The sequence below is a fragment of the Arachis ipaensis genome, chromosome B10, assembly GCF_059453495.1.
Source record: "Arachis ipaensis isolate K30076 ecotype BB chromosome B10, ASM5945349v1, whole genome shotgun sequence".
Taxonomy (NCBI): Eukaryota; Viridiplantae; Streptophyta; class Magnoliopsida; order Fabales; family Fabaceae; genus Arachis; species Arachis ipaensis.
The window spans coordinates 20928695-21000783 of NC_142435.1; the positions used below are offsets into that span (position 1 = coordinate 20928695).

The following is a 72089-nucleotide window of genomic DNA, read 5'->3' on the forward strand; positions in this document are numbered from 1 at the left end:
GGAAATCAGAGGTGGAATAATAACAACAACAGGCAGCAGAATCAACCCTACAGAGCACCTCACCTGAGGCAATCCCAAGGACCACAGAACAACCAACAGCAGACCTCTCAATTTACTCATTCTTCTTCATCTCCTAATGATGAGTTACTGCAATCTATTGAGCGGAGGCAACAGACCATGGAAAATACCATTAATGCCAGTCTGAATGGTTTGACTGCTACTTTGCAAGCTCTTGTCTCATAGATTAGATCAATGCAAAATTTCAGTAACCAACCTTCAAGCTCCACTAGAATCCCCTCTCAACCATTACCCAATCCAAAGGGAGGCATTAATGCCATCACCCTAAGGTCCGGAACCACACTGCAGGAGAGGACTCAGGAAGAGCCAAGCTCACCAGAACACGCCTCAGCTGAAGAGGTAGTAGAAATAGAAGATGTTGAGGAGGAAGAGGACGCACAGGACATAGCTGAAGAAGAAGCAGCCCAACCACATGAGGAAGCAAAAAAGGGCGCAGACACTGCAAAAAATACTACTCCTATTCCATTTTCACAAATTGCAAGGAAGCCCAGGAAGCAGCTGGAACCTGATCCCAAAATGGTAGAAATAATCAAAAAGGTTGAGGTAACTGTTCCTCTTTTTAATGTCATTCAATAGGTACCTAAATATGCAAAGTTTCTAAAAGAATTATGTATACATAAAGACAAAATTAATGAATTAGAAACTATTCCTTTAGGTAGTTCTATATTTGCTTTAATGGGAGGATTACCTGAAAAATGTAGTGATCCAGGTCCTTGTATAGTTAGTTGTACTATTGGTGGTGTAGTAATTTATGATTGCATGTGTGATTTAGGAGCATGTGTTAGTGTAATGCCTTTGTCTATATATGATGTTTTGAGGCTCCCTCCCTTAAAAAGGTCGGCAGCTCGTTTTGTGTTAGCAGATAAAAGCATTATTACAGTGGCTGGAGTTGCTGAAGATGTTTTAGTGAACATTAAAGGGCTTACATTTTCCACTGATTTTTATATTTTGGAGATGCCCCATAATGACTCAGATAAGCCATCATCAATCCTACTTGGAAGACCATTCCTGAAGACATCAAAATTCAAATTGGATGCTTTTTCAGGAACATACTCTTTTGAAATAGATGGCCGCATAGTAATTTTCAATCTGAATGGAGTCATAAACAACCCTCCAGAAGATCATTCTATCTTCCAGTGTGATGTCATAGATGAAAGTGTAGCTGAAGTTCACAAGGAAGAGTTTGAAGAAAGGCACACTGGACAAGGTCCAAGTGTGGGGACCCTTTTAACTGACAATGAGGGCACTCGCCATTTTCACAAGCCCCAGATAATCCAGAGCCTGCCCACGATCAGAAGTTAGAATTGAAACCCCTCCCTCCGCATCTCAAATATGCTTATCTTAAAGATGAGCAGAGGTTTCCAGTTATCATTGCAAGGGAACTTACTTCTCAACAAGAAGAGCAGTTACTTGATGTGCTAAGGAAGCATAAGAAGGCAATTGGGTGGAGTTTGGCAGACATAGTAGGAATCAACCCTCAAGTATGTAAGCACAGAATTTTTCTAGAAGAGGGAGCAAGACCTGTCTGCCAACCCCAAAGAAGATTGAATCCCACTATCCTGGAAGTTGTCAAAAAGGAAGTGACCAGACTATTGGAAGCAGGGATCATCTATCCCATTTCAGACAGTGAATGGGTCAGCCCAGTACAAGTTGTGCCCAAGAAGTCTGGAGTCACTACAATGAAGAATGAGCATGGAGAGCTCATAGCAACTAGAGTCCAGAATGCTTGGAGAGTCTGCATTGATTACAGGCGTCTCAACCAAGCCACCCGTAAGGATCACTACCCACTTCCATTTATTGATCAAATGCTGGATCGCCTGTCAGGTAAATCACATTATTGCTTTTTAGATGGTTACACAGGTTATTTCCAGATTCATATAGCTCTTGAGGATCAAGAAAAGACCACTTTTACATGTCCTTTTGGGACTTATGCTTACAAAAGAATGCCATTTGGCTTGTGCAATGCACCAGCTACTTTCCAAAGGTGTATGATGAGTCTTTTCTCTGATCTTATTGAGGACTGTATGGAAGTTTTCATGGATGATTTTAGCGTTTATGGTGATTCTTTTAGCCTTTGCTTAGATGGATTATCTAGAGTATTGGATAGATGTGTCAATACAAACCTTGTATTAAATTTTGAAAAATGTCACTTTATGGTAAAACAAGGGATTGTATTAGGACATGTGGTATCTAATACTGGCATTTCTGTAGACCCAGCAAAGGTGAACGTTATTTCTAGTTTACCTTACCCCTCTTCTGTGAGGGAAGTCCGTTCGTTCCTTGGCCATGCAGGTTTTTACAGGAGATTTATTAAGGACTTTAGCAAGGTAGCACTTCCCTTATCCAGATTACTACAGAAGGATATAGAGTTCGGATTCAGTGAGGATTGCAAAGACGCGTTTGATAAACTGAAGACCGCTCTGACTCAAGCTCCAATTGTGAGAGGACCAGACTGGAGCCAGCCGTTTGAAATCATGTGTGATGCTTCCAACCATGCAGTAGGAGCAGCGCTGGCTCAGCGTGAAGGTAAGGATCCTTTTGTTATTGCTTATGCGTCTAAGACTTTAGACACTGCCCAGTCCAATTATACTACTACTGAGAAAGAGCTTCTTGCTATTGTTTTTGCTCTGGATAAATTCCGAGCTTATTTACTTGGTACTAAAGTAGTAGTGTATTCGGACCATGCAGCTTTAAAGTATCTATTAGTTAAAAAGGAGTCCAAACCAAGGCTTATACGTTGGATACTGTTATTACAAGAATTTGATTTAGAAATTAAGGATAGGAGTGGTAACCAGAATTTAGTGGCAGACCACTTGAGTCGCCTTGAGCACATTAAGGATGATTCTACTCCTATAGATGATAATTTTCCTTTTGATAACCTGCAAGCAGTATCTGAGGTAACCCCCTAGTACGCACCTGTAGCTAATTATCTAGTTAGCCGCACATTTTCCCCAAACTTTTCTAAGCATCAAAGAGGCAAGCTGAAAAGCAAGTCTAAATATTATATATGGGATGACCCATATTTATGGAGATGTGGCGCTAACCAGGTAATTAGACATTGTGTGCCTCAATCAGAATTCCAGTCCATTTTAGAGGCCTGTCACTCATTCGAGAGTGGAGGACACTTTGGCCCTCAAAGAACAGCTAGGAAGATCCTAGACTGTGGATTCTAGTGGCCTACTCTTTTTCGAGACGCTGCTGAGTTTTGTAAATCTTGTCTCCCATGCCAAAAATTTGGTAATATATCCAGGAGGGATGAGATGCCTCAACAAATTATGCTTTTCTGTGAAATTTTTTATGTTTGGGGCATTGACTTCATGGGTCCATTTCCAAATTCTAATGGATATTTTTATATATTGTTAGCTGTGGATTATGTTTCCAAATGGGTGGAAGCAATTCCTACCCGCACTGATGATGCTAACACTGTTGTTTCCTTTGTGAGAAACCACATTATTTGTCGCTTTGGATCACCACGCGCAATCGTGAGCGATCAAGGCACCCATTTTTATAACAGGAGACTAACAGGATTAATGACGAAGCATGGGATAATTCATAAGGTTGCAACAGCATACCACCCTCAGACCAATGGGCAAGCCGAGGTGTCAAACAAAGAGATAAAGCGTATCTTGCAGAAGATAGTCAAACCTCATAGAAAAGACTGGAGCACCAGGCTACAAGATGCTCTCTGGGCATATAGAACAGCATACAAGACACCCATTGGGATGAGTCCTTTCCGCTTAGTTTATGGAAAAGCTTGCCATCTACCAGTTGAAGTGGAGCACAAAGCCTTTTGGGCAGTCAAGGAGTGCAACATGAGAATGGAAAAAGCCGGAGCTGAAAGGAAGTTGCAACTGCAGGAACTGGAAAGCCTTCGCCTAGAAGCTTATGAGAATTCAAGAATATACAAGGAGAAAATAAAGGCTATGCATGATCAGAATATCAAGAAGAAAGAGTTCCAACCTGGGGATTTAGTCCTCCTTTACAAATCTCAACTGCGGCTCATGCCGGGCAAGTTGAGATCAAGATGGGAAGGTCCATACAGAGTAGAGAAGGCCGAACCGTACGGAGTTTATCATCTAAGCCATCCTTCAAGCTCTAAACTTATTAAAGTTAATGGACAACGCCTGAAGCTATACCATGACGAGAAGATGCAGAGAAACAAGGAACTTGAGATCTTCCTCTTGGAAGATCCCCACATAGCAGAAGATTGAGCTAGTGGAGCGTCCAACTTACGGACGTTAAAGCAAAGTGCTAGGTGGGAGACAACCCACCATGGTATGATCATTCTTCTCTTCATTTTTAGTTTTTCCTATTCAATAACTCTTCTCTTTATCAGTGCATTTTGTGCATTTACATCTGCATATTTAAAAAAAAAAATAAAGGGCCTCCCACGCGACTGCGTGACCCACGCGGCCGCGTGCCCTACTTTTCGACGTAAAAAGGGTGCAAAACGAAATATTGTGCGAGAGTGGTGCTGGATTGGTGCTAGACGCACAATCCCTATCACACGATCGCGTCGATGACGTGTCCGCGTGACCCCTTTTCCGAAGCCCACTCACGCGATCGCATGCCCCACGCAATCGCGTCACCCAATTTTGGCATATGAATTAATTTGAACAGAGAGTTGTGCTGGCGCGAGGCTGCACTCGCGCCAGAAGCATAACACGGGTCACGCGACCGCGTGACCGACGCGATCGCGTCACCTTACTTGAAGCGCATTCACGCGAACGCGTGCCCCATGCGGCCGCGTCGCTTGCGCCGCACAGCTCAACCTAGATCGCCAAAATATCTTATCTTTTTCCTCTCTAATCCTGATTTTTCTCTTCCCTCGTTACTTCTTCCTTCCCCCTTCTCCCTTCTATCTCACTTTTCACTCTCTCTCTCCCTCACCTCCATTAACAAGGTTTTATTTTCTTTTTCACCCTTTTCTTTTCTACCATTCTTCTTATCTTATATGTTATTTTCTTTTCTTTCTCCTTTCATTATTCTTATTTTCTTTCTTTTTCTTTTCCTTTTTACATGGTGTTAGAAATATATTTGAGTCATTATTCCTCATTATATGCTTGTGGATTGTTGCAAATTGTTTGACAATTATTATTATTCTATTTAAGGGATTGCTTGCATGTTCACCTTCATATTTTCTATACCTTATTCACCATGCATGCTATGTGTTTGTGAAAAAGCCTATATAGCATTATGCACTTCTCTATGATGTTCTACTATTCAATGCTTGCTTTTCACAAATTCCCCTTATTATTGTATTAATTGAATTTAATTGTCAATACAAACGTGATGGTTTGTTACAAAGTATTGCTTGGTCTATGCTACTCATGCCCTTTTCCGGCATGCCAATAAACACCTTGCATTCACTTGTCGTTATATGCACTTGCTATTTTCTATTAATGATTTTTCACATGTACTCATGAGCATGTGTTCACATCATTTATCTTTTAATGTGCATTTATAACCATCCTCTTCCATTCTCTTCATTGCTATACATCTCTTTACATTTATTTCCTTTCTCTTCTCTTTTTCAGGATGGCCACCAGGAAAGGAAAAGAGAAAGCTACTCCCAAACCCCCAGTAAGAAGAGGAACTAAACGAGCATTAGTGGCAGAGCCTTCTTCAACTGCAGTCAAGCCCTCAACAAAGAGAGTTAAGAGGATCATCAAGGTTGATGAAAAGGAGAAAGCCTTTCCAGCAAAGGACACTGCGCGATTTCCAAATCGCTACTGTGAGCAGATGTTCCCTATTCTAGCTGAAAGGAGTTACAACAACGAACACCTTCTTATCCTCCTGCCCAATATTGCCACTTTTGTTGAGCCGCAAATTGAACGAAGACAATGGAGTTTTCTACAGAGACAACAGAAGCAGGTCAATCTTTCTTGGGTAGTCGAGTTCTACTCTAACTTCCACCTGCCTACCCTGCAGTCTGTCTATGTCCGTCAGAAGCAAGTCCCCATTACAGAAGAAGCTATTCAACAAGCTTTGAGTATTCCCCCTATTCCAGAAGGATTGGACGCCTTTCAAGAAGCTGCACTCAAGCGCCAGATGTACCAATTTGACTGGGAAGCTGTTCTCAGAGTTATCGCACTACCTGGCAGTCGTTGGATCTACGGATACCATCGTACCTGCCCTAAGGGTATATTGGCTTCAGCACTTACCTTGGAGGCTCGCGTTTGGGCACAGATCATGTCCCATTACGTCTTTCCGAGCACTCACGAGTCCTCATTCACTGCAGACATGGCTGTTCTACTATGGTGCATCCTTACAGACCAACCTCTGAATCTATCAAGACATATCCGGAATGCCATGGGACATGTACAGATTGCGGACAACTTACCTTTTTCCGCCTTGGTATCAGATCTTGTCTCAGCAGCCGAAGTTTCCTACAGAGCTGGAGACACCAAAGCCATGCTTCCACGGGATGATCAGTATGTCCCTAACGGGAAATACCTCAGACCTCCAGCAGCCACTACAAGCCTTCCTACTGCACCGGTTGAAGATATTCCTTCTTCCGTACCACAAGCACCGACAACAGCCCAACTGCTCCAGCAGATACTTGAAAAGTTGGATCGACATGAACAGAAAGCTAAGCTGAGAGAGCGCCGTAACAAGAGCCGATTCACATACCTCAAGGAGCTGATCATGGGAAAATTCAAGGACTCCGACACCCCGGACTCCACTTCTTTTACCAGTACAGGGAGCCATGATGGTCCCGACTGTGGAGATACTGCTACCAGCCCACCCCTGTTCCTGAAAGATGGCACCGAGGACGGTGCAAAGCCTTAAGTGTGGGGAGGTCGGTCAGTACCTGACTTCCGGAGGTAATTTCTCTTTCCTAGCACCAATAATTAGGATATTTTAGTTAGATTTTCTTTCTTTTATAGAATAGGATAAATTGTATAGTAATAGGTTAGTCGCATGCATGTTCTCCTTGATTGAAAAGACAACAAGTTTCTTCTAAGACTCCATCTTTGGAACAAAATTTCACTAATTTTTAAAATTTTTATGATAAAATTGCTTGAAGTTATATTTGGAACATGATGTTTGAGCTAAAGAACACACAACCTGTGAGGATTTGAGCCTTTATGCATGGTTACATTATTTAACCATAATTATTTTATTCTTGTATGTTTACTTCTCTATGATTGTAATCTATATTTTGTTTTATCTTATATGTCCAATATTTATTATATTTATATGCTTGCACATGATTGAGGCCATTGTTTGTTTAAACTCACTTATCCAAATTAAGCCTACCCTTTTCAATTACCTTTGTTAGCCACTTTGAGCCTATAACTCCCATTTGTTCTATATTTTACCACATTACTAGCCTTAAGCGGAAAAACAATTGTATATCCCAAATTGAATCTTTGGTTAGCTTAAGATAGAATTGTGTGTACTAGTTAAGTATGGGAAATTGTGGGAATAAAAGTCATTAAAGGAATGTATCATGATAATACAATGGGAATTTGGATACCTACTCATGTGAAACTATAAGAATTAAAAAAAAAATCTATGTGCATTGATAAGCTATATTTATTTTTATGTAAAAAAAAATAATAATAAATAAATAAATAAATAAAGGGACAAAATCACCCCAATGTTGAATTAAGATTCAAGGATCAATGCACATATGATAAAAATTAAAATAAAAAGTTGATACATGAGTATGGATTGAAAAAGGGAATTCTGGGTAGCTAGGTATGAATTTTAAAATTACATTATATATAGGTTGGGTTGAAGCTTGGGTTAATTAAAGATTCAATTTATAAGCTCACTTGACCATACATGTATCCTTACCCCTACCTTAGCCCCATTACAACCTTGAAAAGACCTCATGATGTTTGCATTGGTATATTAACTGTTGTTGATTGGTTAGGAGAAGAACAAAAGTTAGAGAGCATGATTAGAGAAGAATAGAGTGATCACCCTATACACTAGAGATTAGAGCGTACATACATTATCAGTGAGGGTTCAATGCTTGAATTTCCATGTTCCCTGCTTTCATGAGCTCTCTTCTTGCACTTTTATCTGTCTTACTGTATAATGATAAAATTAGTGGGATTTGATTTGTAATTATTTTGAAGAGCCTATTTACTTTTGATCAAGTGGACAAGTATCATATAGTTGCATTCATTCATAAATATAGGATTGCATTGCATGAGTTTCTACATATTCATACTTATTTACTTTATCTCCTTCAATTAAGTATGAGGACATGCCAATGTTTAAGTGTGGGGAGGTTGATAAACCACTATTTTATGGTTTATATTATGTTTAATTGTGTGGTTTTATCATGATCTTCACCCACTTATTCATTAATTTAGCATGCATTTATATTTCCTTCCTGGAATTAGTACATGATTAAAAATTGCTTCCTAGAGATTTTTAATTATGCATTTTAATTCTCTTTTATTCCATTTGATGCCGTGATCTGTGTGTTAAGTGTTTCAGGCTTTATAGGGCATGAATGAGTTGGAGATTTGAAAGGGAAGCTAGCAAAAATGGAAGGAACACAAGAAATTGAGGAGATAACCAGCGAGAGGTGACGCGGCCGCATGGACGACGTGACTGCGCGGAAGAGAGCAAATTGTAGTGACGCGGCCACATGGATGACGCGCCCGCGTGGTAAAGCGAAAACGCGAATGACGCGTCCGCATGAGCGACGCGATCGCGTGACATGCGTGATCTGCATAATTTGCAGAATCACTGGGGGCAATGCCGGGCCGTATTTTGACCCAGTTTTAGGCCCAGAACAGCAGACTAGAGCCAGAGAACATGCAGAAACAAAGCATAACATTCATTCTACACAGTTTTAGTTTGGAGATCTAGTCTTACTCCTCCTCTAGGTTTTCTCTCTAGACATTCATAGTTTTAGGATTTTAATTTTTACTCGCTCTTTGCATTGGAACACTGAGAAGAGTTATTACCTCATCAAGACTCCGTCATTCTAATTCGTTTTCTTTACTAGGTACTATTCTTCCATGTCCTTTGCTTTGTTTAATTTCACCATTGGGATACTTTTATGCTTATTTAATACAAAGATTACTTTTATTTTCTAATTAATCAATTTAAATTCTATTTATCATGTCTTCTTTTAATTCCCTTTTATATGTTATGGATTTATTATTTACAATGAGCGAGTAGTTCCCTCACTTGATGGGGAGTTGATTGAAAGGAACTCTTGAGTTGGAAGGATTGAAAGAGAAATTGTAATTGAGTTAACTGTTGGATTGCTCTCTAGTCACCAACACCAATCCCTTTGAACTAAGTGGGTTGCAACTCGTGAATAGACGTAGTATTCCAACTTGTTTGACTTTCCTTTACCTAGTAAAGGATAACTAAACAGAACAACCATTAATTATCAATTAATCTTGAAAGCATTCCAACAATAATAGAGATTCCAACTAATCAACTCCCAGTCAAGGATTTTATTTATATTATTTAATTTCATCAATTTGAGTTTCCTGTTTACTCAACTCATTTCTTTGAAAACTTCTGGTTAATAAAATAGCACACTTTTCTGCAACTCGTTAGGAGACGACCTGGGATTCATACTCCCAGTAATTAAAATTTTAATTCTCTATGACACCTTTCTAAATTGATGAGCGAATTTCTTGCGCTTTCACTTGCACAATTTCAATATCCATTCTTTCAAAAATTCAATTCACTTTTGTTGTAATTGCCTAAGCTTGCTTGTCTTTAATTGATGCTCATCCATTGCTTGCATCTTAGGCCGTTTAATTGAGGAAATTATACTTACTTTTTGATTGTGTGGTTGTCATTTTAACCAGCCAATGTGTGTGTTCTAACCGTGCACACATTTAGAATACACACATTGTTTTTTGTTATACCACACCCCTACAAACTCTTCCTCAATTCCTATTTAATTGTTTTCTACAGCAGCCCGAGCCTCCCGCATCCACCAGCTGAAGGTGGAGATGCTTAGAGCCTCTTTCCCCCGGATTGTCATGCATGCACGGAGGACCGTGCAACGCTTAAATGTGGGAGAAGATTCGCAATTTTGGGGTGTAAATTTTCTTTTCCGAACACTTTGCACTCTAATTTGTTTTCTTTGATTATGTTTCTTGTAGATATTTGGAGTACTTTTAACTATTCCATTGCATTTTCTTCTGGCACATATATCTTAGCTTATCAATAGTTTATTTCTAGCTATTGCATTTGGCATTTTTGCTTTTGCATGGTACATAGTTTATAGATAGAAGTTGTGATTGGATTATATGAATAGTATAACACCTTGTTCAATTTCGTCCTAATTGTTCATGATAATTTTTGGATAGTGGAAATTAGGAAACAAACTAGGAAATTTTTGAAATTGTATCCATCACAACATACATTCTTACATAGGAAATAATTTTGGCAAAAACAACAAATTTTCAAGAATTCTCTTCTAGGGCGTTCCATTGAATTGATTGAAAAATTCTTTTCAACTTGCTTGAATTATTTTGTGAAACATAGTTTTAGAGTTAAGAACACACAACCTTGTGAGGTTTGAGCCTAATTGTGTAGTTGCATCATATAACCACTATTTTCATTCTTGTGTGTATTCTCTTTCTATTATTGCAATATTTGATTTGTTTGATTCTTTATGTCCATTGTTTGATGTATACATACATTTATATGATCGAGGCCTTCATTTCAATTATCTCACTTACCCCATATAGCCTACCATTTTATCTACCTTTGTTAACCCACTTTGAACCTTTTTAACCCCATTTAGTTCTTCATGTTACTACATCACTAACCCTAAGAGGAAAACAATTAGTCTCCCTATTTGAATCTTTGATTAGCTTAGGATAGTGAGTGTGTATGCCATTTAAGTGTGGGAAAATCTGGAAACGTTGGTTGATGAAAATATGGTTCATGCTCTTTATTGAAAAATCTTAGAAATTTGGATACATACTCATGTATGAATTATGTAAACCATATGCATTCACCTTTTGTATATATTATGTTATTGTTGATGAAAAAGAAAATAGAATTGGAAAAAAAAAAGAGAGAAATGAATAAAAAAGGGACAAAATACCCCAAAGAAGAGTAATAATAATAACAATGCATATGTGTTGTGATTGAAAAGAATGCATGAGTATGTGAAAAAGTGAGATTATGGGTAGCTAGGAATTGTGTTGGAATTATATAGGTTGTTATATGTTAGGTGAGAGCTTAAGTTGATTAAAGATTCTAATTCTAGCTCACTTAGTCATATATACCCTTACCTTGACCTAGCCCCATTACATCCTTATGAAAAGTCCTCATGATAAGTGTATTTATACATTGAATATTTGTTGATTGGTTAGATGAAGAACAAACTTTAGAAAGCATGATTAGAGGAGAATTGAGTGAAATGACCCTAAACACTTGAGCAAATAGAGTGCATATACATATCTAGTGAAGGGTTTGACTTCTCAATTATATGTCTCCACACATCTTATCTTATGTTTTCTTGCAAGTTGCTTCTTTACTTTTGAAAATCTCGAGTCAATTCTTTGGATTTTGATCGCACTGAAATATTTCTTTGTTTAGCCCTATATATCATTTTGCTTGCTTGGAAATTTAGTTGTTTGTTTTGCCGATTGATAAACCACTATTTTATGATTCATCTTGTACTCAATTGAGTGTTTTTATTAATTCTTCACCCACTTATCCATATGATTTGCATGGTTTTACAATTCCTTCCTTATTCTATGATATATGTTTTCTATGCCTTAAAAATAATTATTTTAATCATCCTTTATTACCATTCGAAGCCATGATCTGTGTGTTAAGTATTTTCAGGCTTTACCGATTCAATAGGAAACTATAGTACAGATAGATACGGATAGCATTTAGTATACTTGCATGCATATAGATAGTTTCATACAATAAATTGTTTGCCCTTTGATCCTTCTCCTTGTTTATGATTAGTATGAGGACATGCTATTGTTTAAGTGTGGGAAAATTGATGAATTCATATTGGATGGTAAAATTTGGATTAAATTGAGTGGATTTCATCACATAAACCTGTATTTATTCACTTAAATAGCATACTTTTGTGTTTTCTCTCCAAATTGTACCAAAATGTAAAAATATGCTTTTTCGTGCCTAAATTGAGCAATTTTATTCTACTTTTATTCCATTCGATGTTGAGTATTTTCAGGTCAATTAAGAAAGAATGGTTTGGTAGAAGTGGATTTCGCATGCAAAAAGGGAGAACACATGAAGAAAACAAAGGAGAAGCACACATTGTAGTGTGCATACGCACACACCTGTGCATACGCACAAGTCTGGGCGCGTTTCCTCATTAATGAAGCACGTGGCTCGCGATTTGGGGGCCTCTTGGCCCAATTTTGGAAGTTCTGAAGCTGCAAATGAAGGGCAACATTTGGGAAAACATACCACAATACACATACATCAATTTTTAGATAGTTTTTAGCATGTTTTAGATTTGAAATTCTAGAGAAAGAGGCTCTCCTTTCTCTCTAGAATTTAGGATTCTTAGCTTAGTTTCTCTTTAATTTTAGTCTTTGATTCTTGTTTTAGTGTAGTTTCATTTATATTTTCATGTTCTCTTGCCTTGATCCTCTTAGTTTCTTTGGTTATTTTCTCAATTTTGCTACTCTTAGTTACATATACTTTTGTCAATTTTGATTCCATTAATACAATTTTAATATTTCATGTTTCTTGGATGCTTGTTGAGTTTTGATCATTATTCTCATGCAATTAATAGTGTAGATTTTATTTCTATTGCAATTTATCGTGATTTTCCTTTTATGCATGCTAGGTGTTTGATAAAATGTCTCTTCTAGTTTTTGTATAGTTTTTCACACTTTTGGCTTAGCTTGAAATTGGGTAATTAGGTGAACTTGAGTCATAGATGTCCATTCTAGATTGTGATTAGGATTATTAGTTGGTTTGATTTTTACTAACGCTAGTCTTTCCCTAAGTTAATTAGCGATTTGACTAGGATTTGTAGATTGAGATCAATTATGCCATTTTGAATTATCCTCGATGTTAGGATTAACTAATTGGGATTAATTCTTCGCAATTACCATGTTTGTGGTCTATGATTATGATAGGAATCCTTAATTCCCAACCTTTGCCAAGTGTTCCTTTTTGCCACTTGAATTCCATTTTTGATTTACTTGCTTTGAGTTTTAATTCCCTTGCATGCTTATTTAATTTCTTGCCTTTTAATTTTCTTGTCAATTTCTATCACAACTCCCATTCCCTCATAGCCAATAATTGAGCACTTAATTGCAATTCCTAGAAAAAATGACTCGAGGTTTAATATTTTCGGTTTTTTATATTGGTTTGCATTGTGACAACCTTTATTTAAACTTTAATATGGGATTTGATTGCCAGTTCATGCTACGTTATCAACGAAGAAGTTCTTTTCTATATTAAGAAATTCTAAGCCGGTCTAGATTCTCGTCGTCAAACACTTTAAAAAGAAATACTTTAAAATAAATACAAAGTAAGATTCCTAAAGGTCTACGATTTGGCCATCCCTCACAACCTTGAAGGCACCAAGCTGGCCCACATTGACGTTGGGAGCCAAGATTTGGATTTGTGTCTTCAAGGCCTCCTCGGTAGCGGTCACTGCAGCCTTAACATTCTGAGGCCTCATCCATGCTTGCCTCGGCCCTTTCCCTAGAAGTCTTAGTGAGCTTCATCACTTCGGTCTTGGCGTTCTCGGATTCTCCCAGCAAATGCTTCTGCCAACTAACCTCCCTTAGAAGCTCTATCTCTCGATCCCAAAAGCCTTGGATCTCCTTTCCCGCTGAGTCTGCCTTCTCCCAAATATCGTCGTTCTCTTTCTCTGCGGTCTCCTTCTAGCTCCTTAGCACGGAAATGTCGAGCTGGACTTGGCGAATCTTCCTGTCCAAAAGATGGGAATGTGCTAGCACCATCTTAGCCTTGTGAGCAAGCGTGACTGAGCAGAGCAAGGCATGCTCTATCCATCTCGCCTACCCCCAGATCCACCCCGGCTAGTCCTCGGCCGCGGCAAAACATAGAAGCAAATCAATAACCCCCTGACATAGAATCCTTGTGACATGACCAACCTTGGGGAGACGAGCTAGTGAAGTGAGCTTTTCAGCTTTCCTCTTCTTTTTCTCTAGCTCTGGATCCAAGATCTCCATGATCTTCTAATCGCCATCCACCAAAACCCGATCCCTAGAGGCATTCGCTGCCACCTCGGTAGCTTGAACCTCAACCCTCCTCGAATTAGGGGCACCAGAAGGCTCGCCAACCCCAGTTTGCTCGGGCTGCTCGGGAGCGACCTCCTCCTCATCCGCCAAGAAAGCATTTCTCAAAGCAATCAAAGTTGTGTTACGACCTGTCATCCTAACTGCAAAAAGGTTCAGAAGCAGCAATAAGAACATATGAGTACTTGGAGAAAAAAATAAGAGAAAAATTTAGATATGAAGGAGAAGTCACAAAGCAAACAATGATCAAACACTGCCACGAGAAGACAAATTCATAACTTAAATAAAAAAGAATAAACAAGAAAGGACGTACCAACTAGCTGGCAACCAGCCTTCTAGTCACCTAATACATTCCTTGGAGTCATGGGATTATCACCCAAAATGTCCATGAGGATGTCAGCGATATCTTGGCTCTTCGGAGAAAGAACCTCGAATGAAAATTTTGCTAAATAGTTGGCCCACACCCCATAGTTCCAGTAGGTCGAGAATCTATCTTCACCCTCCTAGGTCAACCAAAATGGATGGTTACCCCGAGCGGGCCTGACTTTGAAATATTGCTCCTTACAACTGTGAAATGAGTCCTCGAATAGACCAAAGATTTGTCTCTTTACTTGAGCTCAGAAAGACATATAACCCTTCTTATCTCCCAATTTGGAATAATTAGAAGAAAGAAGAATAAGAAACCTCCACCATAATGGGAATCTCTAGATATTTACAAACGAGCTCAAAGCACCTAATGGCTACCGCCCAACTATTTGGGTGAAGCAGCAACGGCGCTACGGAGCACCGATTCCACAGATACCATAAAAACACTAAAAAAAGGAAACGAACCCCAGAACCGAGAACATGGACTTGTTAACCCACATCCAAACGACAACCCGAGGAGCCTCCAAGTTGAGATATCAGACGCGCTTATAATCAGTGGGAAGAGAAAGATCATAGTGCTCCTCTGCCAGAATGTTCCTACTGATAGCCCTCGCTTCCCGAAGCTCTTAGAGATTGACCTCCCCAAGGCGTGAAAGGGTACCCAGCACGTCGACTGTACACTAGTCAAACCAGGCAAAGACCCCCTGGTCAGGGAAGATATGACCCCAACATTGTGGCTCCGGCCTCCTTCTCACCAAACCTATAGTAGGGGCACCACCACCATTGTCAGCCTACCCAACGCTCCCATAGCAGAAAAACTAAACCAAAAAGCTAGAACCATCTACGTGTTAAAGATGTAGTGGTACCCCCACTACACTATTACTTTATGAAAAATTAGATATGCCACTACTCTAAAAAAATTTTGAAACCCAGAAAACATGCAAGCAGGACCAAACAAGGGAAAAATAACGAGAAAATGAAAGAAAAAATCGTAACAAAAATGGAATGCAGAGAATAACTATGACAAAAATGACAACTAAGTCTACCACCAGACGACGAAGTAGCCTGAGGATTATAGAGGCAAGGAGAAGCATGAATTTGGGAATGGAAGTTAGTAGAAAGAAATATAGAAAGCAAGGGAGAAGTGATGACTCAAAAATTGAAAGAATCCACATAAAGGGTGATGAGGGAATAAGAGCAAAACGGGCTTTCACAACAGCATTTAAAATCCACTACCCCTTGGTAGTTACAATGCCTTGAGTAGCGTAAACATTGCATCAGTTTAAAAGGTCAGCAGTTTCGAGGATCTGAATACCTCGCGATGCTACGGATCCGAAGGAAACAATAGTTGAAGCAAAAACATGGGACGTCATGAGTTAGCGACCCCACGTGTTTGAAGGCACTGTTCTAGACCAAGATTCCCAACCTTTTTGCCACAGGCCCCAATCTGGCGCGTCAATAAAGACCCACTGAGAGAAGGCCATCGCCATTGAGAAGGGAAAGATCGATCTGGTTTAGAATCTCCTGATTCCACAATTAATTAAATATCTTTGTGCCTAAAGAGGAAGGAGGTCATCATGATCCTTCAAATCAAGGACTCTTAGCAGATTCTGCTGTTCAGTACAAATAAGAAGATAAAGGCTCCACAAATATATGAATTCAACCCAATCTCATTACATTAACAAAATTCTCTCCAGCTTAAGCGTCAGAGTGTTATTGTAGGTGTCATTTTTCACCATCCGAAGCTAAACATTCGTCACCAATCCCAATCAATCGACCATCCATACACCCATTTAGGTCAATACCCGAACATTATTACTTTTACACGATTTTAACACTCTTTGCATCTTCTATTTTAAACTTAATACAAAGTTTCCTTTTCTAGAGTTTTTCATGATAAAAATTTCGGTATCTTTTTTATTTTTTGTCATATTATTAATTACTTGGAATATCTTTTATAGTGTTTATTGAAATGCACAAATTGTGAAAAAGAAAATATTTTGATAATTTCTGTCCGACTAATTATTGTCTGAGCTTCATTTTGCCACGGATAACTTGGCCTCATGGGTGGGGGGAGTCTAGAGACTTGTTAATATTTGCACATTATTTGTCTTCTGAATTCTGGAATAACAGAGGAATATGCCTAAAGTTGTTACTGAATATGCCTCATTTGGAATTAATCACAAGTTAACAAATTAGCAACAGAATCCTAACTACTGTTAGTTATTAAAGGTAAATAATCTAATTAATTACAACACTTTTTTGCACATTATATATAATAATCTTTTGTCCTCCATGCCACATATATCTAGACGTGTCTCCAAGCTTGAATTTAGCCTTATTTGTTTACTTTTCACTTTGGATATATATGGTTTTCTTTTGCCATCCTCCTTTTATCTTCAACGGCGTTTATACTAAGAGATTAGTAGTGTTTTAGAGTTTAGACTTTATCTATATATATAAAAAAAAAGTTGCACAAGGATGATGATGGATAAGATATAACTAAATAAATAAAAGATAAACTCCGCTTTAATTTACCTTTTTATTATCCTCACTTTATCTTTTACTTTAATTTGGCAAACTTATTATTATTATTATTATTATTATTATTATTATTATTATTATTATTATTATCAACTATTTTCCAACTGAAACAGTTGGAGATGTGATGGAATGGGACCTTCCTACTAAGATCCTGGTCGGCATGAATGATATCCTACTTGGCTAACATCGTTGTCTCCAATCTCCATTAAAATAGAGATGACTCATCCATAATGCTCTTTAATCTCTTTCTCTACAAAGTAGTTGATTTAAAACAATAACCTTTTTTTTCTCTTGTTCATAAAATTGCTTTACAGGATGTATACTTTGAGAACGAAGATGGTTGGTTTACCTATATGAAGAGGAAAACACACATAATCATAATTTTCTGGTCCAAAAGGAATAATACTGAAGATAAACTTGCTTCGAATTCATGTTCTATCTCCATCATATTATATTGGATTAGTCACCGTAACAAAAATTATTTTTAGTACTAAATTTTTAGCGATGATAATAATATAATAGTTACTAGAGTAAACTACCATTTGTACCCACGAAAGTTGAAAACGCTGACATAGCTACCCATAGAAAAAAAAAATTACCATTTGTACCTATGAAAAATGATTTTTACAAGCAAAATTATCCAAACCCTAAAAAATTACCTAAAATTCCTAAATTACCCTTATCTTCACCACCACACCACCTCCTTCACCCAATCCCCTTTCTAACCTCAACCCAGACGGCACCTTCACCCGCCTCCAAAACTATCCAGAGACCCCTCCCTCACCAGATCCCACTCTACCCATACCCGTTCTCTCCAAGGACCTTACCATCGACCAATCCAAGCACACCTGGGCGCGGATCTACCTACCCCGCCAAGCACTCAATACTCCCTCTAACCACCCCAACCTTCCCCTCATCGTCTTCTACTATGGCAGCGGTTTCATATTCTACCATGCCAACTCCACCTACTTCCACGACTTCTGCGTCCGCATGGCCAACGCCACCCAATCCGTCGTTGTTTCTGTCGATTACCGCCTTGCTCCAGAGCATCGCTTGCTGGTGGCGTACGAGGACTCGGTGCAGGTACTGCACTGGATCAGAGCCTCCAATGACTTGTGGCTGGCTCATACTGATTTCTCCCGATGCTATCTCATGGGAGAGAGTGCTGGAGGAAACATAGCGTACAACGCGGGTCTACGTGCAGCCGCGGAGGCAGACCAGATCAGGCCGCTGAAGATCAAAGGGATGATATTGATTCAGCCGTTTTTCGAAGGGAAGAAGAGAATTCCGTCGGAGCTGAGGCTAGCGAAGGACTTGAAGAGGGTTAGGGTTAGAAAGGTGATTGGGTGAAGGAGGTGATTGGGCCTCTAAAGGTGAGAGCTTTGCTGAGAAGCCGTGAAAGACAATGTCGTAAGTGTGAAGGACGACGGCGGAGGCAGCGGTGGTGGTGGTTTCATCTGTAGTGGCATGGTTGATAATAGAAGCGAGAGAGAATTCGTACCAGTACTTATAGGTTGGGAAGATGGAGGACTTGGATTCATGGTGTACTTGCACCATGAAGGTGCTCTTCTTCTCTGGGGAAGCGGCAGCAAGTGTTGCTGTGACTGTGAGGATGAAAGAGAGGAGGGTGTGGCAAAGAGCCATTGGAGCAGCGGTGGGGACGGAGTGGGAAGTAATGGTGAGAGTGTGTTAGAAAGGGAAAGAGGGGTGGTGGCTGGGTGAAGAGGGTTAGGATTAGAAAGGTGATTGGGTGAAGGAGGTGGTGTGGTGGTGAAGATAAGGGTAATTTAGGGATTTTAGGTAATTTTTTAGGGTTTGGGTAATTTTGCTTATAAAAATAATTTTTTATGGGTACAAATGGTAATTTTCTTTTTCTATGGGTAGATATGTCAGCGTTTTCAACTTTCGTGGGTACAAATAGTAGTTTACTCTAGTTACTATATATCTTATTTAATCTATATTTTTGTAATAATTATATATTTGTTATTATTATTAATAATATATTTTTAACAGCAATTAAAAATTTTTTTATTAGTATTTATATATTATCACTAAAATTTTTTGGCGAAACATAACACGATTAATGTTTAATAACTAATAAATATATTAGTAATTATTTTTGTAATTACTAGAAAATAAAATAAATAACTACTAAAAGTAATTTTTTTTAATAAGCGGTCGTTTTTATTTCCATGTGAAGCATAATTTGTTTATAAGAATTCTATTACATACTATTAAGTTTTTTATCTTATGCATTAGTATGTCTTTTTTAAAAATATTTTATTTTTAATATCAAAAGTTTTACTGTACATAAGATAACAAAAACAGTATGTTATGTAAATACTAAAATTCAGCCACTGTAATGGCTAGCAAGCAATAATGCTTTTCTAATAAATCAGGATTGAGTTAAGAGACATATATCTGTGGTTTTTGCTTGTGTGTGTGTGAATGAAGAGGAATTAATCAGTATTTTATGTCGTCCTCCACAATTGTTCAGTAACAAAGAATCTTTCGATTAGCAATGATATTAATAATTTTGTTCAACCCTTTTTGAGTTTACGATTTCTAGATTAGATTGCTAATAATCTGAAGGAAGCTAAGCTGCTCACAATTTCAATGAAATTCCATGGCCTTTATTTTTTGCTACAACTTACTGCAACATTTGGTACCAACGTAACAGCTGCTAAAAGGCAATATTTCTTCATATTCAAATAGAGAATTATGCGTAAATAATTAAGTAACCAGCATATTCTTTCTCTTTCTTTTGTTTCTTTTTTCCAAAACCGTTGCATGCCATGCACAATGGGATTGATCATATACAAAAGGATCACTTTGTTGATCATCTTTGAAAAAAATATCTTAGAATTGACATGTTTATAAAATAAAAGGTAACTCATTACAAGAAATATGTCGAGTACCGTCAAACTTATTGTTGGATTTAGCGTCTTGAATTATCGTTGGTTTTATTGACGAATTTATGGAGAGTTTTGTGATAGGATTCATTACGTCAAATAGTTACCGGTGGATTAATTTTTTCGACGGTAAATTCATGGGTAATATTTGGCGGAAAATGAGAGGAAATAGGCACGAAATTTAGTGTCGGATTTATCGTCGGTAAAATTTGACGATAAACTATTTAGTTAAACGTTGCATTTTGGTGATACGCAAGGAGTTATGGTCGTATTTATCCGATGGTAATCATCTATATTTGTTTGTTATTGTTTGACTCCGTATATTTTATTTGATTTGCCTATTTGAATATTTCTAATACTTGCTATAATTGTTCTCTATTTGTATTTGATTATTGTTTGTATTTGCTTTCATTGAGAGAATTGAGACTGAGAATAATGATGATGACTGTTGAGAATTAATAAGATTAGAAGTCTCCTAAATTACCTTTATATTAGGGAATTAAATCTGTATTAATTATTGTTTGTGGTTAAAATTACTGAACACTGGACTAAATAATTGGATATTGAGAGTAATAATGACTCGAAATTGAGAAGAATTGAGGGTAGAGACAATTGATAAAAGCTGAGATTTAGTAAATAAACCCTGTTGGGATTAGAGAGAATCCTAGGCTTGAACTTCTGTGAGTTTGTAGACTAGGATTGCTTAGCATGTTCATATAGTTTTACGTAATCTCTATTTGGAACTGCTATTACCCTATTAGAAAACTTCGGATTCTCACCCGTTAAGAGAATTGTTGATTTTTCAGATAACAAAACGTGACGCATCTCGCTGAGAGTCCAGGACTCGTTGGTGAAGGGAAGAAGACTTTATTTTTGAAATTTATTGTGTACTTAGCATATTTCTTCACTGTTGAACATGTATTTGTATACTTTCCTCTTAGAGATTTTATTTTAGAGAAGCAGGATGTAATTTGCACTCTTCCGGTTTGTATTATGTTTTAGCTCGCCTTTTTTTCGTAAGTCAAAACTAGTACTATTTATGTATCTAACTCTGGATCTTATATATATATATATATAACTGATAACTTTCCAAAATACTTGGTTCATATAGAAAACCCTTAAACTGGTACCCAGACTAACAAAGAAAAGAAAATATCAAGTTCTACCCCTCAAAAAATGCTACAAAAGTGAGAGAAAGCAAAGTTTAAGGAATAAAGATCATCTATCCTACATTCTTCTCACTATCGGGACACAAGTCTGTAGACATCATCTCAGGACTAGTCTCAAGCATCTCCTGTAAGGTTCGAAAACTCAAGCTCCTCCAGTACCCTTCTGAATATAACTCTCGTGGCGGCAGTCAAGTCGGAATCCTCCATCTAGGGGGAAAAGGAAAAGGAAGGGGTGAGAACCTATATGGTTCCCAGTAAGGCGACACTGTGAAAACGCGTCTCTCTGGCGAAACCTAGAGTTCTAGCTATATCGTAATAACTCGCTTGCTAAATCCCTCGGCTACTTTCCTATCGCGGCTCTGACATAACTCTATCTTGGCATCTTCCGTTGGGGTTAATGCCACTCCTTATGCTATTCTCTATGGCTATTGTTCTTAGTTTTACTATCTTAATCTAAGCTTTAGAGAACTTGTGATCATACAACTTTAAATACAAACAGGAATCAGAGAATAGAAAATTAACAAGAAGCAGATAGCACGTAGCATAAAGAATGAACAGTAAACAACCCCAATTAAATGTGCAAATAATTTATGATGCATGCCTGTTCCTAGTGCAGGCCATGAGCTCATGCGTCGGTTATCTACCCGCAACCCAATGTTACTTGGGGCGAACCCCGAATATGGTCTCTTTACCGTATCAGTTAGCCACAATTATCATTATGGGCGAACCTATGTCAGTTAGGATATTTTGGCATCACGGTAAGAAATAGTGCTATCAGTTATGTGAACATTCCCACATTAGCAATCTTAGGCTATCAGTCAGGCAGGCACTTTCGCATTATCAATTTGGCACAAGGCCCATTTAACATACATTATGCTATCAGTTAGACGGACATTCCCGCATTAGCAATCTTAGACTATCAGTCAAGTGGGCACTTTTGCATTAGCACTTTAACATAAATGCGCATTCAAACAAACAGTTCTCATGAATCATTATTCATTCACGGTTTCTTATTTTCTTTCTTTTCATCATGCCTCCGCATCACCTTATAAATATGCATACCTCCGCATCACCATATAACTAAGCATAACTCCACCTCACCATGTTACTGAGCATACCTCCTCATCACCTTTTAACTTTAAACCTTCCTAGGGACAACTTACATTCTTATTTATTTTCTTGACTTGTCTAGCCTATTGCCTTCTTGGACAATCAGACTTCTATTTAATAATTAATATAACAAACGGACTCAGATTTGCGCAAATTTTATGTCCACATGTTCGTATTGAACTTAAGTTTCTAAAAAATTAAAAATCATATTTTTCTGGATAGTTTAATACTAAATATTGAAGAAAAATCAAGACTATTATTCTAGATTCTTTGAACAGCACCTTGCTATTTTGTTATGTAATTTTTATGTTGCAAAAGCTTATGCACGGATTATCTCTCTTAATAAGGTCATTCTAGAGATCCTAATCTTTAATTTGAATTAGGTTTTACTAAATTTGGATTAGAATTAAATTTGATAATAAACTTTGAAAATCTGCTGCTGCACTCATAAAAATTCAGGAAACAGCAGGTAGCTCTGTTTTTGTAGAATCCACAATAACTTCAATTCTAATCCGTTGCTTTTAGATTTTGATGAAGATACAATTATCCTTAAGTTTCAGAGCAAATAATTTTTAGGTTTATATCACTTTATTTGATTAATTAATTCTCAATTGGAAGTGATGCCCTATTTTCATAAATCAGTTCAGAATTTTCAGCAAGCAACCCAACTTCCAAGTGACTTAATTAAGCCTACAAAATAGAAATGGACATGAAATTTATACTCAATTAAAGTAGACTTACAGATCCTCAAAACTTCTTTAGTAGTAACTTAAAATGTCAAGTAGAACAAAAGTTCCAGTGGTTTGAAATTGACACTACAGAACTAGAAAATCAGAAAAATTCTGTAGCAGCTACTATTTTCAAAAATTCATATCTTTTAAACCACTTGGCTAAATTCCTAAAAAATTTTATGGAACATTCAAGACATACCAATGTTTTACAGAAAAATAATTTTATCTAAAACGGTGGTCCGGACTGCTCCCAGAATTTATTTTAAGTCGCTGCCAAATATGCAGAAATTCTGCATCAAGTAATTTAACAACCTTACCTACCAAATTTTATATCTAAGATTATAACTCTTCTAAAACCATAATTCTATCTTTTTTCTAACTAATAAAAGTTGTTAGAGTGGTTACCGCAGCTCCTAGACCTCAGAATCATCAATTCACATTTTTTACAAGTGCGCATACTCACACAAGTACATATATGTTCATCAAATTCTGCATAGTAGCACTACCATTATCATCACCATTAGTATGCTTAATTCAGCAACATAATCATTAGGTAATCACATATTTCATTATCACACCTCATCATTCACACAAACACAAACATATGATTAAGCAAGCCTAACCCTTACCTCGACGGAGTTCACTCTTTCTCATGAAATCGGTCTTAGCTTTCTCTTCCTCCCTCGGTCAGCTTTATTTCAAACTTTGGCCAGCCCCTTCAGCTTCAGTCAGCTCCATCTCACACCATCACTCTACTCCTCTTGCTGCTCTGATTGATGGAGAACGAGAAAAATTAGAAAGACTCCTCCTTAACCTTCTTTTGGCGTCACTCCTACTCCCTCTATCGTTCTCCTGCTCTCTCGTTCCCAATTCCATTTTTTGTATCAGAAAAAGAAGACCCAGAAGAAACAGTGGACATATAAATAGGAGAGGAAGAAGTGGGATGAGGTGGTGAAGAGAGTGGCGTGGTAGAGGACACCTAATCAAAAGCCAATCATTCCAAGCGGTGACCAAGAGGTGTGACCTTGGTTAGGAATTTTTCTCTGGTTGGTTTATCAGAGGAATAAAAAAAAGAATTAGGGCTTTAATCATGGTTTCAAAGGTTCCTGATATTGTGAATGATTTTTGATCCTGGTTCGGTTGAACCGAAGAAAAGAAAGTGGTTTAATATATGTTAGTTCACCGTTAACTAAACCTAATGATATATCTATACTTTTCACTTATCAAGTTTAAAGTCCGCCTTATTATTTTATGATGAGGTGATTCTCAGATATTTATCGGAATTCTCATCATAGAATTTCTGAGAATAACTCTGTGGAGAATTGGGATGTTATACAAGAGTTCAGGCACGGACCTACATAGGAGATGGGGGCACTTGCCCCCACTAAAATTTTTATTTTTTTTAAAAAAATATATCTATATATAATATGCCCTCATTTCAAATTTTAAATGACCACACTACAAATAAATTAAACTTATTTATTCAAAGTTCCAAACTCAATTTTTTATCTTTCCAGTATTTTGACTATTGGTAAGCCTATTTAAATTTATCATTCTCCCATTCTCAAGTCACAATCGTCAATCCTTTATTCCTTTAAATTCTCTTAGTTTCTTTTTAAATTATTATCAATATTGAAATGAAGAGAAAATAAAATAGTAAGATACCAAATCTCTCATTATTCATTGGTTTTATATTTTCAACTTTTTTTTCTATACCTTGTCTAATAGTCATCTTCTTTTCATCAAAAGGTAAATTGTAAATTTTCTATGCTTTTTTTTATATAGTTCTCCCTGACTCTATGTATCTTCCAATTTTATTATTTCTCTTTTTGATATTTTTAATTATAAATTTTAATTCAATCAATTATAGTTTAGGTATTAATCTACTTTTTTATTCTCTTTATGACTTTATATATTTTATTTTATTCTCAATTTATTGATCTTTATTATTTATTTTTTTTATCTTTTATTCTATTATATGTAATTATGTTGCATATAAATTTCTAAAGTGAATGGATCTATTTATTAATTAGAATATATTTTTTATTTTAAAAAATAATAATAAAAAAATATTTTAATTACAATAAATAATTAAACAGATGCATAAAATCTTTAGTTTGACATTATATCAAAATTATTTAAAAAATATATAAAAAGTTTAATTATTTTAAAAAGAAAGAAAAAATTATAAATTAAGTTTCTGTTATTTTATATAAACATACTTTTTATATAGAGATTTAATTTTTTTGGTATTTATATATAATTCTAACTTTAAATTATAAATACTAGTGTATTATTAGGTATTAACTTGCCAAGTGATTCAATTTTTTATTATTAAATATGTATAAAAATAACCGAAAGTAAAATTAGTTAGAATAACAAGTTATTTATAATTTAATTAAGGTGTTTTAAGTTCAAGTTTTAGAAATAATTTTTTTTTATAAATTATATATAATGAATAGTATTTTAAAAATAAAAATGTTCATTGACTCTTTTTAATTTTTATATTTCTATTATATTTTTAGTATAATTAATAATGTTTAATAAAATTTATTTTAATATATATACTTTTATTTCTACTTTTAAAATTTTTTAAGTGTGTCACTGCAAGAGTTCTATGTTATACACATTTCAATAGTAAATTAGATGATAGACATCTTTATAAAGTCTGTCTCTATTGGTTTTGACAAATTCAAGCTTAAACTCAAAGTCACTTCAAGATGACCATGACAAATTCAACCCTGATAAGAGTAAATAAGAACAAGAACAAGTTGTTATTTAAAGTAGGAGTATATGTTATAAAAGATTTGGAAATCAGTTTCTAATTTTCTCTCCTATAATTCCTATTTAGTTATGTTATTACTCTTCATATAGATTGGTTAGTTCTCTAGGTTTTTGTTGACTAAAATATATGTATATAAGTAATGCTTACTCAATAACAATATACAAGTTCTGTTTCATCTTTGTTCTTTCTCTAGCCTTTTCCTGTTTTAAATTTTCTTTCTACCTTTGTCTCGGATACCTTTTAAGAATTACCTGGCCGAAATTAATTTTTGGAAAAATGTCCGTTTTGTTTAGTTAGTTCTTTTTTTTGTCCTAAAATGACTTTTGAGACATCTAAAATTAATTTTTGAATTAATAAATTTTAAACTTTTCATTTTGTTCAGATTAAGGACTACAGACAAATTTAATTATAATTTACGACAAATATGAACGAATGATTCATTATTAGGATTTTTTTAAATAAATAAAAAAATTATGTATTAAAATAAATAATTTGTAAAATAATTACAAAAATACATCGCATCTCTTATCTCGTTTACAGTGTAAACAAGATAAGTTTACACATATCTCATTTACACTGTAAACGAGATAAGATAGATCAAATGATACGTGTATATCTCGTTTATAGTGAATTTATCTCCTTTACAGTGTAAACGAGATACAGTAAGACAAATTTTCAATAGTTATAAAAGGATGTGCAACCCTTGGTATTCTCCACATATACATTTCATATCTTTTTCTCCTCTGTTTTTCTTCTAAAAAATAGCAAAAATGTCCAGTAGTAGCAGATATGTGCTTGTCTATGTGTATCCCAATTGTCGTATGAGAAACAGTGACAATAGGGTGATATTTGAATGTTATAATCCGTTACTGTTGCGCACTCGGTGAGTAAGTTCCTTGTCCGAGTTGAAGAGTCTGATATTGAGTAACCTTGGTGGTTTAGGGAGAAAAGAGATTGGAAGGGTCGAGTATAGGTTGCTAGCACCGTTGAAAAACGAAGTTTTTCAATTTCGTCTGTTTCGACTCCATGGCGACGAGCATGTGCGCCTCATGTTTGACATCTATGGGAGTCATGGCGAAACAAGTGATGGAGCTTTCCACGGAGGTTGCCGATGTTAGTAGCAGTAGATCTGTCCACTTGACCTTTGTGTAGGATGAACCACTTCTCGCACCACCACCGATTCATGTTGCTAGTCCAGTGGATGATGAAGACTCCAACGAGGAGTATGTTGCGGAGAGCGACGATAGTAGTTCTTTTGAAGATGATGATGAGGAGGAGTTTGTACTAGAGACGCTGGTCGAGGCAACGGTCTGCTATGTTTTGACTTCCCTTCACCCGATTTCGGCGCTATCAGATGTACCGAGTCACTATCAGGCTTTGGATTTGGACATGATGCTTGAGAAATATCCGTTTTTCAATACCGGAAAAGATGATTACAACCTAGACAGTGGGATAGAGTTTTGGGTCAGTCACAGATTCAAAAGTAGAGATGCAGTATTATAGGGTGTGAAGAATTATAGCATTCGCAGAAGTGCTGAGTATCAAGTTATCGAATCGGACCGATTAAAGTACCATGTGTATTGCCGCCAATCTACAGCTGGATGTCCTTGGAGTCTCTGTGTATCCCTCCGACAAAACCTCGAATATTGGTGAGATCAAGTATAATTGTGGCGTATTTATTCATTTATGATTGTTATATATATATGGTGTAGTTTCCAACCATGAATGTTTTATCTCTTTAGGGAGGTCCGGAGAGTTGGTGGAGCGCATACTTGTTTAGACCCACCATGTCTGAAGGCCATCGAAAAATTTATTAATTTATTAATAACTAAATTAATAAATTAATAAACATATAATTAATAAATTAACTCCAAGAAAAACATCTACCAGAATATTTAATATCTAAATTACTAATTATGTGCTTAATAACTTAATTACAAAAAAACCAGAATCACATTCATTAACACGTACGTAACAAATAGAGTTTCAGATTAAAAGCGTACCCTATCAGTGAATTATTGCTAACGTTACATTCAGCCACTTAAACCATAAATTGTATACTAGTTCTTAGCAAGTATCCTAAGCATGGCTATACATATATGCGATAATATAAACGTGAAGATAACAAAATTAACTATAAAGTCGGCTGCTCGGGCAACGTGCCATGTCGCGTTTAATTTATTGATGTCCGAATCACGTATATCTGCACGCGCCATCTTAGATTTACTCAATAATATGGTCAGAAAAGGATAAAAGAAAGGAAAAAATGTCAAAAAATTGGAAACAGGGCTGAAAATGTCGCTATAAATGAGGTCACGCCCAATCTTATCTCGTTTACAGTGTAAACGAGATAAGAAATACAACGTATTTTTGTAATTATTTTATAAATTATTTTTTCAATAAATAAAACAATTTTTTATTTATTTAAAAATCCTTATTATTATTATTATTATCATTATCATTATTATTATCATTTTCATTATTGTAAGACCCAGAATCTTTGAAAAGTCTTATTATGATCAAGTCTCAAATCCTACAGTTATTTATAGCCTTAATTTCAGAGATTATTTTATTAAAGATAATTAAGGCAAGTTTTGATTTATTGAATTTGAGATAAGTTATGGGTATTATCCAATTTTACAATTATTGGATTATTTTCGATATTTAAATCATATAGTTGGTAGTTGTGAAATAAAAAGGATTTTTATATGATTTTGTACTAAATGATTAATATTTTAGAATATTGATATTACTATTTTGGAAAATGAAGAAAATAAGTATATTATTTCTAATTATTTGGTGGGGACATTTTATTGAAAATAATTTATGAAATTGATGAGCAAATAGTATTTTTATACATTATTATTAATGGATTAGAATTTATTTCTAATTACTATATTATCCCTATTTTTAAGTGAAATTACTAAAATACCCCTAACCCTAATTTTTGAAAATAAAATCCTAACCCTAAAAACCCTAACCCATTACCATTTCCCATCAGAAGATGCAGTAGCAGCCGCAAGCCCCTTCTTCCCCCCCCCCCAAAATGAAAAGCACACACACAAAACAGGGGAGGAGAACTTCTGAGAGAGATGAGGGAAAGGGAGGAAGCACGGCGCCGGCGGGCGTCACTGCCGCGGCGCCGCCGTGTTGCATCAGGGAGGGCGAGTGAGTGAGCAAACAGACACGAGAGGGAGAGGATCGCGCCACCACGGTCGTCCAGGAGAAGCGCCGGAGAAGCTGCTGCGCGGCCCAGAATCCGCGTTCAACTCGCCGCCGTTCAGACTCCAGTTGCTGTCACCCTCGTGCAGGCGCCGTCGTGAGGTAGCCTTGCATCCGCCGCCGTCTTCGCGGGGCTTATGTGTGGCCGCGGTTGCTCCTCGCCGTGGAGCCGTGTCGTCGTCCTTCAGCTATCACCAAAGCAGAGACGCGCGAGGGTGGTGGACGCTGCCAGAAGCACCGTGCCGCTGCCGCTGCCTGTGCTGTCATTGTCGTCGCCGACATTCTCGAGCGCCGCCATCAGAAATGGTTCAGTTCGCCGTTAATGGAGCTGGTTGGGGTTGTTCCAAGGCTTTGCCGCTGCTGCCAGCTCCTGGGTGCCGTTCAAGTCGCCACTCCTGCCACCCAAAACTTCGCTGCCGTCGCTGGAGAACTTTGCCGGTAAGGGTTTTAAATTTGTGGCTTCGGTCATTTTGAGTTTCGAGAAGGTTTTGATGCTGTACGGCTCTTCCAGTTGATCCGCCGAAGCTTCTGGCCGCCGCCGGAGCTGTTGCCGGGCCGGTTCGAAATTGTAGTTGCCTCATTGTGTTGTTTCGGTAAGAAATTATGTTTCGAATGATCTCGCGTTAGTATTCTGTTGTGTTCGGTTAATGAATACGAGTTTTGATAACGTGGGGTAGAGTCCTGATTATTGTATGTTATGATTAGTGTTGCTATGGTTATTGCGAACGTGACTGGAAGCTGAGGTTTTGGCTGCCGGAATTGTGGTTGTGGATTTCGGGTCGAGGCGGAAAGGACTTTGTGGCGCGTTTGAGTTATGGATTTGCGTTTTGAGGTAGGGGTGCTTTCCAAAAACTATGTTTTATGTATTGGAATTATTACATATGGATACTGATGTGAGATATTGTGTATTTGGTGATTGTAATTGCCTTATGTATTATTTGATTGACTCGAATGATTATGGATGTTGGTTTGGCTGAATTGTTGTGCGGCTTTATGAAATGTAATGTTTTAAAGTTGATTCTTTAAAGATTTGAAATATGAGTATAAACCATTGAGGATTGGTTTGAATTGAGTCAATTATTTCAATGATGTGAAAAGTCGAATGCACTTTTGAATTCAGCCTGGTTTACTTTAATTGACTTGGTTAAGGACAAATGATTTATTGCCGAACTGATTCTTTAAAGCTTTAGAGAGTTAAATCGGTTGATATTGAGTTGATTTCTGAAATGGTTTCCTTGAGATATGCCACTGAGGCGACTGTTGGATTTAGCTTGCTTTTGAATTGATTTCTGGTTTTGAACTGTTGAAAAGGAATGAGAAACGGTTTAGTTGGGACCCGAAACGGGTGGCAAAAGTCCAAGTTTTAGGGGAGGTGCTGCCGAAATTTCTATAAAATCCGAGTCTTTATTGAAATGTTGTTTGGAGAATGATGAGTTAAAGACTTCTACTATTTTATTTGAATTATCAAGAAAAGGATGATTCATACTTTTGAAATGAATTATTAAAGAGGGAATTGTGGTTTAGTCTTGCTTCTTAAGAAAGGCATTGTATCTCTTTCAGGAGAAAGTTATTTAGATGAAACTTGTGTTTTAAAGCTATTTGAATGTGAAAAGGGTTTATGCCTTTGAATTTGACTTGGGAGTTTCAATTAAAGAGTTTTAATGATTTTGAAAAGACCTGACTGTCTATTGACAAGTTTCATTTTTAAATGTTTTGAGAAAGGTTTTAAGTACTCTTTGAATTCTGAACTTTTGCAAGACTAAAACAATTTTGAACAGTTGAAATGCTTTAGAATTTATCATGGGGGTTGAAGCTGGTTTTGCCTAGGTAAAGGAAACGGCTTTGAAAGAAGTAAATGATTACGTGACTCGGTTTGGCTTAGATCCTATTTTATTACTCAAGTCGGAAAGCCAATGTTTTAATGATTTTAAATGAATTTGGCGAAATGAGTTATGTTATTCTCCCCTAAAGACTTGGGACTCTGTCGAGAAACTTTTGTTATAAAATCCCATTGTTGGATGGATGATTTTGAATATCTCAAAGAGGCTTTTAACTTGCCATGATTATGGAAGTTTTGGAAAGAGGATGTCGAGAGTGGCATTATTTTGAAAGGAGAATTTACCTTGAGTAAAAGTGGCTTATGAGCCTGAGATGATTTGAGAAATGAGATCTTTAAAGCCAAGGCTGAAAAGAGTTGAAACTTGATTTCAAAGTGAAATGAGTTGAGAAAATGATTTATGGCTTAAATGCCGATTTCATGAATTTGATGATTTTGAATGTGGAAGTGCTGTTTTGTTGAGAGCCGGAATGGCTGTGTATGTTTATACATATTGATTGGTTCTGGATTGAACTGTGAGCCGGAATGGCTGTGTATGATATGAATATTGGCTGGTTCTGGAATGAACCGTGAGCCGGATGGCTGAGATGGATGTTGATCCATGGATGAGATTGATTGCATGTTTATGCTGAATCATTGATAAATGTGAATGTTGCACTTCCACTATCTGAGATACGAGTTTCCCTGGGTAGTAGCAGTGGCTAGCCACCACGTGCTCCAGGTTGAGACTTGATACTCTGTTGACCCTATGTCGTAAGTGTGGCCGGGCACTGTGAAAGCCCCGGATGAGCTCGCCCCCGAAAATATTCACCAGTGAGGGTGATGGATATGGATCATGATTATGATCAAGTTTATGATGAGTATAACTCGAGTTGGGGATGCGCGACAGAGGGACAGTCCAATGGTTAGCTACCAGGACTTGTCGGGTTGGCTCTATAACCGACAGATGATATCATCAGCCACTAGGGACAGGCATTCATCATATGCATCTATGTGACATTGCTTGGGTGTGCATATTGTACTTGGCTTGCCTTTGTGATTAATTGCTAATTGTCCTACTTGCAATAACTGTTTGTTTGTGCCTGCATCTTCCTATTTGTGTTTGCATCTGGGACTTTGTTGGATTGTGGTGATTGGTTGTTGGTTGGATTGTTTGGGCCTAGGGCCGTGGTTGGAAAGAGATGAACTGATGGTTGATTTCGGTTTTGTGCTTCTGGGTTGGAATAAAATTATGAAAGGCTATTTTGGTTCCGCATAGATAAACCGTTTTGAAAGGCTTTTGAGTTTTGAGAATTGAATGGTTCCTCTTTCAGTAAAGATTTTTGACTTTACTTTTATTGAAAACCGTGTTTTTGAAAAGAGGCATAAGAAGGTTATTAATCACTGGTACGGTTTATCTTCATGTATCCTATTACAGTAATTCCCAAAAACCCTCTACTGAGAACCCTTTCGAGGATGATGTTCTCACCCCCCCTATATTTTTCCCCTTTCAGGATATGGGCGCAGAAGTTACGAAGAGTTCTTTTAGTTGTGGTTGAAATGCTCTGTATTGCTTTAGACTATTATTTGTACCCTCGCCTTTATCTTGAGATATTCTGTAAGAGGGATAGGAATTGTATTGGATTATGTTTGTAATATTATTTATATATATTTATGTATATATATGGATGTACTCTTTATGAGTTTTGTAAGTTGTATGGTATTTATGGACGTATGTTATCGGATGAAAGTTTTTGGGAGCGGTATTGCGGTTTAAAGTTTCAAACAGGCTCATATTTTAGTATTAAATAGTATAAAAATCGTCGTAATGTCCGAGCTATCAGAGTCGCACAGCCGGAAGTGTGAGCTTTGGTAGTTAGGGTGTTACAATTATCATCATCATCATCATTGCTGTAGTCTTGCGAGTTGCTAAATTAAAATATAAATATATTACATATACATAAAAAAATTAATTATTAATTAAATCATTTATTCTTATTATAATACAAAATACATATTAAAAAATTATAACATATATTTTGACACAAATATTTATACAAATACATAATAATAATTTGGTAGTTAATTTTTAATATACATATAATATTTTTTATTAACATAACTTAAGCCTACATCCATGCATTACAAGCTAGGCATATTAACTAATTGTGAAAACAAATTCATTATTGCAAGATTATATAAAATTATGGATACTTTTTAATATATTTTTTTCCGTGATTACGGATTCTCGAATGAAGTAAAGTATAAAATTGTTTCCGGGTAAAATAATATGATCTTTTGGCCAATGAAAAGGTAAAATTTTGGTTAATATTTGAATCAATTTGACAAATTCAAAATAATTCATGTATCATATTTTATATTAAGTAGCTCATGATCATACTCTATTATAAAATGTAAAAATACAAGTTCAATAGTAGCAAGCAGTCTCTGTATTACGAAATTACATTTTTCAAAAGTTTAAATTAATATGAAAAAGTATATTAATTAAATTTTTTAATTTTTTATGATATTTTTTAGTATGACAAATTAAAGACTAATGTGTAACACCTTTACTATTAGAATATTTTACTATTAGAATATCACGCTTCTGCTGAAGATGATGATGATTAATGAGAATTTAGCATGCTTAAAGTTTGGATGACATGTGGGAGGTACGTGTCACTCATTTAAGCTGTTGGGTCAGCGATTCAAGTTATAAATATCTTAAACGGATAATTATAAAAACTAGATATATTAAAACCAATATTTTGAAAACCGGATTGGATCAGCCGGTCGATCCGGTCCGCTGCTTATAACCGTTCTGTCAAGAATCGTTTGAAAACCGTTGAATCAGCCGATAACCGGCCTATTGGACTGGACAAGAAACCGGCCGGTTCCTTAAAAACAACGCCGTTCGGAGTTTTTTGGAAAAAGAAAAAGGAACACCAACGCGTCACTCACCCGGTCACCCCTTTCCCCCAATACCCCCTCTCATTCGTGAATGCCGCACTCATCTCATCCCCTTCTGAAGTAAAGTTCACAATATTGACAAACCAAAACCCTAGCCTCCTCCTCAACGATTTAACTACCGCCGTGCGTGGTTGTCAGCGCCTCTGCGGGTTCTTCCTTCCCCCTTTCCCAAACCAAAACCCAGGACCTCTATTCTAGTACGGCATGTCATCCCCATCCTCCCTGGCTTTTCTGTTCGAGCCTTGGAGCAGCTCGTCGTCGACTCGTCGCCATTTCGTTTACAACAAAAAAAATAAACAAAGCTTCGGTAGCGCTGAGAGCCCCTTGCCCCCTTCTCTCCTTCTCCACTCTCCAAAACTCAAGTCCTCTCAACCAAAGAAAAAGTTAAAAACCCTAGACTCAATCGTTGTTCGTTTGTCCGTTGAGCCACTGCCGTCGTCTGTTCGTCGAGCCACTGCCGTCGTCTGTTTGTCGAGCCACGGCCGTCGTCCGTCGCACGCAGGGCTGCTCTCTCGTGCCATTCTAAAAATCTCCAACCCATACTCTCTTCTTTGATTACTGATTATTTGATTGTTCTATGTTAATTTTTTTTTTTGAATGATTATCTGATTACTGATGAGCTCCGGTTCTGTTCTGTTCCTGTTTTGTGTGTTGTGATTTCGCTGATTATTGAAGGTCTTATGATTATTGATTATTGAATGTCTTTTGATTATTGATCATGATTACTGATGTTCTGCTGGTTTTGTTGTGTTGTGTTTTACTTGACTATTTTCTGTTGTGTTGTTGTTGTGCCGATGTTTTGTGTTTTGTGATTTCTTTGCGAAGTGATGTGCTGCTGAAAATTGAATTGCTGTTGTTTTGTATGTGTTTGTGTTTGTGCTTCACTATTTTGTGACTTAATTATGCTTAGATGGTGATTGTCTTCATAATTTGATTTACGTATCACAAGAGGATCGGAGTCCTTCTAGATAGTTCACCTAGTACAGGGAAGACTTCCTTGGCTCAATTATGTGTTCATGATGTTGGGGTAAATTTTTTCCAAATAAATGGATCTAAAATTGTTACCCAGTATTTTAGGGAAAGTGAGCAAGCATTGCATGAAGTTTTTGATTCAACAATTCAAGCTGCACCTGCTGTGGTTAGATTTATTTTTTGGCCAAATAAAGAGTTCCTTAATTTCAGAGATTGTGTTTTATGAAATAAATTTAGATATTGTTTTAAGCTTCACATATCTTTGAGCTACATATCACATGAAAAATAGTTTTTGAAGTTATTCATTCAAGTCTTAATATTAATCTTATAGTGCTAATTTCTCTTAAGTTTCGGGGGTATGTTAAATGTGCTAAGTACATATAGGATGTAATATTGTTATTTGATCTATGTAATGGATCCCATTTAGTGGGATGAGGCTCTCTGTTGTTGTTCTTGTTAAATTGTTGGCTGGTGGTCATAAGGAATTCATGTCGGAATTTTGGGTTCTATAATGTTGTTATTAATGTAATGTACCATACTACTGTATTCTTTACAAGCACAATGGGGTAAAAAATAAAAGGTAACCATTTCACTAGCTCTAATATATTGCATGGGGGTTATGAACTACTATAATTGGTTGGTTTGTTATTGTTGGTCTCCTAGTGATTTCTTAATTGCTCTTAGGTCATGGAGATTATTATTTGGCCGAGTTTCATGGTATAAGTTTGGAACATATTTTAAGATATATATTAGACTATAATTATATTTTAGAATATTTATTTATAATTTATTTATTATTTTATTCTAAACAGTTTTTTCGGTTGAACTACGGTTAAACTAGTTAGACTAATAAACCAGTGAACCAGTGACTAGAGTGGTTCGATGACCAGTCCGGTTCTCAGAACCTTGATTAAAACACAAATAATAATATATATGCATGAGTTACTAATATAAATGACATTAGTAACATAAAGATAAAAGATATACGATGAAGCATTAGCAAAGCTAGGTTCAGCGAAGGGTACCAATATTTACTCATATCGGCGGATATCGAGCTCGATAATAATATTGTTAACTAAATTTTATTTTTAAATTAAAAATATTAATTACTCAAATTAAAATATTCATATAATTTTCATTACTTATAAATTACTAGAATTATAGTTTTAATTATGTAAAATATTTTATCATAACAATATATATATATATATATATAAGAATATGAATTTAATTGAATTCAAATAGTTATAAATTAATTTCTAAAAATAAGGAACTCCAATTAATAAAATAAATTATAATTTATTTATATTTAGATTTTAAAAAATGTGGATCGTTACATAATCCGTCACATATTAGAGCTCTATTTAAGAGTTTGCTACAAGCCAATGGGTTGTTTTATGTACAAGACGGGATTCAAATCCCTGACACTTGCTTAAGCAGACTAGTGAGCTAACTACTAGACCAATCCAACTTAATTATATTAATTAGAGTAAAGGACAAATAGGTCCCTGACCTTTTTTTCACGGACATTTTTATCCCCAATGATTGGAAAATACATTCATGTCCCTGACCCTTTAAAAACGTGGACAAATTTACCCCTCCGTTGAAGTCACCCAGTTGGACCCGACGGAAAATGCTGACGTGGCTCCCGTGGCGCTAACCTGGCCGTTACGGGATGACACGTGGAATGTATCTTCTGAAAAGAGGATGTATTAGTCCCCACCACTAAAACGACGCCATTTCTCCCCCACCCCTCCAAACAAACTTTAATATCCTCTTTCATTTTCAACCAATATTCCAGATTCAAGCCAAATCAGATTCAAATTTTCAACCAATCAACAATACTTCACCAAATCCAGAAGCAGCAAATTCAGCACTTTCAGTTTTACGATTCCAGAATCACCAGCAATGCATCCAAAACACACAAACAAAGAATCAACGGAGTAACAAATCGCAACAACATCAGCAAAATTTCAAGAAAAATGAGAGGCAAGAGTCTAAGCAAATTCAGATTCAACAAGCAATTCAGCTACATATTCACCAACAACAGAGCACAAATTCAATTTCACAGGCTCAGTTCACAATTCAACTAGTCCATATTGTGCAATTTATGAAGAACATGTAAGAACTCCTCATAATTCTAGAAAAATTGGTACACTCTCAAATAGAATCAACAACTTATCAGAAATTGCATATGGAGAAAACGGCTCTGGCCTAGGAGGAAGTTGGCATCCAGGGCGGCGGAGCAGCAGCGGAGGGGTTGAATCTCCCACCGACAGCAAGCGGCGCTAGCGAAGCTGCAGTTCTACATTGAGGCTGTGGTACCGAGGTCGGCGCCGTCGCAAAGGAGGAAGGAAAGGACACCGTGCCTGATGGAGGCGGCTGGATCTTGAGCGGCGAGAAAATTTTGTCTTGGCTTTTGGTCCCCAGAGTGTTCTTGCGGCGGCGTCGTAAGCACGTGCGGCGTCCTCGGCGGAATCGAAGGTTCCGAGCCAAACCCTTGCTTTCTTCAACGGGTCTCTGATTTCGACGGTGAATCTTCCCCACGGTCTCTTCCTCACGCCGCAGTTTCTAACTTCCTTCAATACTGGCATCGGCCCTAATCCGTTTACCTCCGCTGCCGCAATCACCACCGTGGGTTTCAGAGCCGCAGCTCCTCTGCCTCTTCCCATGGCGATGGCTTTGGTTTTCAATATAAAAAAGAGTAATTTGGTGATGTTTTAAGGAACAGAGCGGAACCCAGATTGGGAAACGATGAAAAGTGATGGTTTATCAGTGGCTAAGAGAAGGGGGGATTGAATCTTAGCCCCTTTTTCACTTAGTAACTCTTGCTGTCCTTTAGAACACTTGAGGAGATATTTCTTGTTTTTGTCTCGTGCCTAGCCAAGAGACTTTTTCGTTTTTTCTTGTGACCAGTCACGAGATATTTTTCAGTTTTGTCTCCTATGCAGCAGAAGTAGAAATGGAGTAAAAGAGAGAGAAAATTACACCAAGATATATCCTGGTTCAGCTGCTAAGTGCAATGCAGCCTACATCCAGTCTCCATGACAACTATGATGGAATTTCACTATAATCATCCTTGATTACAAACACCAATTCTCCCTAGGAACTACCCTTCTTATCCGGGACAAGTCCAGAATCTATCCCCAATCCTAAACTTGACTTGGTCACTGCCAAGCTTTCAACTACTAAGTGCTAACCCAACTTGCAAGGGGATTCCCATAGAATCATGAAACACAACACAGATGTACAACGGACCTCTAAGGACATCTATCGTTTTTTTCTTTTAATTTTGCACACTCTACCTTTTTCCGCTCTGTGGCTTTTTCTTACAAACCTCACTGTTTAACTTTTTCCATGAGACTTAAGACAGACAAAATTTAGCAGAAAATTACAAAACAGAAAACATTGAAGGAGAAGAACTTCTGTTAGCTTAGGTAGCTATGAGAACTCTGTGCCTTGCACTCTCACTCCTTGCTTTAATCCCTGACTGTTCTCCCTTATTTATAAAAGGGGAAGCCTTCACGGTTGAAACTGTTGAACCAAGCTAAACTTCTTCTTCTTCAAACCAGAACCGGTTAGACCAGAGAGAGAGAGAGGAAAGGAAACCGAATGTAAAACCCAACATGCAATTACCTCTGTGTCTTCCCTTTACACCAAGCTTCACCAATCTGACCCATCCATCTTGACTTGCACTCCAAGATGGATCCCTAGACCTTGATACTTCTTGATGCATGACAGTTCCTCCTGCCCCACTTTTGCTTCCTCCTTCACGTAGCCTTCCTAGCTATCTTCTGTGATGAGTGAACACAAAGCAGAGACGAGCCATCCCTCTGAGATCTTCTTCCTCTAATCGAAATCTCCTTCTTCCATTTTTGGTATGGAGAGCATGAGCTTACTTCACCAAATCTTACCCATATTTGGTGAAGATCTCAGCCACAACATACTTTTAGTATTCTTTTTCTTGCCATCATTGCAATGGTCTTGTTACTTGCTTTTTCTTCTTTTAGGTAGCTTGCTATAGCTTCCATGTTTTCTCTGTGAAAAGACCAAAAGAGAAGAGAGAGTAGAGAGAGAAAATTTGAACAATAATCAATGTAACTGATGCGTGGCAGAAGTTAACCAATTAAAAGATTTTAATTAAGAGACAGCGTTGCACGTATAGCTCTTAACCAGCTAAGATCTGCCTCACCAATTTAAAAAGGGTTGTCACAAAATTTAGAAATAAAATACTGGGAGTATGAGTCCCAGGTCGTCTCCCAACGAGTTGTAGGAAAGAGTGCTAATTTACTAATCCGAAAATTCCCAGAAAGTTGAAGTTGATAATAAGTAATTAAAATAATTGTGAACTAAGGCAATAAAAATAAACTGAAAATAATTATTGATATTCTGAATAAAAGGCCTTGACTGGGGGAATAATTAAGCGAAACTTCTATCCTTATTGGGATATTCTCAAGTGTGGTGTAAAAAGGTTGTTGTTCTCACTCAATTTTCCCTTACTAAATAAGGAAAGATATGGTGATTGAACTAACTCTTACCCTCAGATCCTAGCCCTCTCCCTTGGGGAGGTCTAGTGTTAGTAAGTATGAAGTTAGCTAACAACGTCCAGTTTAACCAAGCACTTGAGCATTCCAACTCAAGTGTCACATCTTAATCAACACCCATGTCAAGTGAAAATTCTACTCCATTGACATGAAATCAATAATCATAAAAATACGAGAAGACATAATTGATTAAAATAAAATAGAGAATTAAAATTAATTAAAATAAAAATAACTTCATATATTAATAAGTTCAAAATGTAACATACTTAATTGAATAGGGTCAATGAGTAACTAACTAAAAATAAAGGAATAAGGAAACAAACTAAAGTAATGTCTTCAACGGAGGTAATGACTTTCAACATCCAAAAATCCAAGCAAAGGCATAAAATATCAATGTAACGCAACTCTAAAACTCAGATCTAAAACTAAGAGCAATCCTAATGTAATGAATCTCAGTGTGTGTGGATGCCTCCCTGAGTCTCTGCATGTTCCCTAGGTTTAATCTGTGTTTCTGGGCCGAAAACTGGGTCAAAAGTGGCCCGAAATTGCCCCCAGCATATTCTATTATTTTTGTAGATCGCGCAGGTCATGCGTACGCGTCGTCCACGTGTTCGCGTCAGGCAGTGATTTTCCTCGTCACGCGTTCGCGTCATGCGTGCAGACTCCAATCCACGCGTTCGCGTCAGGCACGCGTCCACGTTGCTGCGAATTCTTTATTTCGCGCGTTCGCGTGGGCCATGCGCTCGCATCATTGCTCGCTGGTCATCTCCTTAGTTTCTTGTGTTCCTTCCATTTTTACAAGCCTCCTCTCCAATTTCCAAGCCATTCATGCCCTATGAAGCCTGAAACACTTAACACACAAATCACGGTATCGAATGGGATAAAGGAGAATTAAAATACATAATTAAAAGTCTCTGGGAAGCAAGTTTTCAATCATGGAGTAATTTTGGGAAGGAATTGTAAATACATGCTTATCATATGAATAAGTGTGTAAAGAATTGATAAAACCACACAATTAAACACAATATAAATCATAAAATAATGGTTTATCAACCTCCCCACACTTAAACATTAGCATGTCCTCATGCTTAGTTGAAGGAGATAAAGTAAATGAATAGGGACATGTAAAGCTCATGAAATGCAATGCAACCTATGTATATATGTAAACGCAACTTTATGCTTCTTGTCTACTTGGTCAAAAGTAAATAAGCTCTTCAAGACAAATATAAATTAGATTTTACTAACTCAACTCATATAGTAAATACAGGTAACATTGTAAGAAGACAGCTCATGAAAGCAGGGAACATAGAATTAAGCATTGAACCCTTACTAGTAGTGTATGTGCACTCTAATCACTCAGGTGTATAGGGTAATCACTCTACTCTTCTCTAGTCATGCTTTCTGAAAATTGTTCTTTACCTAACCAATCAACAATATTTAACATACCAATGCAAACATCATGAGGTCTTTTTCAAGGTTGTAATGGGGCTAAGGTAAGGGTAATGGTATACATATGGCTAAGTGAGCTTTATAAATTGAATCTTTAATTAACCTAAGCTTTCACCTAATATATATACACTCTATATAACTCTAGAATCATGCCTAGCTACCCATAGTCTTCACTTTTGCATTACATACTCATGTATCAACTTTTCTTTAATTTTATCACATATGCATTGATTTTTCATTAACTTAACATTGGGGTAATTTTGTCCCCTTATTTATTTACTTATTTATTGAAAAAAAAATTTTTTGGATTTTTTTTTAGGAATAAAAGTAAACATAACATTATCAATGCACATGGATTTTTAATTTTTCTAGTCTCACATGAGTAGATACCCAAATTCCCATTATTTTATCAAAGTAAAATAACACATTCCTTCATTATCCCTTGTTCCCATAATTTTTCCATACTCAATTAACACACAATTCCTATCTTATGCTAACCAAAGATTCAATTTAGATATTTAATTATTTTTTCCGCTTAAGGCTAGTAATGTGGTAAAATATAGAACAAATAGGATTAAGAGGCTCAAAGTGGCTAACAAAGGTAATTAAAAGGGTAGGCTTATTTGGGATAAGTGAGCAAAAATCAAATAATGGTCTCAATCATACGCATGCATATAACATATTAAATATTGGACATATAGGATGAAACAAAATAAGATTACAATCATAGAGAAGCAAACACACAAGAATAAAATAATTATGGTTAAATAATATAACCATGTAATTAAGCTCAAATCTTACAGGTTGTGTGTTCTTAGCTTTTTAAACTATATTCCAAATATAACTTCAAACAAGTTTACACAAAGGTTTTGATTTAAATTAGTGAAATTTTTCAGAAAATAGGGTCTTAGAAGAAACTTATTATTTTCAATCAAGTAGAACATGCATGCAACTAATTATTACTATGCAATTTATCCTATCCTAACAAAAGAAAAATAAACTAAATATCCTATTTTATTGGTGTTTAAGGAAAAGAAATTACCTCCGGAAGTCAGGTACTAACCGACCTCCCCACACTTAAGGCTTTGCACCGTCCTCGGTGCCATCTGTCAGAAACAGAGGGTGGCTGGTAGCAGCATCTCCACCATCGGGACCGTCATGGCTCCCTGTGCTGGTAAATGAAGTGGAGTCTGGAACGTCTGGGTCGTCGTCAGATCTGTATTTTCCCATAAATAGCTCCTTAAGGTATGTGAATCGGCGCTTGTTACGGCGCTCTCTTAGCTTTGCTTTGTGTTCCTGCCAATCCAACCTTTCTAGTATCTGATGGAGCAGTTGGTTTATTGTAGGTGCTTGTGGTGTTGAAGGAGGAATGTCTTCAGCCGATCCTGTAGGCTGGCTTGTAGTGGATGTTGATGGTCTGATATATTTCCTGTTAGGGACGTACTGATCATCCCTTGGAAGTAAGGCTTTGGTGTCCCCAGCTCTGTAAGAGACTCCGGCTGCCGAGACGAGATCTGAAACCAAGGCGGGAAAAGGTAAGTTGTCCGCAATTTGTACGTGTCCCATTGCATTCCGGATGTGTCTTGGTAAGTTTAGGTGCTGGTCTGTAAGGATACACCATAGTAAAATAGCCATATCTGCAGTGAAGGAGGACTCGTGAGTGCTCGGAAATACATAACGGGACATGATCTGTGCCCATACTCGAGCCTCCAAGGTAAGTGCTGAAGCCGATATCCCTTTTGGTCGGGATCGATGGTATCCGTAGATCCATAAGCTGCCAGGTTGTGCTATTACTCTGAGAACGGCATCCCAGTCAAATTGGTATGTCTGGCGCTTGAGTGAGGCTTCTTGGAATGCGTCCAATCCTTCTAGAGCAGAGGGAAGATCTAAAGCTTGTTGAATGGCCTCTTCAGTTATGGAGACTTGCTTCTGACGGACATAGACAGACTGCATGGTTGGCATGTGAAAATTGGAGTAGAATTCTACTACCCATGAGAGATTAACCTGCCTTGGCTGTCTCCGTAGGAATTCCCATTGTCTTCGTTCAATTTGCGGCTCAACAAAGTTATCAATGTGGTTTGGGAGGATGAGAAGGTATTCATTGTTGTAATTCCTCTCTGCCAGGATGGGGAACATCTGCTCACAGTAGCGGTTAGGAAATCGCGCAGTGTCCTTTGCTGGAAAAGCTTTTTCTTTTTCATCGACCTTGATGATCCTCTTAATTCTTTTTGTTGAGGGCTTTACTGCTGGTGAAGATGGCTCTGCCACTAATGTTCTTTTTGTTTCTCTCCTTGCTGGTGGTTTGGAAATAGTTTTCTCTTTTCCTTTCTTGGTGGCCATCCTGAAAAAGGGAAGAGAAAGTAATTTGTAAAGCTAAGGGTTCGAACAAGGGAGCAAATATTATGAGTGGTAATCAATGCATGGTGAAGAGGGATGTCGTTAACACATGGTAAACTAGAAATAACATCCACCTTTGCTGAATCTACAGAAATGCTAGTATTAGACATAACATGTCCTAGTACAATTCTGTGTTTTACCATAAAGTGACATTTTTCAAAATTTAACACAAAGTTTGTATTAACACATCTATCTAACACTTTAGATAAACTATCCAAGCAAAGGCTAAATGAATCACCATATATGCTAAAATCATCTATAAAAATTTCCATACAGTTCTCAATCAGATCAGAGAAAAGACTTATCATGCACCTTTGGAAAGTAGCAGGGGCATTACACAAGCCAAATGGCATTCTCTTATAAGCATAAGTTTCAAAAGGACATGTAAAAGTAGTCTTCTCCTGATCTTCAGGAGCTATATGAATTTGAAAGTATCCTGTATAACCATCTAAGAAACAATAATGAGATTTACCTGACAGGCGATCAAGCATTTGATCAATGAATGGCAAGGGATAGTGATCCTTGCGAGTGGCTTGGTTGAGACACCTATAGTCAATGCAAACTCTCCATGAATTCTGCACTCTAGTTGTCAGGAGCTCTCCATGCTCATTCTTTATTGTTGTGACTCCAGACTTCTTGGGCACCACTTGTACTGGACTGACCCATTCACTATCTGAAATTGGGTAAATGATATCTGCTCCAAGTAGCCTGGTCACTTCCTTCTTGACAACTTCTAAGATGGTGGGATTCAATCTTCTTTGAGGTTGACGGATAGGCTTTGCTCCCTCTTCTAGGAATATTCTGTGTTCGCAAATTTGAGGACTGATGCCTACTATATCCGCCAAGCTCCATCCAATTGCTTTCTTATGTTTTCTCAGCACTTGGAGTAGCTGTTCTTCCTGTTGAGAAGTGAGTTCCCTTGCAATGATGACTGGGAACTTCTGCTTGTCCTCAAGATAAGCATACTTGAGGTGTGGAGGAATGGGCTTCAACTCTAATTTCTGTTCATAGCTAGGTTCTGGATCATCCGGGGCTGGTGATAATGGTAAAGTCTTCTCACTGTTTTCAGAAAGTGTCCCCACACTTGGACCTTGCTCCATGTACTTCTCTTCTAATTCTTCCTGGTGAACCTCAGCTATAGTTTCATCAATTATATCGCACTGGAAGATAGAATGATCTTTCGGAGGGTGCTTCATAGCTTCATGTAAACTGAAACTCACTGTTCTGCCATCTATCTCAAAGGAGTAAGTTCCTGAGAATGCATCCAGCTTGAACTTTGAAATCTTCAGGAATGGTCTTCCAAGCAGGATTGATGATGGTCTTCCTGAGTCATTAGGGGGCATTTTCAGGATGTAGAAATCAATGGGAAATGTAAGTCCCTTAATGCTCACTAGTACATCTTCAGCAATTCCAACTACTGTAATAATGCTTTTATCTGCTAACACAAAATGAGCTGCCGACCTTTTTAAGGGAGGGAGCCTCAAAGTATCATATATGGACAAAGGCATTATGCTAATACATGCTCCTAAATCAAACATACAATCAGAAAATATCACACCTTCACTAGTACAACTAACCATACATGGACCTGGATCACTACATTTTTTAGGTATATTTCCCATTAAAGTAGATATAGAACTACCTAAAGGAATAGTTTCTAATTCATTAATTTTATCTTTATGTATGCACAAATCCTTTAGAAACTTTGCGTATTTAGGTACCTGTTGAATAACATAAAAAAGGGGAACAGTTACCTCGACCTTTTTGAATATTTCTACCATTTTGGGGTCAAGTTCCATCTGTTTTCTGGGCTTCCTTGCAAGTTGTGAAAATGGAATAGGAGGGGCGCAAATTGTAGCTTCATCATCCCTTGGTGCTTCATTCTATGGTTGAGCTTCCTCTTCTTCAACTATGTCTTGTACGTCCTCTTCCTCTTCAGCATCTTCTATTTCCACCACATCCTCTGCTGACACATTTTCTGGTAGTTTTGGCTCCTCATGGTTCCTCTCCTACAGTGTGGTTTTAGACCTTAGAGTGATGGCATTGATGCTACCCTTGGGATTAGGCAGTGGTTGAGAAGGAATTCCATCAGATCTTGAAGGTTGATGTGTGGAATTAAGTGAGGAATCCATCCGGGAGACGAGAGCTTGTAAAGTGGCAGTTAAGCCATTCAGACTAGAGTTAAGCTGAGCATGCATGTCTTGCTGTCCTTGCGCAAGAGAACAGAGCATCTCGTCATTTGATGAGGAACTAGAATAAGCAGTCTGAGAAACTTGTTGTTGGGTTTGTTCGGGTCCTTGTGACTGTCTTAGGTGAGGTGCTCTGTAAGGTTGGTTCTGATTCTGTTGTCTGTTGTTGTTATTGTTATTCCACCTCTGGCTTCCATTATTGTCTCTGCCTCCTCTATTAAAGTTATCTCTCCAGCCATGGTTAGAATTATCTCTCCACCCTTGGTTGGAATTGTCTTGCCATCCATGGCTATTGTTGCCACCTTGGTTGTAGTTACCGCCTTGTTGATTGTATCCTTGATTCGGGCGGTCATAGAAGTTATGAGTGGCTGCCACAGTGTTATCTTCCTGGAGTTGTGGGCATTCATCAGTATAATGACTGTAATCAGCACAGATCCCGCATACTCTTTGTGGAACTAACTGTTGGCTCTGTTGTGGTGAAGGCTGAGCTTGTTGTGCTTGTTGTTGATTCAGCTACATCTGCTTCAGTAGGTTGGTCATTTCACATATACTCTGGGTGAGAGCAGTAGTTTCTTTGCTAGAGGAAATCTCTGCAACAGCTTTGGGGTTGCGCCTCTGTCTGTGATTCCTAGTGGACTCAGCTAAGTCGCTGATCAGTTGCCATGCTTCATCTGCGATTTTGTACTTTTTCAGAGAACTATTACTGGCACCTTCCAGTGTAGTTTTATCCTGGGGGTTCATGCCTTGAGTGAAGTAGCTGATCAATACTAGTTTACTAATCATGTGATGGGGACATGCGTCCAAGAAATTGTTAAAGCGCTCCCAATATTCAAAGAGAGTCTCTGATTCACCTTGAACAATACAGGAGATCTCTTTTCTCAGTCTATCTGTGACTTCGGCTGGGAAGTATTTTTCCAAAAATTCTCTTCTGAGTGTATCCCAGTTGGTAACAGTTGCTTCAGGTTGGGAGTAGTACCACTCCCTCGCCTTTCCCTCAAGAGAAAATGAGAAAGCGGTTAACAGAATAGAAGTTTCGTCTGCACCATGACGCCTAACAGTAGAACAGGCTGTCTGGAAATCCCTAAGGTGCTTGATAGGCTCTTGAGCAGGTAAGCCATGAAACTTGGGCATCAAGTTGATTAGTGCGCTTTTGAGTTCAAAATCTGTAGCTGCAGTTAGGTGATGCACTTGATACGGCTGCAGTGTAAAATCTGGGGCTCCTGCCTCCTGGAGAGTGATTCTCCTAGGTTCTGCCATGTTTACTGCACGTAAATCAACTGGATCAGTAGTAAATGAGCTTGTCTCGCTCTCAGATGGCGGTTCAGATTCGCCCTCAGATGAGACCGGTGAATTGATAATAATCACTTCACCACCCTCGGAGGCTAACCGACGTCGAGTTCGTCTAATATGTGAAAGGGTTCTTTCAATTTCAGGATCAAATGGGACTAAACTCGGATCAGGCAATGAACGCATCATTCAATGAGAAAGACATGTAACTCATGGTAACAGAAATAAAAATAAAATATGCAATTAAAAATAAAATATATACACTAATTAATAATTTAGCACACTATTGCAACTCCCCGGCAACGGCGCCAAAAATTGATGCGTGGCAGAAGTTAACTAATTAAAAGATTTCAATTAAGAGACAGCATTGCACGTATAGCTCTTAACCAGCTAAAATCTGCCTCACCAATTTAAAAAGGGTTGTCACAAAATTTAGAAATAAAATACTGGGAGTATAAGTCCCAGGTCGTCTCCCAACGAGTTGCAGGAAAGAGTGCTAATTTACTAATCAGAAAATTCCCAGAAAGTTGAAGTTGATAATAAGTAATTAAAATAATTGTGAACTAAGGCAATAAAAATAAACTGAAAATAATTATTGATATTCTGAATAAAAGGCATTGACTGGGGGAATAATTAAGCGGAACTTCTATCCTTATTGGGATCTTCTCAAGTGTGGTGTAAAAAGATTGTTGTTCTCACTCGATTTTCCCTTACTAAATAAGGAAAAATATGGTGATTGAACTAACTCTTACCCTCAGATCCTAGCCCTCTCCCTTGGGGAGGTCTAGTGTTAGTAAGTATGAAGTTAGCTATCAACGTCCAGTTTAACCAAGCACTTGAGCATTCTAACTCAAGTGTCACCTCTTAATCAACCCCATGTCAAGTGAAAATTCTACTCTATTGACATGAAATCAATAATCATAAAAATACGAGAAGACATAATTGATTAAAATAAAATAGAGAATTAAAATTAATTAAAATAAAAATAACTTCATATATTAATAAGTTCAAAATGTAACATACTTAATTGAATAGGGTCAATGAGTAACTAATTAAAAATAAAGGAATAAGGAAACAAACTAAAGTAATGTTTTCAACGGAGGTAATGACTTTCAACATCCAAAAATCCCAGCAAAAGCATAAACTGTCAATGTAACGCAACTCTAAAACTCAGATCTAAAACTAAGAGCAATCCTAATGTGATGAATCTCAATGTGTGTGGATGCCTCCCTGAGTTTCTGCATGTTCCCTAGGTTTAATCTGTGTTTCTGGGCCGAAAACTGGGTCAAAAAGCGGCCCGAAATCGCCCCAGCGTATTCTGTTATTTTTGCAGATCGCGTAGGTCACGTGTACGCGTCGTCCACGCGTTCGCGTCAGGCAGCGATTTTCCTCGTCATACGTTCACGTCGTGCGTGCAGACTCCAATCCACGCGTTCGCGTGGGCCATGCGCTCGCGTCATTGCTCGCTGGTCATCTCCTTAGTTTCTTGTGTTCCTTCTATTTTTGCAAGCCTCCTCTCCAATTTCCAAGCCATTCATGCCCTATGAAGCCTGAAACACTTAACACACAAATCACGGCATCGAATGGGATAAAGGAGAATTAAAATACATAATTAAAAGTCTCTGGGAAGCAAGTTTTCAATCATGGAGTAATTTTGGGAAGGAATTGTAAATACATGCTTATCATATGAATACGTGGGTAAAGAATTGATAAAATCACACAATTAAACACAATATGAATCATAAAATAATGGTGTATCAGTAACAAAGAGAGATAATTAAAGTGAATTAAGTTTTCCACTTCTTTTTGCTGAGTAGCGTGCCTCATTAAGGCAATCAATCAAATCAATTACAATTTCTCTCTCATGGTTCCAAGGTTTGCATTAACTCCACTTAATAAAATTTAAATTCCATCAAAGAATAATAACCATTGGAGCATGCAGCAATATGATTAAAGGAATGGTTTTCTCAAGTTAAATGAATAAAGAAATATATTGTGCCCCATCTGCTTTTGATTTCGGACCAGCATCTTTGTTGGGCTTTTAAATTGGTTTTTCTGGTCCAATAAGCATAACAATTCAGCCACCATTCACATAACAAGTTTGTATATGGCTGAATATATTTTTGATACAATTGGGCTTGTTATATTTTTCTTTTCTTTTCGGCCCAATAGCAAAAACCTGCATAGCAAAATTATTTTAATTAGCGCATATAAATTAAAATCAAATTAATAATTTTGCAACTAATTATTTTAATAATGTTTGATCATCATCAATTTAAATTAGAGTTTTCCAAACTCATCAATCTCCCCCTTGATGACAAACATTATTAAAAATTGAAATAGAAAGAGATCAAGGATTATAGTACTCCCTTTGAATACTTGGATTCCTTCCTTTACATGGCTCTCCCTTAATGTATGCAATTTTACCAAGAGAAGCTTTACCTGTAACTTTTGAAATCAAGCTTAAGGCAACTATGTTATTCAACATATAAAATTCTGCTATGTTGAATGGCTTGATTTATGAGTAGAGTTGAAGGTAAACAAAACTTAATTTGTTATCATAAAAATTTTCTGCTCAATCACAAACAAAGCATTTGAGTACATATCAACCAAGAATATTTTTTATGTTTCCAAAAAAATTGTTGTTCAATTTATTTAAGAAAAATATTTTCCAGCCATCATATCAGAGCAAGATAATTTATAGCAAAGAAAATATTTTTTAATCAAGCATGATTATATCAAAACACAGCAACTATTCATTATTTATTCTCATATCAAAGCTTAAAAGAACTGCCAAAAATAATTAATATGGCAAAAAAACTCAAGTGCTGCAAACATGTCATCAACAAAAATCATTTGAAAATGGGGTGATCATAATTCATAAAAGATTTCAGCCCCTATTTCTTTTAATTTTTCAGCTTTTCTCCCTCTTTTGTCATCAAAGGGGCACCTGCAAGAAATCAGAGGAATGCAAAATATCCAAGATATAACCAGCACCAAAATAACTAAGAGTTTAACAAAGTATCACAGGTCTAAAGTATCCATAACAGCCTACAAAGTATCAAACTAAGCCTAACAAAGCCATAAATCAACAAGAAACATAGTGATCAATCATCAGATAAATTGTACTCAGAGCCATCTGCATCATCATCATTGGCAGCCCCAAAGTCTTCTTCAAAAATTTGAAGCATCAAACCCACTCGTTCTTGGCACTTTGTCCAAGCCTTTTTATTTTCAAATGCTAGTTTTCGAGCGGCCTTGTTTGATTGCACCATCAGTGTGGACATATTTAAGAACTCATTGAGGACCTCCTTGATTGAATCTGCCATCTTGGATGGCTCGGCTGGGTGGCTTTCAAGGTCACTGTTCGATGGTTCGAGGGCATTGAGCGCTTGTCTTTCATGCTTTTACCTGAAACTCCTCCTCCCTTAATGATTGAGACCTTATTCTCTATAGCTTCATTTGTTAGATCAACCTTAAAATATTCAAAAATGCTGGTGAGAAACATGCCATAGGGAAGGTTTACCTTTTTGGTACTTTTAACAGCTTCCCACATATGCCTTATCATAAGGTATACAAAATAAATAGGAGAGGAAGTAACAATAGCAAAAAGTACAAGAGAATCAGAAACAGTTACTCTGTTGTGTGAGTCACTCTGTGGAGTCAAAATATGAGTAATGATTCTGTGCAGCAATGAATTTTTGGGACCGAGGGCCTTGTGAGTAGGAATGGTGCCATCCAAGCCAGACAAGTTCTCACAGATTCGTTGCAGGGTAATCTTGTATGTGACTCCAACCTGAGAGTCCCATTTTTCAGACATGTACACTCTTGGTCCCTCATCAGTGTAGCCTAGGACAGCGCTGATTATCTCCGAGTTCAGAGTCATATATACCCGCTTTACGTAGGAATGAATGGTACCATCGATCAGCCTCATATTAGCATAAAATTCTCGTACCAAACCTGGGTAAACGGGTTTATGAATATGGAGCAGAGGAGTCCATTTCAGATTCTCAAACAGAGGAGAGAAGTTGATTCCTTTGGCTGCAAGTGAGTCCAAATTCACTAGGTGTGAGGCACACAAGTGACGTTTCTCCAATACTTCCTTGTGGAACTCATAAGAGGCACACGAATTGAATCTTGCTGGATCAAAGTGTGAATGAGGTTTGTTGTATTTATTTTTGAATTCCAATAATTCCAGATTGGCTGGTTCCCTCATGTTGTGTAACACAAAGCTTTTGGTCTTCTGTGAACTTCGTCCAGGGGTTGCCTTCTTCGGTGGTGAGGGAGGTGGTGAGGTGTGAGACTCCTCTTCCTCTTCAACCATGGGTTCCTTCTTTTTTCTAGATGAAGTCTTTGTTGCTATGACCTTTCTGCGTATGGTTTCAGTAGATTGAGAGGTAGGAGATGAGGAGGATGTAGAATGAATGTGTATATGAGTGTGGGTTTGAGGGGTGGAAGATTTTTTGGAGAGAAGAATCTGTCCACTTTACCTTGGAGCAGTTTTCTTTTTCATGATATTAAAAATGGAGAAGTGGAGAGGGGAAGGTGAAGAGAGAACCAAAGTGAGTGGAGAGATGTGGGAGGTCAGGGAAGCATTAAATACTAATTGGAGAGAGAAGTGGAGTAGTTATTACCCATTAAGGCACGGTTATTAACCAGGGGAAGTTTCCTCTTTAAAAATTAAAACTGAAATGTTGGCTCCTAGAATCAAGGGATAAAGGAAGGGAAAAGATTTGATTTGACAATAACTTCTTCTAACAAGATTTGATAAGACAACTTCCGAAAAAAATAATTAACACAAAGAGGAACTCAAACCGGGTCAGAGTAAGGTCAAAGAGATTTGGTGGGGCCCAAGATAATTAATGTCAGCGTAGTCTCCCCCTGTATCATGGTCCGTTCAACACATCCTGAAATTTGTCTCCTGCTTTCCTACGAGACAAAACCAAACAGAATGAAAAAGTTCACAAATTTTCAACAGAACTTAATTCTATCATTCCCAAATTGTTTCTTAAAGTGCAGAATATGTCTTCACAAAGGGATTTTGTAAAAATGTCAGCAAGTTGGTCTTCAGATTTTACAAATTGAATATCAATAGTACCCTTTTGCACATGTTCTCTAATAAAATGATATTTGATTTCAATGTGCTTGGTTCTTGAGTGCAAAACAGGGTTTTTAGAAATGTTTATAGCACACATATTATCACAAAATAAGGGTATACTATTGATTTTTAATTTGTAATCTTCCAACTGCGTCTTCAACCAAATTAGTTGTGAATAACATGCAGATGCAGAAATATATTCAGCTTCGGCTGTGGATAGGGCTACTGTGGCTTGTTTTTTGCTTGACCACGTGTTGAGTGAGCTTCCAAGGAAGCAACACATGCTGGATGTGCTCCTTCTATCCACCCTATCTCCCGCATAATCTGCATCACAAAACCCTACTGCACAAAAATCATCAGATTTCAGATACCATAAGACATAATCACTAGTTCCCTTAATGTATCTAATGATGCGTTTAATGGCTGAAAGATGGGATTCTTTTGAGTGAGATTGAAATCTTGAGCATACACCCATACTTTGAACAATATCTGGTTTAGAGGAGGTAAGGTACATGAGAGATCCTATCATTCCTCTATACCGTGTTTCATCCACATCTTTGCCATCATCATCCTTTTCAAGTTTAGTGTTTGGATGCATTGGTGTTCCCATTGATTTGGAATTTTCTAGGCCAAATTTTTTTATCAGTTCTTTTGCATACTTTTCTTGGTGAATAAAAGTGCCACTAGGAGTTTGTTTAATTTGGAGGCCAAGAAAGAATGTTAGCTCTCCCATTAAACTCATTTCAAACTCACTAGTCATGAGTTTTCCAAACTCTTCACACAAGGACTCATTGGCCGACCCAAACACAATGTCATCCACATAAAATTGAACTAGGAGAATATCATCATTAGATGCTTTAATAAATAAAGTAGTGTCGGTGGTACCCCTTTGAAATTGATTTTCCAACAAGAAGGCACTAAGCCTTTCATACCAAGCTCTTGGAGCTTGTCTAAGGCCATAAAGGGCCTTTAAGAGTTTGAAAACATGGTTTGGAAATTCTTTATTTTCAAAACTGGGGAGTTGTACCACAAACACTTCTCTATCAATAAAGCCATTAAGGAAAGCACATTTGACATCCATTTGAAACATTTGAAAACCCTTATGGGCAGCATAGGCAAGAAGCAACCTAATTGCTTCCATTCTTGCCACCGGAGCAAAAGACTCATCAAAATCTATACCCTCTTCTTGATCGTAACCTTGGGCTACTAATCTAGCCTTGTTATGAATAACTTTTCCATCCTCACATAATTTATTTTTGAAAACCCACTTAGTACCCGTTACCTTCTTACCATCCGAATGAGGTACTAGTGTCCAAACCTTATTCTTGTCAAATTGAGCAAGCTCTTCTTGCATGGCTTTAACCCATGATGGATCTTCAAGAGCTTGTTTTACATTGTTGGGCTCCATTTGTGACAAGAGGGCAAAATTGCTTGGCTCGGATTGCTTTTTGGTTGAGGATCTTGTTGTTACACCTTGAGAGGGATCACCAATGATAAAGTCATGAGGATAACCCCTCATGGACTTCCATTCTCTTGGCTTCTAAAGTGATGTTGAGCTTTGATGAGCTTCAGTGGGTTGTTCTGTTTTAGATTCTCTTGCTTACTCAGGAGATAAAATGGAAATGTCTCCTCCATTCTGACGAGACAAAACTGGACTGACAGATTCTTCATTTTGAGCAGACTTGGGATTTTCTTCACTGGTTTCCATCTTGACAGCATCTTCACAATCTGTATCATCTTCTATCACAGCACTGGGAATTGAATTAGAATTACAAAAGGAGACATGTATGGATTCCTCTATGGTCCTATGTTCTTTGAGATAAATTCTATAAGCCTTGCTAGTGGTGGAGTATCCAACAAACATCCCTTCATAGGATTTTAGATCAAATTTACCAAGGTTTTCTTTATTGTTAAGTACAAAGTATTTGCATCCAAAAATATGGAAATACTTAAGATTTGGAGGGGTTCCTTTCCATAGCTCATAAGGAGTTTTCTTCAACCCTTTTCTAATAATGGTCCTATTCAAAATGTAACAAGCTGTATTTACAGCTTCCGCCCATAGAAATTTTGGAATCTCATTTTCACATAGCATGGCCCTAGTCATCTCTTGAAGGCTTCTATTCCTTCTTTCAACCACCACATTTTGTTGAGGGGTTCTAGGGCATGAAAAGTGATGAGCAATTCCAAAATCATCACAGAATTTTTCAAAGTCTTGGTTTTCAAATTCTTTTCCGTGATCACTTCTCAAATGGGCAATTTTCAAATCTTTTTTCATTCTGAATTTTTTTTACAAAGGGTTGAGAAAGCATGGAAAGCATAATTTTTATGAGTAAGAAAAAGTACCCAACCAAATCTAGAGTAATCATCCACCACCACTAAACCATAGTGTTTACCTCCTAAACTTTGAGTTCTTGTAGGACCAAAAAGATCAATGTGTAACATCTCTAATGGCCTTTTGGTTGAAATTCTATCTTTTGATTTAAAAGATGATTTTACTTGTTTACCTAATTGGCAAGCATCACAAGTAAGATCCTTATCAAATTTGATATTTGGAATTCCTTTAACCAAATTTTTCTTGACTAGCTTAGAAATTTGATACATGCTAGCATGACCCAATTTTCTATGCCATAGCCATTTTTCAGATTCAAGAGAAGCAAAACATGTCATTTTTTGATCTTTCAAGTCCTCAAGAGTCAATCCATACACATTATTGTATCTCTTAGCTTCAAACAATATATCCCCAGATTTTTCACAAATAACTAAGAACACAAACTTTCTAAAAATAACTTCATATCCTAGATCACACAATTGGCTTACACTAAGTAAATTATGTTTCAAACCATTTACAAGAAGAACATCATTTATACAAGATGAAAAGCTTTTACCAACTTTTCCAATGGCCACTATCTTTCCTTTACCATCATCACCGAAAGTGACAAATCCTCCATCATACTCATCAAGCTTTATGAAGAAGGTTGTCTTTCCGGTCATATGCCTAGAGCATCCGTTGTCCATGTACCACATATTGTCCTTCCGCTTGGACGCTAAGCATACCTACAACATGAGCTCAAGTGACCTTAGGTATCCAAATCTTTTTGGATCCTTTCACGTTAAACCATCTCCTATGTCCCAATCCATTATAATCAAAAACAACTTTGTAAACTTTGTCACCAATCATCCTTTCACCAAAGAAGCATTGAATGGGAAAGTGTCCATTTCGGTTACTGATAAACCCCAATTTTGTGGTTTATCTTGTGCTTAATTTGGGAGATTTTATCAACTTTTCTCACATTTATTCAATGAAGTAGCATGATTTTATAATTCTCCCTAAAATTGTGCTTAAGTGTGAAAACATGCTTTTTAGGCCTTAAAATAGCTAAATTTAACTCACTTTAATTCTATTTGATGCCTTGATATGTTTGTTGAGTGATTTCAAGTTCATAAGGCAAGTATTGGATGGAAGAAGTGAGGAGAAAACCATGCAAAGTGGGAGAACTCATGAAGAAATGAAGGAACCGTAAAGCTGTCAAGCTGACCTCCTCGCACTCAATCGACCATAACTTGAGCTACAAAGGTCCAAATGAGGCGGTTCTAGTTGCGTTGGAAAGCTAACATTCGGGGCTTCAAAATGATATAAAATATGCCATAATTGCCTGACGTATAGGGGCGCGCACGCGCACTGTACTCGTGCGCGTCGATGTTGCACGTGGGTCCACTTTAAGCAACTCGTTGGGGGCAATTTCTAGCTCATTTTGGGCCAAATCCAACTCATTTCTGATGCTATTGAACCCAAGGATTGGAGGGGGAGTGAACTAAGTAGTCATAGTTTAGTTTTTCTTCATGTTTTAGGGTAGAATTCTAGAGAGAGAAGCTCTCCCTTCTCTCTAGAATTTAGGGTAGTTTAGGTTTAATTTTCTCAAATCCAATTTTCAATTCTTATCTTGGTTTAGTTTTTCTTCTTAATTTCTTGTATTACATCTTTCCTCTTCTAGTTTTACTTGTTCATTTCCCTTATTTTGTTACTTTTATGTTGATGAACCATTGTTGGATCTTGATTTTTTTTAATGCAATTTTATGTTTCCATGCTCTTTTATGTTTATCTTAGTTGTTATTGTGGATTTCTTGCTTGTGGTAGTCATGGGTTTCACTAATTCTAACATTTTGTGATGTTTACTTTTATTGCACACTAGGTATTTGATAGAATGTTTTCTTTAGTTTTTGAGTAGTTTTCTTGACTCTTGGCCTAGGCTAAGGAAATTGAGTGATCTTGAGTCATTGGGTCTCAATGATTTGGTGATTTGAGAACCCTTGGTGATCAATTTGATACTCATTGACACTAACCCACTACTAATCTAATTAGTAGATAGGTTGGGACTTATGGGTTGATGTTGATTAAGCCATTTGATATACTTCAAGTATAGAAGTAAACTTAATGAGCTTGGTTCCTCATAATTGTCAATATATGGTTTGTAGACAAGGATGGTGATCTCAATTACCTATGTCTAGCCAAGAGTTCTTTTGCTTTATTTCATTAGTTCTTATCATTTACTTTCTTGTTGTTTACTTTCTTGCAAAAATATAAAAACCAAACCCCCTTGTTCTTCATAGCCAATAATTGAGCATTTCATTGCAATTCCTTGTGAGACGACCCGCTATCTAAATACTTCGGTTAATTTTTATTGGGGTTTGTACATATGACAACACCAAAATTTAATTTGATGTGAGAATTATTTTTTGGTTTGGAGCTATGCTTACAACGAAGTAACTCTTTCTATAAGAAGAAAATCTAAACCATCGAGCAAATTCTCATTATCAGTTACATAGTCTACAAAACCTTGGAGTTGCTATTTTGTTAAAGCTTGTTGGGTTTTGAAACCTTGTATCATTAGAAGATGAGGCAATATTCTCAAGATAAGTTTTCTCAACAGATTTAAAGAAGCCCAAGCCAGCTTTATCATAAAGAGGTTTTTGACTAGCCAAAATTTGATTTAGATTTTTAGAACTTTGAGTGAACTTGGCTAAGTCTTCTTTAAACTTTTTGACCTCTTTAAGCAAATCTTCATTTTCTTTAAAATAATTTACATATGCAACAATAGAATGATCACTTTTATAGCTCTTAAGTTGGGCTCTTAACTGCTTGTTTTCTTCAACAAGATCAACAGCAGTTTCAACCTCCCTTAATTTTTCTTTGAGAAAACCATTTTCTGCTTTAAGAATGGTGATTTGTTGTTCAAGATCTTGATTATCCAGCAAGAAATATCTAATTTTTTCAGAAAGGTGGTCTATCATAAGATGAAGAGCTTCAGTGTCAGGGTTATGAATGACTACCTGTTCAACGTGGTTTGCCATAAGACACGGTTGAGACTTGGTTTCAGATTCTTCATCATCTTCTGAATCATTTTCCAGGTCCTCTCAAGAGGCCATCAGACCTTTCTCCTTTCCCTTCTTTGGCTTCTCCTCTTTCTTCAACTTAGGGCAATCTGATTTGAAATGTCCAGATTCTTTGCAGTTGTAACATATCACCTTGCTGAGATCTTTCCTTTGTTTCCTAGAGCTACTTCCCTTGCTTCTCTCTTTGAACTTCACCATTTTCCTAAATTTTTTGGCAAACAACATAAATTCATTTTCAGAGGAATTATCACTGGATTCATCATCCAGGGGGTTAGTAACAGATGTAAAAGCAATTGCTTTCTTTTTTGAATCCTTTTTCAAATAAGTATTTTCAAAAGCAAGTAAGTTTTCTCTCAAGTCATCATATGTCATGGAATCTAGACCACTACTCTCAGATATAATTAATGCTTTTGTTTCCCACTCTTTAGTAAGACATCTTAGAACTCTCCTCACAAGCACAAAATCAGGATACGTAATTCCCATAGCATCCAAGCCAACAATGATGATGTTGAATCTTTCAAAGATTTCATCTATTGATTCTCCTTCCTTCATTGAGAACATTTCATATTCTTTATTCAACATGTCTATCCTGGTCTTCTTTACTATGGTGGTTCCTTCATGAGTGATTTGAAGTTTGTCCCATATTTTATTTGCCGTTGTGCATCGTGATACTCATCGGTATTCCTTGAAGCTGATAGCACAGTTGAGCAAGTTTACAGCCTTGGCATTGAGCTCCACCTTCTTTCTGTCTTCTTTGGTCCAGCTTGCTTCGAGTTTAAGAGAGATAACTCCTTCAGCACTTGTGGTGGTTGGAAATTGAGGACCCTCCAAGATAATCTTCCAGAGTCTGTAGTCCACAGCTTGCACAAAGATCTTCATTCTCTCCTTCCAATAGGTGTAGTTTTTCCATTGAAAAGAGGAGGTCTGTTGCTTGATTGTCCTTCTGTCAGGTTGTAAGACACCAGGTTTGAGCCACTGTTTTTTGCCATCTGGATCTTTTCTCCAAGCTACAAAGCTTGATCTCTTTGAAACCAAGCTCTGATACCAATTGATGGTTTATCAGTGGCTAAGAGAATGGGGGTTGAATCTTAGCCCCTTTTTCACTTAGTAACTCTTGCTGTCCTTTAGAACACTTGAGGAGATATTTCTTATTTTTGTCTCGTGCCTAGCCAAGAGACTTTTTTATTTTGTCTCGTGACCAACCACGAGATATTTTTTAGTTTTGTCTCCTATGCAGCAGAAGTAGAAATGGAGTAGAAGAGAGAGAAAATTACACCAAGATATATTCTGGTTCAGCTGCTAAGTGCAATGCAGCCTACATCCAGTCTCCATCACAACTATGATGGAATTTTACTATAATCATCCTTGATTACAAACACCAATTCTCCCTAAGAACTACCCTTCCTATCTGGGACAAGTCCAGAATCTATTCCCAATCCATAACTTGACTTGGTCACTGCCAAGTTTTCAACTGCTAAGTGCTAACCCAACTTGCAAGGGAATTCCCACAGAATCATGAAACACAACACAAATGTACAAAGGACCTCTAAGGACATCTATGATTTTTTTCTTTTAATTTTGCACTCTTTGCCTTTTTCTGCTCTATGGCTTTTTCTTACAAACCTCACTGTTTGCCTTTTTCCATGAGACTCAAGACAGACAAAATTAAACAAAAAATTACAAAATAGAAAATATTAAAGGAGAAGAACTTCTGTTAGCTTAGGTAGCTATGACAACTCTGTGCCTTGCACTCTCACTCCTTGCTTCAATCCCTGACTGTTCTCCCTTATTTATAAAAGTGGAAGCCGTCACGGTTGAAACTGTTGAACCAAGCTAAACTTCTTCTTCTTCAAACCAGAACCGGTTCGGCCAGAGAGAGAGAGAGAGAGAGGAGAGGAAACTGAATGTAAAACTCAACATGCAATTACCTCTGTGTCTTCCCTTTACACCAAGCTTCACCAATCTGAGCCATCCATTTTGACTTACACTCCAAGAAGGATCCCTAGCCCTTGATGCTTCTTGATGCATGACAGCTCCTCCTGCTCCACTTTTGCTTCCTCCTTCACGTAGCCTTCCTAGCTACCTTCTGTGATGAGTGAACACAAAGCAAAGACGAGCCATCCCTCTGTGATCTTCTTCCTCTGACTGAAATCTCCTTCTTCCATTTTTGGTACGGAGAGCATGAGCTTACTTCACTAAATCTTACCCATTTTTGGTGAAGATCTCAGCCACAACATACTTTTAGTTTTCTTTTTCTTGCCATCATTGCAATGGTCTTGTTACTTGCTTCTTCTTCTTTCAGGTAGCTTACTATAGCTTCCATGTTTTCTCTGTGAAAAGACCGAAAGAGAAGAGAGAGTAGAGAGAGAAAATTTGAACAATAATCAATGTAACAAAGAGAGATAATTAGAGTGAATTAAGTTTTTCACTTCCTTTTGCTGAGTAGCGTGCCTCATTAAGGCAATCAATCAAATCAATTGTAATTTCTCTCTCATGGTTCCAAGGTCTGCATTAACTCCACTTAATAAAATTTGAATTCCATCAAAGAATAAAAGTGATAACCGTTGGAGCATGCAGCAATATGATTAAAAGAATGGGTTTCATCAAGTTAAATGGATAAAGAAATATATTGTGCCCTATCTCCTTTTGATTTCGGACCAGCCTCTTTGTTGGGCTTTTAAATTGATTTTTCTGGTCCAATAAGCATAACAATTCAGCCACCATTCACATAACAAGTTTGTATATGGCTGAATATATTTTTGGTACAATTGGGCTTGTTATATTTTTCTTTTCTTTTCGGCCCAATAGCAAAAACCTGCATAGCAAAATTATTTTAATTAGCACATATGAATTAAAATCAAATTAATAATTTTGTAACTAATTATTTTAATAATGTTTGATCATCATCAATTTAAATTAGAGCTTTCCAAACTCATAAAAAAGAATCAAGCTTTGAAATCAAATAAACATTTCAGTGTGTGAAATTTTGATTGGTTGTTCACACTGATTTCAAAGAAAGAAAGAGAGAGAAAGAAAGAAAAAAAATACCTCCTTCTTCTTCTTCTTCTTCTTTGAATCTTTGTCTTTGTTGTTGGATGTGGTGTGGAGGGTGCACATGGGGAGGGGAGTAGAGTGTGTTAGGGTAAGCGAGGGAGTGGAGAGGGAGGGGATAGGGCAAGGAGAGGAGGGGTAGCATAAGTGGTGGTGGAAGAGGGAGTCAGGGGGCAGGAGGTGGTTGGGGTTGGAGGTCGCTGAGGACAATGACCCACTTCACCATTTCTGTGAAAGGATTAAGGCTCATAAATGTGAAAGATTGGGGGTTTGGGTGAAACGACGTCATTTTTGGGTGGAGGACTAATATGTCCTATTTTGAAAAGCTACACGTTTTGGTGTGAGAGGACTAATATGTCCTGAGTTAAAAAGTTACATGCCACGTGTACTCCAGTAACGGTCAGGTCAGTGCCACGGGAGCCACATCAGCATTTTCCGTTGAGTCTAACGGAGTCACTTCAACGGAGGGGTAAATTTGTCCGCATTTTGGAAGGGTCAGGGACATGAATGTATTTTTCAATTCTTGGGGACGAAAATGTCTGCAAAAAAAATGTCAGGGACCTATTTATCCTTTACTCTATTAATTAATTATATTTCTAACACATCTTTTTAAGTAAGAGTTTTTTTTTTTGGTGAACTTTTTACTTAGGCTTTCTTTTTCTATTTTTATTGGTCTTATGCAAAAAATATTTCTTTTGGAGTCAACAAAGATTAAACTTTAGACTTTTATAAAAATTCTAATACTATATCATAAAATAATCACTTCTCCCAAAAACATAAATTGATAAAACACTACAATACAATATAATTAACATTTGACGCAACTCATTCCTAAATCTTAATACCAGAGACTCGCACACAAAAGAAGAATGGAAGGACGCGAAACCATTATTCTTTCCTCCACTGGGCACATTCATGTCGCTATGGAGTCACGTGGTTGCCCATCTATCCGGCTATAGTCGGTGTATCCTTCTCCCTTGCCCTGTTGTGTGCTAGTCTCGCCCCTTCTCTCCTTTCACAAGTTCGTTCTTTCACCTTGTAGTCTCTTTCTTGTTATGATTCTTGACCACTTATAAAATTTGAGTCTTATTTTCATGAAAATTTGTATACATCATCTTAGTTTAGACTATGCTTTCTATTAATTTGATTTAGATTTTGTCTTTTATTAATTTGGTTCCAATTTTATCCCTTTGTCTTCTTATTTTTGCCCCAATTTAATTTGTATGTTTGTTTGTTGTTCTATTAATTTCGTTCCAGTTTCATCTTTTTGTCTTCTTATTTTTGTCCCAATTTAATCTGATTATTACTCAACATTTTTAAAATTGATTTTTACCAAATATTGTGTTTAATTTAATCCCCGATTATAAATTTGTTTGATGAGATAAATTGCATTGGTTCAAAACTAATAGCCAGATATATCTCTTTATCTTTAAATATTATATAGTTGTACAATTTACTGATAGTTTTTGAATTTCTAGCTCTGATATTTAAAGTTTGTTGATTTTTACAATACTTATTTCTTAACTACTGAAACATACGATATGTTAATAGAGATATTGATAGATAGCATCTATTTTTTACTGTTTATGCGCGTCGAAAAATATTAACAAATTTTTGTATGTGTATATCGCGACAATTTTAAACCGCCACAAAAATAACCTGATGCAATATACTAAATTAGCAGAATATGAATATCAACGGTCGTTGAAAATTGCTGCAAATCTTAAATCCCGTGCTTTAAAGGATATCAGTTAACGGACTGCTGATGATCGATTTTACAGAAATTTAAATCGCTAATTCCCAAAATAAACAGCTGCTATTTTTCACATACGTTATAATAAAAAAAAACATAAATAATTATATCTCAAACATTAAATATCACTGATGAATCGTTAATTCTCCACTAAAAGTTAACCTCAAGCTCTAATATCCCAAATATGGCAACTCCCATTGCATTATAGTTCTATATTGCTACTACGTTTAGAATCACAAACTAACCATGCACGTGTTGGTAAATATGCTAATTATTTAAACATTACTATACATATATACCAAAAAAAAAATTACTATACATTATTCATCCGCTTTTATATATTTGTATATTTTATCTGTTCAAAGAGTGTGGCTAGGGGTAGTGAATCTGTCTCAATCTTTTGTGCACGCCGATGTGACATTATTGCATAATCATTTCAACAAACTTGCATTATTAATGAATCTTTCTTGTAGCATGTTCGATGGGTTGTTTTGTGTGAAGTACATCCAACAGAATGATCATATAAAAATATCGAAAACCCCTACTTGCAATTGAATGATTTTCTAACGAGAATTTGTCTAAGTTGCTTAGAGCATGTGGGTATGTTTTTATAGTACTACTATCTATATCAATCCATGTCAAATAGGATTCCACATGCATATAAATGCTGCTTAGTGCAAAGCTTATACTTATATATTCATTTTCAATGAAAGTACCTCCATGAGAAGTTGATCAACTAGGTCTCGGGTGAAGGAAAATTATAATAAAACAAGTATAAAATTATTTATGTACCTTTCTATACCCTGTAGTTTAAGGTTTTGAAGAAATAAAATAAACTACATAATATTAAAAGAAATGTACCAACATTTAAATTGCCAACGTTAGCTAACTTTTTTTTCTTTATTATAACATTAATTTTTTAATCCTTATTTTTTGAAGGATTCAGAGTTTAAATTTAGAATTTAGAATTTAAAAATTAATATTTAAAGTTTAAGATTTATAATTTAAAATTAAAAAAGATTAACTTATGTTGCCTGAGAAAAAATTGCTTTCTAATTAAAATCAATAAAATATCTATGATTAAGCGTCTAATAAAAGGTTTAAATATTGTATTAAGATCTTATATTTTTTCGGCTTTATTGCAGATATGTCCTAAATGTCTTAGCACAAAATTACAATAATAGCAAGAGGCACAAACCTATTTAAGAAAAAAAATTGATGCAATATTTTTTTTTTTTTGCCAATCCGAAAGTTATGTGTGTGGGGTGAAATGCATTCTTATGATATGCATTCTTATTAAATGAAATGAAATGAATGCACTTATCATGATTAATTTTAACTTTAACCTAAATTTTGTTAATTTAATTAATTCATCATTATGTAAATTTTTTTTTCAAATTATAAAAATTATTAAAAAAGTTTAATTTTGTAATTTTTTTCTCAAATTATACATTTATTAATCAATTTCAATCACAAAATTTAAAAATCTCGAAAGACAAAGAATAAAGAAAAAAATTCAAGAGGCATACTAAATTTTCTCTCTTTTGTTTTCTTAAATTTAAGAAAAAAATAAAATATAAAATAAAACTTATCTAATGATTTTTAACTATGGTATAATTTTTCTTAATCTAACCTAAATTTTATTAACCTAATTAATTAATTATGGTATAATTTTTTTACAAATTACAAAAATGATTAGAAAAGTTCTATTTTATATTTTATTATTTTTTCAAAAAATTTAAGAAAATAAGAGTGATAAAATTTTGAAAATTTTAAATTTTTTGTGCCTCTTGAATTTTTTTATTTATTCTTTGTCTTTTGAAATTTTTTTTATTTTGCGATTGAAATTGATTAATAAATATATAATTTAAGAAAAAATAAAAAATTATAAAATTAAATTTTTTAAATAATTTTTACAATTTACAAATAAAAAAATTACGTCATGATTAATTAATTCAATTAACAAAATTTAAATTAAATTAAAATTAAAATTAATTATGATAAGTTAATTACTTTTATTTTAATTAATAATAAAAAATATGTTATAAAAGATAATTTATTTTCTAATTTAGAGAGAATTAGATAATATTCACCTCTCTATATATATATTGGTTTATAACTTTAGTGCTAAGACCTTCATAACCAATATAATACAATGGGCCGCTCCCAAGGGTTGTTAGGAAGATATTTACTAGAATTATTAGAAGGTATAAATATAGTGTTGCTAGGTAAGCAATAATGTATAACTAATATTCGGTCAACATCTGGTAGGGTCTATCAAAATAAATATAATTAAAGACAGACTAAAGTATTAAAATTGACTTAAAAAAATTATAATGTTAATAAATTTGATTATAAAAGAATTAAAAATAATTTATAATATAAAAAATAAGTTTCAATAAATAAATTATTTGAATTTTTAAAAAATTATAAAAAAAATTAAATTATTTCTCTAATCTAAGTTAACTAATTACAAACGAATAAGTTATAATTCAAATGACATAATTTTTCTATACTTACCTCTCACTCCTAATTTTAAAAAAAAATAACTAATCACAAACTCCAATAATATTTCCCCTTTAAGTTAGTTTTATTTTATTTTTTTTTTCTTATGGTTAGATTCGTCTGCGTTATAACTCTCATGGTTAATAATTTATTGTTTCTCTCATTAGTCAATTTTAACATTAAAAATAAAATTCTAAAGCCCAAAGTCCTCGTTACATTCAACTAAAATTCTAAACAAAAAAGAAAATTCCGAGACCAAAAAAAAAAAAAAAATCACATTCCTCTAATATAATCCTTTTCCGCTCATTTGTTTCTTTTTATTTCGTTCGTAACTTTCGAATGTGCACAAGTAGTTTTCCTAATTTCGTTAATCACTTTAATTTTAGATGTGTTACACTTCTCTATATATTCTTTTCCTCCACTCGTTTCATTTTTTGTCTGATAAATTTCATTCATGACTTCTTAATTGCATGAATGGGTGGTTTTTTTTTTATTTCATTGGTTATTTTTGTATGCGTGCTTCGAATTTTTAAAAGATTATTTATTTTTATATTTTTGTTTGATTCGGATTTTACTATTTTGGATGTGCTAAAAGAAAAAGAAAGTTTGAGGGTATGTCGATAATTAAAATTGAATTACTGATGAAGAAAAAATAAATTAAAATGGTGAAAGATGAAAAAAATGAAAAAACATGCACATGAATGATAAAAGTTAATAATGCTGATGAGGAGAGAAAACGAAAGAATGATGAAGGTGAAACAGCGTGCCAGTTCCCAAAACCACGACAAAAGCCTCGGGCTGCCTTCTCCCACAGTAAAAACTTTTCTTTAATTAGTTTTATTGTTTTTTGATGACTTAAAAAAAAAATAAACAACAAATAAAAAAAAATAAACAAGAAACTGCTTAAGACAAGATAGACAGTTCCGCTGAATATTACTCAAAATCTTCTTCCAAAGCAACGGAAGCTTCATTTGGGGAGAAAGGGTCTTCATTGCAGTCTTTGGCATGATATCCGCTACTGTATTTGCATCTCTTAAGATCAACCGAAGATCAGTACGTCATTTCCAAGACATGATATCTCTGATTTTTAACACCAAAGGATCAATAAACCCAGAGCAATCCTGTAAATTATTGACAATAGTAAAGCATCCACACAGTCTGTCTCACATATAATGTCTCTTTGTCCCGAGTCCCATGCTAAAAGAAAGCGTTTCCAAATAGCAAACAACTCTCCTTGCAAAATGCTACGACTCTCAATTGTTCCCAACAACCTCATTGCCATCTTCCCTTCCAATCTCTGCTAACACAAGCAAAACCAACTCGAGCACCATTGCCAGGATAGCTAGCATCACAATTAATCTTAAAGGTACCCACTGAGGGGAGAATCCAAGAGCCACTAATGGTGGAGGGGATAGACAGTCGTTGCAACTCAAAAATATTTCGGGACTCCTTTTTCAAGGACAAAGCCATACCAATTATCTTGTCTGTGGTCCAATGCTCGTGAGGATGAAAGATCTCGTTATTCCTCGAACGCCAAATCCACCAGAGACCAGAAAAGAATCTAAAGGGGCGCTGTTTGCTGTTATGTAAGAACCAACTCATCAAATCCACTGGTTGATCGGAGATCGCTAAAGCTTGCCAAACTAGTTGGGCTTTTGGACAATCGCGAATACAATGTAAAACCGATTCCTGACCTGAGAAACATTGTGGACATCTATCCGTGTGCGAAATGCCCCTCATAAAACGAAATGCAGCAGTAGGAAGAGCCTCCCGAAGACATAGCCAGGCCAAAATTTTGTGCTTTTCCGGAACATGTTGACGCCAAAACCAAAGCCAATTACCCCTATCCTCCCAACTAAACATCTTCTTACTGAGTCACAAATAACCACTACGAGCATCATAAACCTTTGAAGCCGCACCAGTCCAACACCAACCGACCTCTGAACCAGCTTGAACATCCGGCTTGTAAGAGTTAATGTTGCTCTGCAGAGACTGATTCAGAGGAGAATAGATATTCTCAAGGTTCCACTGTCCAGATGACCAAAGGTCTAAGATCTTGAGATCCAAATCAGAAATGTGAACATAATCCATCTCCTAACACACTCGCCCCTCTCTTCTCCATTTAGAAAATCAAAAGTTCTGTTCCAAATCCCCAATGCACCAAATGAAACCTTCCTTCAGGATATCCCAGGCTCGACATATACTCTTCCAAACATAAGATCTCCTTCCTCGAGACCGACTGAAACAATCATCCTTAGAAGAATGGTATTTTTCCGTCAACAGTTGAATCTAGAGGTTGTCCGGATGGTGAAAAAGTTGCCAAACTAGCTTTTCAAGAAGAGAAATATTAGCATAAAAAGGGTCTCTAATAATTCTCAGACCTCCAAACTTCTTAGGAGTGACTAACACTTTCCACTTAACTAGATTCAGGCCTCTACCATAAGTTTGACCCTTCCATAGAAAGTTTCGCATTATGGATTCTATCTTATTAGTTACCCCTTTAGGGAAGAGAGATATTTGCATGCGGTAAGTAGGAATCTTTAAATGATTTATACGGTAAACAAAAATAAATTTTAAAAATACAAACGATAAATAAATCTTTAAATGATTTAAAAATATGACAAAAATAATTAGTAAAATTATATTTTTTATAAATGTAAAATAAAAATTTTGTATTTAGCAAACGACTTATCTATTTGATTTAGATCTTTGTGACAACATTTGAATAACTATTTAAGTGGTGCACACAAAAAATTAGAACAAAATTTGATTTCTATTTTTTTTATTTTTCAAAAAAACTTGGTCTCATTTAAAATTAATTTTCTTTTAAAAAATAATTCACTTGGCATAAAATTATAAAACTTTGATGATGAAAATATTTTATTTTTTATTAATATTAAAAAAAATTACATCAAAATTTATTTTTTAAAATTTTTTTAAATATAATTTAATATTTTATTATTTTTGTTATATTTTAGAGTTATTTTTGTCAGCAAGATAAATTTTAATTTTGAATACACTAAGAAAGTAAAATGATATTGGAGCACAACAATATATACTATGTACAAACAGAAAACCATGGCAAATTTGAGATGGTTAAAAACCAAAAGAATTTTATGTGATGCATGTGCCTATACTGTGTGAGCTTGTTTATAGAGGAATCTGGATAAGATTAATTTGAAAGGTGAATAGCAACAAATTAGGGATTTATAATTAACAAAATTTTAAAAGAATTGAAATAGTGAGTAATAATTAATTATTGTTTTTTTTTTAAAGCAAAGTCGAGGAAAAGAAATAAAGTGAATTACGAAAATAAAATGTGTGTTTAGATTAATATTTGTAAAGGAATGTTAGTATTTTCAAAGTGTATCAAAAATCTACTTCTTTCTGTGAGTACCAGTTTTTCAAAGTGTATTATCTTTCGATTGGACAAAAACTTAAAAAATTTAAAAACAGTAAATAAAGGCTTTGAAGATAAATTGACTGAATTTAAAATGATTTGTATTAAATTTAAATAAAACAGTAAAATGCATTCGATTAGATCAAAGAACTTTTGAAATGGAAAAATAAAAGTAATGGAATGTAAATTGAACAGAAAATCTTAAATGTTGCTTGACGAATAAACTTGCATAAAAAAAAGTAAAATTTGCAGAAATGTAAATAAAAAGATAAAACAGTAGAAGGAACCCTACAAAAAAGTAACTCGAATGCAGACTCATAAAGTCATTGGGATATGAGTGTGCTTGAGTATTTTCTGAAGCAAAGTTCCAAACCCCGTGCCCTCGAGCCTTTTTCTATTTATAAAAATCCTCAACCAATTAAATTGAAGTGTAACATCCCACATTCATTGATCAATAGGTAACCGTTTCCGCTTCTTTTGTTGGACAAAAAATAACGTTCAAAAAACAACCCTCAAACCTTTGGTCCTTCGATTCAACATATCGATCAACTTGTTGACTCGACAAACTCTTACTCGAACTTCCTTGCCATCTCTTTCGATATTATCTTTCCTTCGAAGACACATGCTTACTGGCTTTTCGAATGCCCTCTTTTTCGAAATTAATTATTTTCGACTAACAAATTGCCCCCTTGGATTAATGTGTTATTCTCGAAATTATTTTAAAATAATAACACTTAATTCTAACATGCTCTTATTATATTATCATAAGGCATTAATTAATCATAAATGAAATTCACTTCCCTTCATTTACTCACGCCTATCCGATACGTTTTCCATTATTCTCAACTTCTCTCTCCACCACTTCGTCTTCTCTAGGAAGTTACCTAATTTCAAATTTTGAACTTCCTCGTATGAAACGGCAAAACACCTTTTATTTATTGAATTTGAATTTTTTATCATCATTTCACCTTTTAACCTTCTATTCTCAAAAACTTCGTCTCCTCCTCTTCTCCGAATTCTCTGCACAATCCTTCTACATTGAGAATTTAAGAACTTATTTAGTTATTCAAACGAGGTAAATACTAAATCGGTATTTGAAAAATTCTGGCCCTGATAAAATGGTATCTGACTTTTGTTATTGATAAAATAGCATCTAAAAAATTTTAAAATTTGACAAAATCACCCAACTGTAAAACAATGACGTCACAGTGAACGAAAAATGCTGATGTGGCCGTTGGAAGAGAGCTTCGATGATGGCAGAGAGCTTCAGCGACGTTTCTAACGACCTTCTTCTTCGTGCTCGCTGCTTCATCTTTAACACGTTGCTGCGTCCCCTTCCACCATGGTAGCTGAAGAAGAAGACCGCCATGGCACACCGCTGCACCTCGCCGTGTTCTTCGTGTTTGCCGCTTCTTCTTCAACACGCCACAGCGTCCCCTTTCGCATTCCCTTGTGCTATGGCAGTACCTCCCCGCGTTCTTGTGTTCGCCGCTTCTTCTTCTTCAACACGTTGTTGCGTCCAATACAAGAAAAACACTAAGTACCATCGAATTGTCGGAAAAACAAACAAAATCCGACAGTAATTAAGTTACCATCAGATTTACCGTCAGAAGGAATCAGACGGTATAAACCTCACCGAGAAATGTTTATCGTCGTAATATTTTCGTCCGATGGTAATTACTGTTGGATTCTGCAACGGATTACCTACTCGAAAAACCATTTGTTTACCGGCAGATTTTTTCGACGGTAATGTTGGCGCCATAATATATTTTTTTCTGCACTATTACTGTCTGATTATTTCCTCGATAAATCCGACAGTAATATCAACTTTTTTTAAAAAAAATTGTGAAATAAATGACCAATTTTAATTTTTTATTTAAATTTATTTTTCACATAATTAATGGTCAATTTATAAATAATAGAAACCTATTATTTAAAATAAATAATAAAATATTCAAATAAATTAAAAGTCAAGTAAATCAAATAAATACAATGAAATAATAAAACGAAACACTAATCACTAAAGATCCAGGTAGTCCACGTCGTCATCGTCGTCATCATTCCTGTGGCCCTGATAAGGTAGTACAAAAGGTGGTGATGTCTATGTACCACCAGTAGGAATGATGCAAGTGGCGTGCATCTGTGAGCCTCGTACACTTCCATCTGAGCCTCCATCCGTTGAAGCCACTCCAGCTACTCCCTCCACTATAGCCTGAGGTCATCTGTGTCCATCACACGTGTAAGGATCTTTTGATATCTCTTCCGATAATCGTTCAGCTTTTGAGCCCACTGGTGAAAGCTGCGGGTGAGCTCCTACACCTGCAGCCTCAAATTCACGCCTTACTCGGACTTGATGACTCGACTGGTGGAAGAGGCGGACGATGGCCTCAACGTGGAGGTGCAGAGGCTGCTGGCGAAGAACAACCCCATCCCATATATGCTGTTCTTGTACGGCACTGAGGCACTGAGGCAGTCTCGCACCAAGCAGCAGATCCATCGATGGCGTCCTCCCCACTTTGTTGAGATTGCTAGGTCGCGCCCTCTAATCTCTGCATGTAGTTCTCCTGTGTATCACATGTTATTGTGATTAGTACGACAGCTATACAGTTAATCTCTAATTTTATATCAGAAGATCAGTGTATATTTACTCACATAATGATCCTGAGACCGCTGATCAGCAAATCTTGCTTTCTTCTCCTTCAACGTATGAGTGTACTTGAACATCTTCGCCAATGTCGCCTTGCAATCCAACGTCTTCGACTACACACATTGTATTGAAACATTATGATTAGGGTGCCTAGTAATGATATGTAAAAGAATATAACTAAGTTAATAACAAAATTAGAGACACTACATACCAACTTGGCCTTAGTCTTTATGAAAGTCACTGAGCCGCCAGTATAGTTGGACGACCTGGCCGATGCCTTGTTACCTTGATGAGCGGATAATTTATACGCTTTTTGGCATTGTTTGTAGTATGTTTTTAGTAGGATCTAGTTACTTTTAGGGATGTTTTCATTAGTTTTTATGTTAAATTCACATTTCTGGACTTTACTATGAGTTTGTGTGTTTTTCTGTGATTTTAGGTATTTTCTGGCTGAAATTGAGGGACTTGAGCAAAAATCAGATTCAGAGGTTGAAGAAGGACTGCTGATGCTGTTGGATTCTGACCTCCCTTCACTCAAAGTGGATTTTCTGGAGCTACAAAACTCAAAATGGCGCGCTTCCAATTGCGTTGGAAAGTAGACATCCAGAGCTTTCCAGAAATATATAATAGTTCATACTTTGGCCGAGTTTAGATGACGCAAAAGGGCGTTGAACGCCAGTTCTATGCTGCAGTCTGGAGTTAAACGCCAGAAACACGTCACGAACCAGAGTTGAACGCCAGAAACACGTTACAAACTGGCGTTCAACTCCAAGAATGACCTCTCCACGTGTAAACTTCAAGCTCAACCTAAGCACACACCAAGTGGGCCCCGGAAGTGGATTTATGCATCAATTACTTACTTCTGTAAACCATAGTAACTAGTTTAGTATAAATCGGACTTTTTACTATTGTATTTTCATCTTCGGATCATCCTGGATTGTATTTTTGATCCTGTGATCACGTTTTGGGGGCTGGCCTCTCGGCCATGCCTGAACCTTCATCACTTATGTATTTTCAACGGTAGAGTTTCTACACTCCATAGATTAAGGTGTGGAGCTCTGCTGTTCCTCATGAATTAATGCAAAGTACTACTGTTTTTCTATTCAATTCAACTTATACCGCTTCTAAGATATCCATTCGTTCCCAAGAACATGATGAATGTGATGATTATGTGACGCTCATCATCATTCTCACTTATGAACGCGTGCCTGACAAACACTTCCGTTCTACATGCAAACAAGCTAGAATGAGTATCTCTTAGATATCTAATACAGAGGACCGAGTCCGAGATATTAGAATCTTCGTGGTATAAGTTAGAACCTATGGATGGCCATTCCTGAGATCCGAAAAGTCTAAACCTTGTCTGTGGTATTCCGAGTAGGATCTGGGAAGGGATGGCTGTGACGAACTTCAAACTCGCGAGTGATGGGCGTAGTGACAGACGCAAAAGGATAGTAAATCCTATTCCAGTATGATCGAGAACCTCCAGA

General features: G+C 36.4%; 1 protein-coding gene, 1 non-coding gene and 1 pseudogene across 2 annotated transcripts; 2 read left to right on the forward strand and 1 right to left on the reverse strand.

Moving 5' to 3' along the window:
* The first annotated feature begins 17885 nt into the window (after positions 1-17885).
* On the forward strand, positions 17886-18923 carry LOC107620302 (carboxylesterase 1 pseudogene; annotated as a pseudogene).
* An 18253-nt stretch (positions 18924-37176) lies between these two features.
* Positions 37177-37560, reverse strand: LOC148579364 (ethylene-responsive transcription factor 3-like). The gene has a single exon (XM_088489725.1). It carries the CDS (start codon positions 37558-37560, stop codon positions 37177-37179), a length of 384 nt encoding a protein of 127 aa, XP_088345851.1.
* Positions 37561-46244: 8684 nt separating this feature from the next.
* Positions 46245-46352, forward strand: LOC148579365 (small nucleolar RNA R71). The gene has a single exon (XR_015894141.1). It is a non-coding gene; the product is annotated as a small nucleolar RNA R71 (small nucleolar RNA).
* The last annotated feature ends 25737 nt before the right edge of the window (positions 46353-72089 follow it).

What these genes read in the sequence shown, in the direction of transcription:
- LOC148579364 (XM_088489725.1), bottom strand. Translation starts at nt 37,560, where the DNA reads ATGGGAAGAGGCAGAGGAGCTGCGGCTCTGAAACCCACGGTGGTGATT.